Below are 70019 nucleotides of genomic sequence, written 5' to 3'. Positions count from 1 at the left end.
CACTGTACCCTCTTCTGAGAAGTAAAAACTTAAGCAGGAAATTAAAACTGACTCACTACAAAATAATAAATAAACCAGTACTTATATATGGGAGTGAGGCATGGGTATTGACTGAGGCCACAGAGAGGAGATTAAATGTGTGGGAAAGGAAAGTACTGAGGAAGATATTTGGATCTGTGAAGGAGGGATATTTATGGGGAAAAGAAATAAGATTATTGTATAAGGAGCCGGACTTGGTGACTTCAGACAAAATGAGACAAATTGGACGGCTGGGGCATGTGCAACGGATGGAGGAGGGAAGACTTACAAGGAAGGCACTGATAGGGCACCCTGGAGGCAGGAGAAGGAGGTCGGCTCCAGATGAGATGGCTGTAGGATGTGGAGACTGATCTGAGGACTGTTGGAGTCAGGAGGTGGCGTTGGCGTGCTGAAGACTGGGACAACTGGAAAGCTGTGGTCAAGGAGTCCAAGGTCCTTAAAGGATCGTATAGCCAGGGAGTAAGTAAGTTTGAGAGACATAAGTGGGAACAAGACACCAGGAATTGATGACATACCCTCAGAATTACTGACTGCCGTAGGAGAAACCAGCTTGGAGAGGTTATTCCGTTTAGTGTGTAAGATGTACGATACAGGAGATGCCATCCAATTTTCAGCAGAATGTTGTTATACTTATTCTCAAGAAAGCCAGTGCTGACAAGTGTGAAAACTAACACACCATTAGTTTAGTATCTCACGCCTGCAAAATGTTAACACACATTATTTACAGAAGAATGGAAAGACAAGTTGAAACTGAGTTGGGAGAAGATCAGTTTAGCTTCAGAAGAAATGTGGGAACACGTGAAGCAATCCTGACTTTACGTTTTATCTTAGAGGACCAAATTAAGAAAGACAAACCCACGTACATGGCTTTCGTAGATCTAGAAAAGGCATTTGATAATGTTGATTGGACCAAGCTGTTTGAGATTCTGAAGGTGATCGGGATCAGATACTGAGAAAGGAGAATTATCTACAATACAGTATACAAAAATCAGTCTGCAGTGATAAGAATCGAGGGCTTTGAAAAAGAAGCATCAATCCAGAAAGGAGTGTGGCAAGGCTGCAGTTTGTCCCCTCTCCTTTTCAGTGTTTACATAGAACAGGCATACCTGCCAACATTACAAAACCAAAAATCAGGAGATACAATTGGTCAAAACTGCTTATTCTACGGAAGTATTAAATTTGAATAGAAGTTCAGTTGTTATGACCTTTTTATTTGATTGAATATCCTGCACAATACATATATTATCCTAGCAAGCTCAATGCATCATCTCGTCAAGTCCACATTTAAATTAACACATATTTCCAGTGAAACTGAGTAGAATCAAAATCCACAAATATTTTACTCTCATATGTATTCATGTTCAGTGATACCTAAATACTCGTATACAACAATGGAAAATTTGTAAGAACATGTGTGGTATGGTAGGCATATCTTCCATCTTACTGATTTACAGAAACTTCTCCATCAGTAGAAAATTTCTGTTGATTAAAACAAACAGCAGTAGCAGATTTTGCCTATCGGAGGAAATCTCTGTCAGAGGTTTGTTGAAAGCAGTTGCCCTGTAGCCTTGACTTTACTGTCAACAACCTCTCCAAGTTTTCATCACTAATGGATGACTTGAACTGTGTTCGTGTTTTAGTCACCTGACTAAATATCCTCTCACTTTCAGTGTTACTGTGAGGGATTGTTAAAATACCAAGAATAACACAAACTAATCTATCAGTGAAGTATGTACGAACTGATGAGAAAAATCCTCCTTCTCGCCTTGCTTCAGATGCTTTACAAATTGGGAAGTGCAACCAACTGACCAAGTCACAGTCATTCTTCTGGTTTCCCCTGCTGTGGTAATCGACTTCCAAAAGAGAGGAGGATTTAACCACTGAAGGTTGTACAAATTTTGATATCAAATTCTTTAATGTGTCCAGTATCAGATCTTGCAGTAAATGGATGTGACGCACACTTGACTGCAAAATTAAATTTGATTATTTGATTTATCAAATGTAGGTATAACAATTGATAAAAACAGGCATAAAGGCTTATTTAAATTTGATGACAGGAACATAAAAATCCTTTCTTCACAAGACAAACTGTACTTAATGAAGGAATCCTGTTTAGTTGTTTTGGGTGAAGAAGTACATGGGACTGGTGATTCATTGGTTCTTTTCCTTGAAGGGACAGCACCCTCTACTGATGTTTGTTTCATCTTTGGAATATGTTAAGTTTTGAGACTTCTAAGCTGACCTGTCTTACCAGACTTCACTTCATAATTGAGCAGACTGGACAAAGGCTGCCACTGTTCCAACAACATGGATAAACATTTGCCCATAGAAAGCCACCGGGTGCACACGTGCTTTAAAATTTTCCTTGTCTCTACATTGTACAATTAGCTTTACCTCTCACCGACACAAATAGGTCTTATGGCGACAATGGGATAGGAAAGAGCTGGGAGTGGGAAGGAAGTATCTGTAGCCTTAATTATGGTAGAGGCGTAACATTTGTCTGGTGTGAAAATGGGAAACCAGGGAACTCGCCCGGTGCTTTACAGTTTAAAGATGTCAAAATTGATATTTGGAATCTCCATTAAAAACAAAGAAACACCTTTTTTTGTTTTCAGAAAATCCACTTAAGGGGGGGGGGGGGTAATAATAAGTGAAAAAGGGGTTAAATCCTTTTTATGAGGATACTTATATCTCAAAAACTGAAGATGTTACTGACATGAAATTTGGTACATGGAATCTCCTTTAAAAATAAAGAAACACGTATGTTCTTTGTTTTCTGAAAATCCACACAAAAGAGGGGAGGAGTGAAAAGAAGTGGAAACGGGGGAGAATTTTTAAACTGAGTATATCTCAAAACTCAAGATGTAAAAATTGGTATTTGGAATTTCCTTTAAAAATAAACTCACATTTTTTTGTTTTCAAGGAATCTACTTAGGGGGTTAAAAGAAATGAAAATTGGGTGAATTTTTGAAATTAGTATATCTCAAAAAACTTAACATGTTATAGACGTAAAAACTGCTATTTGAAGTACTCTTTAAAATGAAACACCTTTTTTTTCTTTCGGAAAATCCACTTAAGGGGTGGGGGGTGAAAAGGACTGAAGAAGTGGTTGAATCTTTTAGCGGGGGTACTTATATCTCGAAAAAAGAATAAGTTACGGATGTGAAAATTGGTATTTGGTACCTCCTTTAAAAGTAAAGTACCGTAACTCCTTTTTTATTGTTTTTGGAAAATCCATTTCAAGGGGTAAAAAGGACTGAAAATTGGTTCAATTCTTTTTATGAGGATACATATATCTCAAAAACTTAAAATGTTACAAACGTGAAAATTGGTATTTGGAATCTCCTTCAAAAATGAAGAAATACGCATTTTTTGTATTTGGAAAATCCACTTAAGAGGGATTAAAAGAAGTGAAAATAAGGTGAATTTTTTAAAAAGAGTATCTCATAAATGTAACATGTTACAGACGTAAACATTGGTATTTAGGATCTCCTTTAAAATAAACACTCCAAGGAGAGGAAATCAAAACCCTCAGATTTGCCGATGATATTGTTATTTTATTTGACTCTGCAGAAGATCTGGAGAAATTGCTGAATGGTATGGACAGAGTCTTGGAGAAGGAATACAAGATGACAATAAATAAGTCCAAAACAAAAGTAATGGAGTGTGGTCGAACAAAGTCAGATGATGCAGGAAATATTAGGTTACGAAATGAAATCTTAAAGATAGTAGATGAATATTGTTACATGGATAGTAAAATAACTAATGATGGTAGAAGTAAGGAGGACATAAAATGCAAACTAGCACAAGCAAGGAAGGCCTTTCTTAAGGAAAGGAATTTGTTCACCTCGAACATTGATATAGGAATTAGAAAGATGTTTTAGAAGACTTTTGTCTGAAGCGTAGTATTGTATGGAAGTGAAACATGGACAATAACTTGGTCAGAAAGAAAGAGAATAGGAGCTTTTGAAATGTGGTGTTACAGAAGAATGCTGAGAAGGTGAGATGGGTAGATCACAAATGAAGAGATACTGAATCGAATTGGTGAGAGGAGATCATTTTGGCTGAATTTGACCAGAAGAGAGAGAGTGATAGAACACATCTTAAGACACCCAGGACTTGTACATTTGTTTTTTGAGGGAAGTGTAGGTGGTAAGAACGGTAGGGGTAGACCAAGATATAAATATGACAAACAGATTAGAGCAGATGTAGGATGTAGTAGTTATGTAGAAATGAAAAGGTTAGCACAGGATAAGGTGGCATGGAGAGCTGTATCAAACAAGTCTATGGACTGATGTTCAAACAACAACAATGCCAAAATGTAATTGTACAAGGAATACCCCGAGCAAGTGGCTACACGGTTTGGGCCACGTAGCTATCAGCTTGCATTCTGGGATATAGTGGGTTCGAACCCCACTGTCGGTCACAAAACAAAACAAGGTAGATTTTAAAAGTAATTGTCAGTTGATTACAGAATGGTTGATAGCACATTTGGTGCATTAAGAGGTTTGAGAGAGATGATTCTTCAGGATTTGGATCAAATATTTCAAGGCAGCAACTTCTCTTATTAATGCCTGATCAAGTTTCAAAGATTTGAAGAACTTGACAGAAAAGAGAGGAATGGTTCCTCTAGTGTCAACCATTAATCCGATGACTTCAATAACATCCAACTGCTATTCTTGTTGGTAGAATGGGATGGTTGGTACATATGTTATTTTCTCTTCCTCTTGTACTTACATCATTGGGTTGTGTTTCGGATGTTTCAAATCTGATCTTTCACTTTCATAATCTGTATGTAGCATTACGAGAGAAATAAATAGGTTGAAATTACTTTTAATGTTTTCAGTTTACATAGTGCACTATTCAGAAAATTTGAATGCTGTAAATCTATATAGCCTACAATATGTGAAATAAGAGTTTTGTCTGTACATTGCTCGGAATTTAGAAATAATGGTTTTTCTGTATTGGCCGTGTCCACAGTAACAAAGAAATGCACATTTTAATTTTCCATGTCTGCCTGTCTGTCTGTCTGTCTGTCTGTCTGTCTATCTGTCCGTCAATCTGTACATGTGTCATGAGAAAATGTATGTATGTTCAGTCCGTCAGCGATTCCGCTGGTGGGATCCTCAACAGCTCTGCCATTAGCTGTCATAGATGGCCTAGGCATCACTGAAGAGGCATACTAGGGAAATGAGGAGCGATGTAGTTTCCCGTTGCTTTCCTTACCGAGCCAGAGTTGCTATTACATATCAGTCTGCCAAGCCCACTGAAATGCATACACCAACCGACCCTATGAGCAACATTTTCATACCATTCATAGCAAGTACTGGCTGCATAAGGATTGGCATTACTGGCATCACTCACACCTCAGTCACTTTCATATTGTCGAAGCCAAGGATAAGACAGAGACAGATCTATGAAAGTAACAAAATTGCTCTAGCCTATACCAGAAGACATAGTGCACTGTAAACACTAGGTCCTGCCAGCAAAGGCATCATGAGAAAATAGCTGAAGAGAATTTAATAAAAATCGGAATCTAAAGTCAGGGAATAAGCCACTACAATCTAGGCAAAAGGTATTTTTATTCACACTGAGTGAAATGGTAGTTTAGGGGAAGGCTTAAAATTTAATTTTCAAATATCAATGTTATTAGTGGTCATGTCAATAAATACTACATAACTAAAGTTATACACTGCCTCTTAGTGTTTACCAATTAACTCAAGATTTATTGTTGAAACAGTGCATATGAAGTACATGAAATGATTACATTTACAGATCAATAGCTCAAGCGGTACTGAGGTAACAGGTGTCGATCCATGCTGAAACACCCATATTAGTATGTGGTGTATCCTCCATGGGCGGCTATGCAGGCGCTGATTCTGGCATCCAATCGATCTCACAGATGGTAAATACTGTCTTGGGATACATTGGATGATATGAATAAAAATGAGATCTAACTCGGAGACAAGTCTCGAAGGAGGATTGAGACGGAAGTCACTTTCGAGACAGAACTCGTCATGTATATGAATAAAGTTTGTTTTTCGCTAACGAAACTTGTCTCCTTCTGCTTGAGATGAGTCTCGCACACTGGCTCTGGTATCTGTCAGCTGACGAGTGAATTAACAATCGGAGAGCTACAAAGAGTGGTTTTGTTGGAACAGATGAAAGTGTTAGATTTCTTCTCCTTCTTCTTCTTAATCTGTTTACCCTTCAGGGTCAGTTTTCCCTCGGACTCGGCGAGGGATCCCACCTCTACCGCCTTAAGAGCAGTGTCTTGCAGCTTCAGACTCTGGGTCGGGGGATACAACTGGGGAGTATGACCTGTACCTCGCCCAGGCAGCCTCATCTGCTATGCTGAACAGGGGACTTGCATGGGGGGGGGGGAGATTGGAAGGGATAGACAAGGAAGAGGGAAGGAAGCAGCCGTGGCCTTAAGTTAGGTACCATCCCGGCATTTGCCTGGAGGAGAAGTGGGAAACCACGGAAAACCACTTCCAGGATGGCTGAGGTGGGAATCGACCCCACCTCTACTCAGTTGACCTCCCGAGGCTGAGTGGACCCCGTTCCAGCCCTTGTACCACTTTTCAAATTTCATGGCAGAGCCAGGAATCGAACCCAGGCCTCTGGGGATGGCAACTAATCACACAAGTGTTAGATTTACAAACGAAAAAGATTGAAAAGCGACAGTGTGTTCTTGAAAAGAACAGAAGAACTCATTTCAGACCAAAAACAGGTTTTTCAACTGCAAATGGAAAATCTTTTACATGAAACGGAGAAAAGAGCAGAACAAACAAGTATAACCGAAATGGAACACCCACCGATATTTTTTTCATTTAGAATAGTTCTTGACAGCCTTTTCTTCTTCTTCAGTTGTGTTTCTCTTGGGAGCCTATTCTGCAAACTATACCTTTCGTATTAATCAATATTCAATAATCACTACAGTTATTATTTCAATTCTTTCTAGGCTTACATAAATGTAGTGGCTCGTACACTTGGTATACTTGCACCCCAGCTTGGGAACGACCGTTTTAAGGTTTCTTTTCTTGCAAGTTTCCTTCAAGATATTGTGTAAGAAGTTACATTGTATTTATCATATTTAGGATCCATATTCAAATGCATACTTTTCCACGGTAATTGAAAGTCACTCAAACACTTTTTAAACATGCTTCATACTTCATTCTTCACGAATATGAAGAGTTTATTGATCATACCTGTGCATAGCTAGGGGTGTTTCTGCATATAATGTACTTTTTCTACAATTTGTTTTACGTCGCACCGACGATGGGATAGGTTTAGGAGTGGGATGGAAGCGACCGTGGCCTTAATTCAGGTACAGTCCCAGCATTTGCCTGGTGTGAAAATGGGAAACCACGGAAAACGATATTCAGGGTTGCCAACAGTGGGGCTTAAACCCACTACCTCCCGGATGTAAGCTCACAGCCACGCGCCCCTAACCACACGGCCAACTCAGCCGGTATATAATATACAACCAATACCTATATACTGTTCCATAAACTGTCTAAATTTCAAACTTTCAAAACATAGAAATAATACAAAATGCTATCCATATTCATAAACGAATATAACTAACAAGGGAGTTATTTGATTTGGACCAGACAAATTGCAATGAAACTTAGTAACATGATGAGCTAAGACATCCGGAACTCAATGGAGATAACCGTTCTGCCATGAAATAATATTTTCATACCGGTATTTATTGATAGTAAATTTTTGCTCCAGTTTTAAATGGAACATGGTGTGTAGATGGCAGCGATTTCAATGAAACATGGTAGGATGATCAATTAAGACATCAGAACATCGCTGCATGATTGACATTGTTATATAGGTTACCCGCAGTGTAACAAAATGAATGACTCTCAACAAGAATCCAAAAGTTTAAGGCTATTTAGAGCATGCAAGTTTATATACAAATGACAGGGATTTCATACTACATATTTTAGCTTCAATTGTAAACAACAAAGAAGTATTAAAAGCCTAATATTTTGAAATATTCATATACTGTGCATATAATACAGATGTTGATTCCCAAAGGGAATTTAAAATATTTGTCCCGAATGAGTAAATTTATAATACCAATATAATGGTCCGTTATTGGACATTATAAATTTTCCAGCTAACTCATTCTTGGTTGCCTGCGTTTCGCCCTCGTGTGCTAAGTTAGGCTCATCAGTTGGGACTTAGCACACCACCCAAGACACAAGGGTAGTGCATACCGTGGAGGCCACTGCATAGGCTACTTGAAGCCACCAGCAGTGCCAATGCACTATGAGAGCTATGTCTCATTTCCAAAAATTGATGCCTGCCTGGCCATCAGATAATACAGATGTTGATTCCCATGTGCATGTTAGTAAAATGGGTTTGACGAGCAAGACATTCTGTTCATGTTGTCAAAATCTAATTTTCACTCTAAAATATCAGTGCATTTCTTTAAAATATAACTATCAGTGCATTTCTGCAGTGCATATGCGAGGTCAGTACAGCTGCAAACCACCCAGCTGTTCTTTAGCAATTAATTATAGCAATGTCGTTGATTTTATGACAAAGTGAATATCAGCAATAAATTTAAGACAGGTAGATTGACAATTCATCGAAGTTTCATCGAAATCTGTCTGATCCAAACCAAATGCTTCCCTTGTAGTATTCGGCGCAAGTGAGATTTTGGTGCGATGGTTGAGAAAGAGCAGCACTCATAGAGGCAGCAAATCATTAGCCGAATAATGTCATTATGCGAATCTGTTAAATGTTGTGAAACCAGTTGCAGCATATTCTTCTCAAGGGCACAAGCTGCCGGTTGAAACTTTTAAATAAACTTAGAAACAGTGCAATCGAAAAAGGCATGGGCAGGGTATTTTATGGCACTTAAAGTAAACATAAATGGGATAGCTTACACCAGGACCAAAGATACACATTCGTTCAATACCGTTTTGGCCAACATTTGATAAGAGAGCAATAATTTTCAGACTTAAAAAGATATCCTTCCAGATATCAAAATGTGAATAATAATAATAATAATAATAATAATAATAATAATAATAATAATAATAATTTTGTATGGCTATTTCTAGCCTGGTACAGCCCTTGTAAGACAGACCCTCCAATGAGGTTGGCGGTCATCTGCCGTGTTATTGTAGTGGAGAATAATGTTGTGTGTGAATTGCATGAATTTAAGGTTAAAGTCTCTGACCCGACCGCAAATCGAACCTGGGGCCCCCTGAACCAAAGAGTACTACACTAACCATTCAGCTAAGGAGCAGGACAAAGAGAATAATGAAAGCCTTGAATAATTGTAAGTCATATCTAGGGTCCGGATATTTCAAAAATACATATGCGCATATGCAAATGCATATTTTGTATGTTAGTGCATATTTTGAACGTTAGTGCATGTACAGGCATTTTTCTCTTATGTATGGTCGTTATCTAAGATTTCTGAATGAGATGATGTATCTAATGAACTCTCTATGCTGTACATCCCTTGGCAATACGGGAAGCCTTCCCTTATCAAAGAAAGGGTTTTCAGTGTCATAATACAAGCAGACAGACGGATAATGACCCATTTCACAACAGCTGTTTCCTTCTTTCCGACAATTCTCTCTCCTTACAGTAGCCTCCTAACGTTTGCGTGCGTTCATCTGTTAACTTGCTCTTCGTCTATTGCAGTGTTTCACCAGGTTAAATTGTAATAATGCCTAAAAATAAGAAATGAAATTAAACAGTGGATATTAGGCAATAGTGACCATACAAGTGACGGTGATGTAGAGTACTGTCAAGTGTGCAACAAGAGTGTAAAATGCAATAAAAAATTTCAAATTGAACAGCATTCGAAAACAACTTCACATCTCAGATTAAAAGAAAGTATTTGTAAATCTTTTGTATGCAGCAACATTCCACTGTATAAATTGACTAATCCACATCTGCGCTCGTTTCTTGAAAAGTATTGTGTCAATCAAAGCATACCCAATGAAACTACCCTTAGGAAGAACTATTCATTACTTTCACCGCACGCTTCTGTCGTTGATTCGATACAATCTGACTTAGGAGGGAACTGTGTCTGGATATTGGTAAATGAAACAACCAATTCGTGTGGTCGATACATTGCAAACCTCACAGTGGGTAAATTATGTGCTGAAGAACGTGGAAAACCTCATTTACTTTCGTGCAAAGTGTTAGAGGAAACCAACCACTCTACAGTTGCAAGATTTGTTAAGGATTCCCTGCGACTTCCTGTGGCCTAGTGAATCGGAGAGTGATTGTTACAAAGTGCGCCTTTTAGTCACAGATGCAGCTTCGTATATGTTGAAAGCTGGTCAGTCTCTTTGAATATTTTCACCAAGTCTCATCCATGTCACATGTTTGGCGGATGGATTGCATCGTATTGCAGAAGAAATACTACCCTCTTTCCATTTGTCAACAAAGTAATTTCAAGTGGGAAACAACTGTTCCTAAGAGCACCAGCTTGTGTACAATTGTGAAGATGATTATGAAAATGAGGGGGGGAAAAGGTAAAGGAATGAAGAAGACAAGACAGAGTCATGAAAGAAGGAAGGACTTCTTTACATTAGATGCCCTCATATCACAGAGTCAGAAGAAAACTAAAAACTGTGAAGACCTACAATATCAAGAGCTCATAAAACTGATCAACAATAACATTACACTGACCATTGTTGTGATGTGGTTTTTCTCTTCTGCTGCCACTCATCTCCAAGAGATGGTATTATTGGTGCATCCCAAGTAAAACAGCACGCCTGAATATTAAAAACAGATCGGATGTAAGGCTTTTCAGGTGTTTGCTCTATTAACCAGCATTTTATCTTAGGTCTGACACTAGACTCATCAGAGTGGGATGTGTCAGACTCTACCCACTGACGCTGGGGTGTATGCAGGTGAACTTACCAGAAGCCCATTATAAGAGGCACAGTCTGATAACTGCATACGGGAGATAAATCTCCAAAATGGAATTATTGCCCGCCTAGCAATTCCGAATGGAAAATTCTAAGTTCCCATGGAGGGAATTAGATATTTTTCACCAATAGAGCATGCCTGAATATTGGCGGAAAGTAGCTGGGGAGGTAGATAACTTTGCACCTGCTGTACAACAATTGGCTCTACGTCGCACCAATACATACAGGTCTTATGGTGACGATAGGATAGGAATGGCTTAGGAGTGGGAAGGAAGTGACCGTGGCCTTAATTAAGGTACAGCCCCAGCATTTGCCTGGTGTGAAAATGGGAAACCACAGAAAACCATCTTCAGGATTGCCGACAGTGGGGTTTGAACCCACTATCTCCCAGATGCAAGCTTGCAGCTGCGTGGCCCTAACTGCACGACCAACTCGCACGGTACACTTGCTGTGTAATTGTCCTGTCAACTAGGGATACTATAGCTAGTGGGATATAAATGTAGAAGACTGCTACTCTTGGATGGAGTATCACAAGTTAAAATCCACTGAACTATTCAAAGAAGTTCATAGATTAGTCCTTGTCTCCATACAGTTTCATGTGCAGCTGTAAGGTCCACAAATACTGCCAAGTTTTTAAGTCTTTTTCAAAGAAGTTCATAGATTAGTCCTTGTCTCCATACAGTGTCATGTGCAGCTGTAAGGTCCATAAATACTGCCAAAGTTTTAAGTCTTTTTCAAAACCTGCTTTACTGTAGATAGTTTGGGCAAGAACTTGATCAGTGCAGCTCTGTGAATTTTTCAAGAATTTTATGTCTTTTTCTGTTCTTTCCAGCAGTTTACAATATACAGTTTACAGTGCAGTTGTGCAGTAGATTTCTGCTGTGTTACTGGGCTTTCCTTATTTCAAGATACCAACAATCCTGGCTCTTTGAAATTCAGGCAGAAATTTGACCACGATGATACCAGTTAAGAATTCTGCCAGCCAATTTCTTATGTTCTTTCCACAGTTAAGTAAGAATTCTGGAGATATACCATCAAATCTAGGAGTTTTCCCATCTTTGACTTCTTTTATGGAAAATCGATGTATTCAGCAATGTTGTTGCCTTTAAATGCTTTAGGATCTGATTTCTACACATAGTGCCCCTGAATAGTGCGCCCTGGCGGGGGTGTGATAGGCGTCATTCAATTCTAATTAATTATTGAGGAATATGTATTTCATTTTCAGAAGCAAGAATATCTTGCTTTACATATTGTAAGTACAGACCAGGCTGAGATGGTATTGTGCAACCTACCACAGACTGATGTCTCCACTAAGATTAAGAAATACAATGGCCAGCAGAATTAGAATTCTCAGAAATTGTGACGAAAGGGAAGAGTAAGGCAGGAGTTATTTCCAAGTCAGTGGAAAGGTTTCAGGCCCGGGGGCGAAATTATAGTGCGACACACGGGATGAGGCCATGTGCAGAGTTCCTAGAAATGACGTCAGGGAATCTCCAAGGTACTAGCGAGAGCTGAACGCAAAGTTGGTACAGCGTGAGCTTGGACCAATCGTAAAATTCATAGACCAGAAGCAGGTACGACAATTTCGTATTGTAAGAAGCACTGTCAACGTTAACTCCGCGGATTAAATTTATAGAAGGAAGTGATTTATAAATTCGATATAAGGTCAAATTTAGAAACCTAACCATATAATAAAAGTTATTAAAAGTTATTGATTGAGGGAGATACCTGGAGAAATTCTGAGCATTCATGGACGCTATCCATTGATTGGCTGCAGGCAAGAGACGCTACAAAAGGGCGCGAAATCCCAGCCTGGAATACAGGAGCTAAATTCACGATTATATCAATTACCAGCGAACGATATTATTTGAGACTTGGCATAGAGGCTAATATAAAATAATTACATCAGTGGAACCCAAGTTTAAGCCACTGGCTGGGCCGCAAACAGTAGTATGAGGATATTGGAACTGCGTGCCCTAAGATGACCTCCCGTGAACTCGGAGGCGAGGGGAGTCGAATATAAATAAATGGTCGTGAAGACGGAAGTATCTTACTTGTGATAAATTGTTCGTGCTGTTAATACGCCAGGGTGCATAACTTACTTGTGATAAATTGTTCGAGCCGTTACTATGCCAGGATGCGTACTGACTTGTAAAGAATTGTTCGAGCCGTTACTACGCCAGGGGCGATCTTACTTGTGATAAATTGTTCGTGCTGTTAATACGCCGCCAGGGTGGGTAACTTACTTGTGATAAATTGTTCGTGCTGTTACTACGCCAGTACGTATGTGTAGTCACTCGTGGAATATTGTTTGAGGTATTATAATGTTACGTAGCACAGTGAACCATGATGTGAAGTAGTCCATATTACAGTCTTGAACAGTATACCAGCAGGAGTTCGAATATATACAGAACTCTGTAAATCACCACCTACAGATAGAAGTGTGAGGTTCGTTATCAAGAATAGGAAGTACATTACGCGAGAACGGTCATGGGTGTTCGGCAGAATTTCACCAAGTAAACAGTCAATTAATAACTGATACCTGGTCAGCTACGCGAACGTGAGACGGTTAATTTCGAGTGCGCGCCGGGCCGTTGAGAGTGATACTGAGATATCACATGTTCCTAGTGTCCGGGGAAGGAACGAAGAATGTATATTTATATTAAGTGAGAGTTAACATAAAAACCAAGAGTGTAAAATTTATGTGATAAATTTAGAGTGGAAAATATTCCATGTGCAAAGGTTATTTTTTTATAAGATTTAAAATGTGTGATATTAAAAAGTGTCAAGGATTACCTCTTCAAGCTGGCATGAATACCAGTAGGATGCCGTGCTAAACATGAGTGAGTACTATGCTCCTCGTCCGGTTTAGCAAACTACAGGCTGAGATGAGTACCCCTTAATATATATTTGTAGATTGCTATCGTTAGCGGGAGAAATCATATTCTTTCATTGTGGTAGAGGCACGTGTATAGGATGGTCATGATATGTTGAAAGCCCAGAGTGGTTTGAGCCCATTTTTGAGATCGGAAATCGTGCGGGACGAAAATCCGGCATGAGGTGAGAATTGAGCCGTACTGTTTTTGATGGTGAAATAGATAAATCTACATCGATATAATATGCCGATTCGGTGGCAAGAGTCCACGCACTGAAGATTAATGAATGAATTAAATGTTTGAAGAGTTCCAGTAGAATAAATGGACTTCAAAACGAAAATGGAAGGAATAATTTAGCACTTGCAGAGATTGGATGTATTTGCCCAACTGTGAAGTGCCATGGGATTTGACATTTGTCTTGGGAGGACATAGTGTTCCCATAAATTAACGACAGTACAAATATAAGTTCGTGGGTCGAATACCGTTATTATGTCCCGAGCGATATGAAATTGGATCTTGGTGGTTTATATTTGAAAGTTAACATATGTGACTAAGTTCTAAAGATTGAAATTAAAATTAAAGTTTTGAAATAATAATAATAATAATAATAATAAAAATAATTTGAATAAGAATAATTTATTATATTATGTCTGAGAATAATAATAATAGTCGTAGGAATTGAAATTAAAATATAGATTTTTCAAATTTATTATTATTATTATTATTATTATTATTATTATTATTATTATTATTATTATTATTATTATTATTATTATTTGAAGAAGGATAAGAAGAATTGATTAAATTAATTTTGAGAATAATAAGAATGGTGAAAAATGAAATTGAAACATTGAATCAGTGATGGTTACGGGTTACGATAATCATGATCTCTATTGATAATAATACTATTGAAATTAAAGATCTTTTTATGATTTCGAATGATGATGTTGAATGATACTAGGGAAGTCAGCTGGCAAAATAACGTAATAATGTCAAGTTGTAAATAATAAGTTAACTTTGTTATTTGTAAAGTGATGGTAAATCCCTACATCTGGACCATTAGGTTAGAGTCTCTTTGTCGTTTCCTTCAGTTAACGATTAACATATCTAGGTTAGGAACCCGGAGTTTTGTAGTATCCCAGGTTGGTCTCATCTCTATAAAAGTGGAGGCAATGACATGATTCATGTGATCATGCCCACTTGGCCAACAGGTAATTGGTCCATGACAATCAACGGTCATTGTGTTAAAAAAAAAAGGGTCGAACTGACACCTTCAGAAATCAACAGTTTCACCACCCAAATGGTCAAAAGTGTAAAATATGATGAAAATTTTCAGGAAATATTTGCCAAATAACCGGCAAATTAAGAGTCAACGAATTTTGTTGTGTGTAAATTTTTATAACTAAAATAAAATGCTCCTTTAGCATTTGCAAGGAAACAGTTCCAGGTTCTTGTTCTTGTAGGATAGTGAACCCTTGGTGACTGTTTAAGTATCCGTCCCCATTCCTAGGACGGAGCCTTCATATTTTTCCTTTTGATCTGATTTAATATATTTTTTATGTGTTGTTTTTTATGAGCCTTAAAGTTAATGATTAGAGTGTCCCGTTCAGCCCTGTAGTACTAATTGGATGGGGCCCATACATTTATTTGGAGATCTTATATCTTCAGAATTTTTAAAATTTATTTATTGCTTATTAGTTGCGATTGATTCGGACCGTAACACCCCCTGAGATAAATGCTGGTTGGGACTCAGGCTTTGAGCGGGTACATCATGGAACCCAACGTGGGGCTTTATTGTATTGGTAAACACATCATGCTGCCAAATTGGGACTTTATTGTATTAACGATCGCACTGGGGCTCAAAGTATTATTAATTGTATTTTGATTAAACCCAATCGGGGTATTTGAATTAATTATAGACAGCATTATGGCTTTGCGTTGTTGGGAAGTATTTATTCATATCCAGGAAGGTAGATTTAAATAATGATGGCATCATCCAGTGTACGAGATGACCCCATTATTATAATACTTTGTTATTAAATTCAGTGTTTACATTCCACTTGTTTTTTTATTTTTCATCGTGTTCAGACACTTATTAACGTAGCATAGGCTAGTAGTAATTTCCGAACAGGGCTCATTTGATAAGATGATAAAGGTAGGTGTTGGGCTCATCAGTTAGTATTCTAAAAATTTTCTTGAGTAATTATTGATGATGCGATTTTTATACCTGCGAATGTGGAGGCTCCACACTTTGGTCACCAAAGGGTGGTAGGAGGAGATTGTAGGAACAAGGAGAATATGGTAAAAATTATACTGAGTAGCAAACTCCAAGTTAATACAGGAGTGAGAACTGGAACTGTGTCGACGAGAATTTATTAATTTCAGATTAAAAGCTACAAGATTGCTGTGTTATGTCAAAAATTTCTAGGTGTTGTTTGACATGACAGTTTCAAAATTATTTTTTTATGTGTGTCAGACACGTATTTATTCTGGATGGAACAAAGCAGGCTTTGAGTGGGTACAATAGATACTCAGAATTGAATTTCAGTACTGAAGTGAACTTCAGCATTCGGCAGCCAGACTATCCTTCGAGATCTCTTGGCACACATACATCAAGAGATTTTGACATATATATATCTTAGAATTTGAGAAAGGAAGCCTAGTACAAGGTAAAGAGGAATATAGGAAGAAAATCTATATCTTATAAAGTTTATAATGTAATTCCCTGGAGCAACTTATATGCTAATTTTGACTTTTCCTTTTGTTGCAAGATAGCAGTGAAACTCTTCAACTGTAGATCATTCCAGCTGGTGAGGTAGGATTTGTATGAATGATATGCTGTCATCTGTTTCTGTCTTTGTAACCCATCCTCTCTCATTGCATCTTCCAATGAATCTCCCTTTTTTGTTAGACCATTTTTAATTTCATATAAACATCTCCTTCTGGGACATCTGACTGGTCTTTCTCCAGGCACCATCCTTTCTTCTTCCTGGGAATCTGCATCTCTCCTGCCTTCACTTTACATATCTACAGCATTTCTAACATGCAACTCTGCCTTTCCCCTATTGTCGATTATACTTACATGTCTCTTCTGATGTAATCATTCCTGATTCTATCCCTTATCTTCTGCATAGTTGATCATATAAACTTAATTTCACATGTTTGTAATTAAATAAAGCATTTGTAACTACACCTCACTTTGGCGAGCAACAAATTAATCAAAGTTTTGCCTGTGCCTCCAGGGGCATCAAGGAAAAACGCCTTACCTTCCTTCTTTGTGATACTAGATGAAAGTTGTGTCAAAGGTTTTTTTCTGATCATGGTTCAGAGAGAGAGTTCTTCTTGAGCAACGGTTTGCAGGAGCCAAGAATGATCTTATGACATCTCCCTGAAGTACTATTGTTTGACTGTAAGTTAGTGTTATCTGGGAAAGGAAGTCAAGGAAGTCTTTGATAAATTAGCAAACAAGTGATTGTACTATTCTGTTCATTACATCAGTTAGCCCTTTATTGAACATATTTTGGTCATAGTTTACTTCTTCTAATGCTAGCTCCCTCTGTTTTTTGTTCAACATGTCTTTTGATATACTATCTCAGGGATTATTCCATAGACCAAATATATCAGGAACTTGGCAAAAGATGATAATGATGGCAAACAAAATGAAAGTGATCTTGCCAAACTACACAGAGCTGCTTCTGATAATGTTTTACCAGTGAGAACCATCTTACAGCATTCCTGGACTCTGCATGCCTCTTGAAATGTGTCAGAAGTTATTCCTTACATAGTTCTTAATTATTGAAAAGAAGTAGGACCTTTAACCACATGAAGTAACATCCTTACATGAAAACATTCATGGTTGTTGGGATGGACTACATACACTCTGTCAAGTGCATCTGTTTGATTCCAACTTGAAACTTTGATATAAGTAAGGGTCTTTGCAAAACAGTCTCCTGCATATGATATTTAAAATGCTGTTAGCATCATATCATAAGGATTATTGGGAGTATCAGAAGCATTATTTTCAGTGAAATAGACACACTGTCCACATTTCTAAATGGACTGCAAGGTAAGTGATTATTGGCGCGCTTTCATATACACTGAACAATAAAATCTGCCACACTGCCTTGGAGCTGCAAATATACCTTCCAAATTGATATTGTTAAACCTCGTTTGTAGACTGAAAGTAGCCTGATCGCTCCGTTTATGTACTTACATATTTAATGGATTTGATGAAATTACATAATTCGATGCTGATGTGTGCTTCAAAAATTTTAAGGACAACCAGATTATAGGGAACCACCCATCGGTTATCCACTTCATTATTCCTAAGAGTTGCAGTTTTTCCGCCGTCATCAGCTGACAACCTACAGTACTTGACATACCCTTCATTATCAAGAGATGTGCAGCTTTGAAAATATTTGGGATACCTTTTAGTACAAATTCCTTCATGCATGCAGGGCAAATTTGTGTTTAAAGCACCAGATGCGCCATGAATCAAGAGCGTTGTCACAATATCATGTAATGTTGTATCTGAATGTTTATTTCATAACTCTATTGAAATTACACTATGTGGCCTTGTTATGCAACCTAGTAGAAGATGGATGTGAAGCAATCCACGTTTCTGCCATTCAATAGTGTACTTGTGGAAGCAAGGTTGTCTAAATAATCTTTTTATTAATTAAGAAAATCAATTTTTAAATTTTCAAATGTAATATTCATTCACTATGTCGTATCTGTTTTGTTGAAAAACACAAGGCAATTACAATTTATTTTTCCACATAGTTTCCTGCTTTGGAAATGCATTTGTCCCAGAGTATGGGCAGCTTTTTGATGCCATCATCATAAACAGAACAGGGTCGTGTCACCAGCCAGTTGCGCACGAAGTCTTCCACACTCTCGTCATCTTCAAATCGTTGCCCTTCTAGAGCTTCTTTAAGTGGTCCAAACAAATGGAAATCGCTCGGTGATAAGTCCGAGCTGTTAGGAGGATAATCAAGTGTAGTCCAGTGCATTTCCTGTAGCTTGGAGACAGTTAGAGCTGCAGTACGGGGCTGCGCATTGTCGAAGCGGTTGGTCTCGTCTTTTGCGGGGATGTGCAACCCTCTCCTTGTTCAACAGCTCGCGGTAGTAAGCAGCATTGATTGTGCGTTGTTCATGTAAAAAGTCAATCAGCAAAATGCCTCACCAATTAAAAAAAACGGTTGCAAGTACCTTGCCAGCTGACAGTCGAGTCTTGGCTTTCACTGGTGCTGCCTCACCTTTTCTCTGCCACTCCTTACACACAGCATTCTTGACAATGTTTGATCACCGAACCGTACAGTCAATTTCTGGCAAATTTCTGCTGCTGTTACTCCTCCATGAGCAAGAAATGTTACAATTATGCGTTGTGCAGTGGAGGGGTGCACCTGTTGCTCCGACATCTTGAGCGTTACTGACGAAACGGCAGGAAATATTGAACAGTATGCTCACCTCACTCCTAATGGTCCCAAAGCATAGCAGAAGAGTGGGGCCAGTCCTACCAACTGTTGATGTTCAGGATCAAAAATCCCATTTATATTTGATCGACCTTCATATATCTCCACTAAGATCTCCGAGGCCGGCAAATCCATGGGAAGACAGTATTGCTTATAAATGACATCACTGAAAGTAAAATTATTATTATTAAGAACAAATTCTAGGATATTCATAAATTCTTCTATTTCAGGGATACTCTTATTGGTGTGTTGTCTTAGGTTGCTGCTGATGATGGGTCTTTAATGGGAATCCTAGTATACATATTAGTGATGTCAAATAAAAGTAGCGTATGATGTGAAGCAATTTTAAAGTCCTTAAGAATTTAACTGATTTGTTTGCTAGAAATTTGTGAATGAATTTGGAAAGTTTATAAGTTGGGCTGTGTCTACAGTTTATAACTGGTCTCATGGGCACATTGGCCTTATGGATCTTAGGGAGAGCTCTAGCTTTAGGTCATTGAGGGTTCATATAAATGAACTTTTATACTTCTGAGGATGTAAATAAGGAAGAACTGTTTCAGAATCTTTTTGAGATTTTTTGAAGTTTAGGAATAGGGTTTCTCATGACTTTGGCAAAAGTACTTCCTGAAAATAGTTATTCTGTTTTTGTTACATAAGTGGACTTACTTAGAATTACTGCAGTGTTTCCCTTGTCTGCTTTTGTAACTATTAAGTTATTAGAGGCAATTTTCGTTTTTTAACCATGAAATTCCTTTTGATTGATGGTGTTACATTTATTGACTTTTAAATTTTGAATAAAAGCGGGAATGTTCTTTTTGATTTCATGGCGAAAATCTTCTTGTTGGTCTAAAGGGAGTTTATTAGTGACTACTTCAATTTCCATGATAGTGGTTGTGAGAATGTTAAATTTTGAGGTGTCAGCCCAATTTTGTTTGGGACCTTTTGCTAATATACCAATCTGTACTTTACTGAAGTTTACATCTGACATATTCTTCACTGGTGAGTGAAAGCAGGCGAAGTTCATATAGTTTTAACATTCAAAAAATATTTTTTTCTTATAAAGAAACTTAATTTATCTTGCAACCAGATTTCTTTGTTTTTTGATGAGTGTGAGAAACATATGGAGAAAATTTATGAAGCTTAATACGGCCTTTCAGAAAGGCAATTCTTGAGAAACAAATTCAAAGCTGTGGTCGACACTGGGTAAGCTTTTTCTCTTTATCATTCACAGCCCCATGATTTTCTTTCAAATTCGTCAAGTAATTTTCTTTCTTTTCTCTTTTAGATATCCCCCTATTAATGCCCTTATAGACGGATAAACTTACTTTCATAACACCGGGATATCCTTCTTTTCATTGTAACAAAAGAATATTGTTCTTTCAGTGATACGGCATTGACAGGTACATCAACAATTAATCAATTTTATGTTCATCAATACTGTGATATTTTTTTGTAATGCATATTTTACTATGATCAATGATAGTACCCGGTACTATTAACAGGTAGTGACTTCTTACGTCATCTTTTCATTGACACAAGTGCAGTTTTGAAGTCATTTTAAGTGTCATTAATCTTGTGACCTACTGTATTGTTTTTATTTAAATCCACTTGACCATTTATCAAATGTCTAATGTGTGAATTTTAATGTGTACACTGGTGTATTTTATGTGTATGTATTTATAGCCTTAACTCAGGAGGTTAAACCACCTCCTCCCCCTTCGTTTAACACTTCACTATGTCCTAATGGTAATTTTTTATTAACAGCTGAGGATGACTGCTATGTACTTTCAAAACTAGTACTATTTGAGAATAAATTGTATTGATTCAGTGGACAATCAACTAAAGTTTTTGTAAACAGTAAGTTATATCCATTGAAATGTATTGCCTATATAAGGAACTGTTATTGAAGAAGCGGATTGTGTATGCAAAGACGTGTATCTGTTTCACACTATCTCCCTGTTGCCTACGAAAAAAGTTGACGGCCCCTTATCACCACGTTATTTGCAGAAGCAAAATTCCTATTTGCTTTCTCAAACTGGGAATGCTGGTCAGGCGCCCATTTATTTTGAAATGCCATGAGACAATACGGTTCACATTAAGGGCTCTAAAATTGTTACTATTAGGACAGGTGGTAACGAAAAGCAACATTGCACGGTAATGTTATGCACATTAGCTGATGGAACCAAACTTCCTCCACATGTGGTTCTGAGCAGAAAAAGCTTCCAAAAGAAAATTTACCATCTGGTAATTTTGTTCGGACCCAAGAATCCAGCTGGATGGACAGTGAGCTAATTGAGGCCTGGGTGAAGTGTGTTTGGCAAGTTCTCTTGACCAGAAGTTGCTCCTGAGCCCTTGTGAAGAAGATGGCATTTGTGAATGAGTAATGAACATGGCAAAGGGAGGTTTTTCACTGAAAAGGAAAAATTTTGCTTGATACTGTTCAGTAAACTTTACTATCATTGATGACCCTAGTGGGATCTTCAGTGCAAATGAGACGAACATCCTTTTCCACCAAATGTCATGAAAGTACCTTGATGTCAGAGGGGAACAACTTCAAATAATAGCAACGTGTGAATAAAAGAAATGTATAACTGTGCTGAGTAATTTCTGTGTTGATGGGCACTGTTCCCCAACTGTGATTGTGTACATTAATATTAGACTATGGCAACATATTGCCCCCATCATGCCGGGCTCAGCTCGCCAGTGAGCGAGAGTCTCAGAGGTAGACCATTCGCTTATCAGCTGTGCAGAAAATTTTAAAGGCAGGAATAGATGAAGGACTAGCGACAAATGAAAAGAAGCTAAAATAGGTTTATACATTTATTAAAAACTATCACTCTTTCAATAAACAATTAAATTTACAAAATCTGGGACTAATTCTTGAAAATCTCTTCTCCTCGTGCTATCGTCTATAAGGAATCTTGATCAAATTAAAGCTCAACGAATGTTCTTGTCTGTAATAATAATAATAGGGATCATTAATTTACTATAAACTGGATTGAAAATCAAAATACTATCTGGTATCACTCTCTCCAATAATGATAATTAAATTGCTTAAATTAAAATATTCCTTCTGGATCTCACTTAATTCTACAAGAAAATGATCATTTTCTTTCCCTTATTAAAATTATTGAAAAATGTTTAATTCAAGAAATTGTGGTTAATAAGTTTTCCTTAGACTTTCCCTTCATCAATCAATTCATTTTTATACTTATTAAGTGACTGAACTTCTCATAATTAATTCTTATTTGATCTCATATCAACCTAAACGTTACTCGTTGTTATGCAATAAGTGACTGTACAATAACTAAAAATTCAGCCTCGTGACATCAATCCACGGATGTTGCCTTCCCTTATTCAATTTATTTTAGTGAATTAGATCCTAATCTACCTTAAATTATAATAAAATCTTCTAAAGATTCATAATTCATCAAATCACGGACACGCAAAAATAACGTAAATCGGTCAAAATTTGACGCGCGCAGTGGAGAACATCATCATAAAACCATTCAAGAAAATTCACAAAACACAATATAATCAAATCACACATCACACATTCACACATAGGTACACGACAATATTACAATATTATTTACACGAACACTAACCCATTATTATTAAATTTTGGATTTATTCCAAATTAGGGAAATCATTCTCTAGATGACAATATCATGTATATTCCAGGTATCGATCTAGGACGTGATAGAGTTGAGGTTATCACTTTTATGCAGAAATTAATTATACAACAATGTTCAAGGGAATCCTTTAAACAGAAATCATTCAAAATAAGCAAGTAAAATACCTACAGCACAGGTCAAAATATTAGAATACGCGCTTACGGTACATGAGTTGTGGCATTTATTCTTATTCTCCTACTATATCGTGGCTCTCGATTAATCTGCGCTCAAGCTCGAAGAAATCATGTCCAGTGACACATTTCTTCCAAAAATGACTCTAATGGATGCATAAATTATCACACAAAATATAATGTCCATCTGCAAGTCATAATCAAATTAATAGCACAGTAAAATATACGTATAATTCATCATTACTCCGTCCGGAGGATTGCCATGTTCCAGGCCTACTTTACATAAAGTGAACACACGATAATTCTTTCCAAGAACAAACCAACATTAAAACCATGACCTTATTCAAATTTTTGCCCGTAATTAGGTTTAATTATTTTTACTCATTATTATTATTATATTTATTGACCGTGCCTATTCACACTTGCAAAGCTATCGTACGAAATTATTCAGATGACTCTAAACGAACTAAAGTCCACAGAAATGTCGTATAATTGTAGAATGAAATTTGACACTTAGAAAAACACTAGAACACTGTCCTAATCTGTCTCAATTAATTTTCAAACTATTTCAAAATCATTCAAGATTAACGCGGAGGTCATTTACTTTTATTTCTCCTGCCGTCTAAAATTTTTAGGACAGTTGAGGTCTCTCTCGATGACATTCACTCTTATCTCTAACTAATAGAACCGAATACACATTCATTCCAGAGTACAAACTACCTCCCACCGAGGAAAGAAGAATGAAAAATCAAACTACTGCTAAACTAATAGAAAATCTAAATGAATAAGGTAAGGCTACGTTTTACAGACATTTTACAGAAAGACAGAAAGATGAATTCTTAAAGAATACTCATGTGGCTGGTGTTAACTGGATTCTGGCTGACGACCTAGTACGTGGTCACATCACCTTCCATCGAACAAAGTCTTGCCCATGTCCGACGCCTTACATAATTAGTGACTCGTGGAGGAGATGAAGGTGCACAGGAAACAGTAGGATTCATCTCGGAAAGGGATAGCCATCTTGAAGCGAGCTCGAACCAACGACCTTCCTTCTTCTGAGTTCTCGTAGAAAAGCTGAAACTAATAAAAGTCTTAGCAATAGTCCAGGATACACACGCGATGTTTAATAATTTGGAGATGGACACTTATCTTATGACAGTCATAAATAAATCGTAGAGAAGTTTTTCAAATGCCTGAATTGCAGTTTATTCAGTCCTCAGTGCCTTCTCTAATGCAAAGTCTCCCAGTAAAGCAAACGACGTCCAGTCTCGACCGTAGCTGCGTTCAGAGTAACGCTCAAATCAAGTGTTTAGAAGTAAAAACCCTCTATAAAATTTCCTTTGGAATTACCATAAATTCACTGTCTTAAGACAGAGGTGTGCCTCTTGATTATATCTGATTGGTGGATCTGTTGCATTCCTGTGAAGGTTGTCATTTTTATTGGCTGCCCTAGTTTCACGTCACACGACCGTGCATTTATTGATCGATTATAATCACGCTGCCCGCCCGATCACGTGGCACACACACACGTGTCTGAAGGACACCTATCAGGAATTTCACCCTGCTTCCTCGTTCTCTTGGTAGGTTGGGAAAACCGGTTCGCAGGCGGCTTGTTCACGCTAGCATGGGAGTGTAAAATCTCACCCTCCTGGCGATCGAAATAATGTTTCCACTCACTGATGAAATAAATCATTCTCCCTTAATAAATTATTTCCACTTTTGAAGGGGACATATTCTCCCTTGGTTAAATAATGATTTGATCAGAAGATGGAATCATTATTACAGGAAATCTCCAATTAACATGTTCCCTGAAAATTTAAGTGATAATCATGTGTCACTCAGTTTTAACCTTGATCTAGGGTTCCGTTCCTAAAGCTTGGTTAACCTTAGAGTTTATGAGGTCATACGGGTGTGTTGGATCATCGCCCTCTTCTATGATATTATCCAGGGCCTGGTTTACCTCTTCTGTGGTCTCCTGGTCTTCGGATTCCCACGATGTCGAGGCGTTATTAATGTGAAACACACTCTGATCAGCTATATCGGCTGGATTAACCATGGCCGTTTCAAATGTTTCATCCAATCGAAAAAGAATCTGGTTGGAATTTAGATCAATATTGGCATGGTAAGATGTCAAAAAGTCAACTCCTAGAATGATGTTAAATTTTATATTCGACATAGCCAAGAATACGTTCTGAAATTTAGTATTTCCTATTTCAACGTCCAACAGTGTATGTAGTTTGCATGCCACAGTCTTATCCGGGAAATTCCTTTTATTTTAATGTGAGATACTGGTATAATCGGGATATCATGTCTGTCCTTTAAATCATTTAGGAAAGAAGTTGAGATGACACTAATTGTAGATCCAGTATCAACTAAACATTTCACTCTTATGCCACATACCCTAGCCAAAATTATAGGTAGTGTTTTTAGGTAGTTTGTGTTCGACTCCTGATTTTCTTCCAGTAGGTCATCTGATATTGTCATCCAGGAATCTATCTGGACAACAATCCATTCCTGCATTTCACCATTAATATAAGGGTTAGTGTCGAGACTATCTCCTACTAATTCGGTGTTTTTTTTTTTTTGATGGCACCTTTATTGTACCCATCATCTTCAGGATGTCCTTTATCTTCCCTATGCTTTGTTCTCTGGTACTCCAAGCTCTCCGCTCCAACAATATCAGGGTTAACGTCCTGATCATGTATAGCCTGATGCCATTTCTTACGCTCTTGGCTGGACTGCTGGAGTTCACGCAGATACTTCTCTCTCTCTTCCTCCCTCCAGTTTCTCTTCCGTCTCTCAGGTCTTCTATTCTCTGGCTCTCTTCTCCATCTGTCCCGGTTGTTCTCGTATGGTCTTCTTCGGACATTACGTCTGGAATAATTCCATTCTTCATCATCTCGGCATCCTGGTCTCGGAGATCGGTCTCTGGGTGGTCTTCCTTCAACATTTCTACCCCAATTTCTCCCTTGGTTAACAATGTTCCTTTCTTCAGGTCTGGTGACATTGGCTTGGAACACTTGTTGTTCTTGACCGGGATTTCGCCTCTGTGGTTCTCTAGATGTCATGTCAAGTTGTAATATGGCCTCAGCTTGAATTGCTGTTTGTACATTTGAAGCGATCATAATTCGTTGCGTCTCTGCTGGAAGTTGCCTGGTAATAACTTTTATTAACTCAGCTTCCGTTGGAGGCATGTCTAGCTCCCGTAATTTGCGTAGCTGGCTGGAGAAAAATTCAGAAAATCGTGTTGGTGTGGATAGGGCATACCTCTTAGCATACAACTCTGTCTTGAGGTTATGTTGAATGTCTGTGTTCCAATATTTTTCTAAGAAAGCCCTCTTGAATCCTTCAAAATCGTCAAACGAATATCGGAACTCTGTAAACCACGTCAATACAGAATTCTCCAGATATCTTTCCGTCACTCGCAGTTGGCGCTCTTCAGGGATCTTATTGTCACGAAAATATTTCTGTAGTTCATTAATGAAGCTCCTGGGAGTTACCCCTTTCACGTTATTAAATTTTTTTGGATGGTCTTCCTGCATTCGAATTATGTTTACTATCTGCGTTTGACCTGACGTATTAAGCTGACTTGCTCCTCCGCTATTATACCCTGGAGCTGGATTGGTGACATTTACATGGTTATTGGTAGTCATTCGGTCGTCATGCTTCGGAGTTGAAGATAGGATTTCTCCGGACACCTTCTTCTCTAATTTACCTTGCCTCTCTAACAAAGTGTTGGTCACAATATTATGGCTTTCGCCCTGCAACTTAAGCAACTGTAACTCTTTAGTGAGTTCCTGGATTCCATTCTGTAGTTCTTGTTTATATGATTCCGAACTAGCTTTGACCTCTCCTATTTCTTTATCTATTGAGGTTTTCATAGTTTTTAAACTCTGTTATGTCTCCTCAATCGTTTCGTAAAAATATTCAAGTCGCTCTGAGTTGGTGACTTGGGCTACCTTTATTTCAGCAATGACGTCCTTTTCTACTTGTTTCACGGTTTCAAAAATTTGTGTGAATTTTCTAGCCCAAGCGGCTTTGGTTGCTGTTAAGTCCTGGGCATTATCATCGATTTTCTCCTCAATTGTTTGAAATTTATCTTGCACCTTGTCCTTATACTTGCCTAATCCGTGCAATATTCCAGTTTGTACTTTAGCTAGCCTCTCACTAAATTCGTTGGACATAGCTGACATGGAGTTATCGATTCCGGCCTGGATTTCTCCCTTTAAATTCGAAAAATTTTGCTTCACGGATACCAATTCACTTTGAACTGAAGCTAACTTCCCATTAAATAATTTAACGTCCATGTGCAACTTTTCAATATTTTCTTCTGTCTTGATTTGAATTTCCTCAATAGTGTCTTTGAGTTCCCGTTTTAACTTGTTCTGATTTTCGGTAAGTTCATCCTTAAGTTCCTGTTTTAATAACTCACTATTTTCACTAAGTTTTTGCTCTAACGACATACTATTTTCACTAAGTTTTTGCTCTAATAATTCACTATTTTCACTAAGTTTTTGCTCTAATAATTCACTATTTTCACTAAGTTTTTGCTCTAATTTAGTTTGGTTCTCATTCATTTCCCATTTTAAATTATTTTGTAAGTCTGACACTACTCCGTCTAGGAGTCTGCGTAAATCCTCCATCGTTACAGTACTCATTTTCCTTTGAAATAAACGGCAATTCAGACATGGGAGGACTAAGTTCGATGGCCACGTACCAGAATCCAATTCATCAGTCACAAGTGGATTGAAGTCACAGCCTTCAGAGAAGATTAACGCCGCAAAATACAATCCTACAGCCTAAGTCCAAATTATGCGGAAAATAGCCGCTTAAAAAAAATTTTGACAACTATCATCCAGATTTTGTTTATAATTAAACAACTAGGCCCTTCCTAAATGTTAACATGAGTGTAGTTCGCCACAAAATTTTGGGCTAATAAATGTCTCAAAAATAACCTGGAAAAATTTTTATTTGTCGCCGCATCTTGTTTTTGTCCAAATTCTGGACTACGAGATCAAGTCCTTTTATTGGTACAGCCAATAAATCGGGCCTAACCACGTTGGCCGCCAAATCTAAACCTGCCCCCATCATGCCGGGCTCAGCTCGCCGGTGAGCGAGAGTCTCAGAGGTAGACCATTCGCTTATCGGCTGTGCAGAAAATTTTAAAGGCAGGAATAGATGAAGGACTAGCGACAAATGAAAAGAAGCTAAAATAGGTTTATACATTTATTAAAAACTATCACTCTTTCAATAAACAATTAAATTTACAAAATCTGGGACTAATTCTTGAAAATCTCTTCTCCTCGTGCTATCGTCTATAAGGAATCTTGATCAAATTAAAGCTCAACGAATGTTCTTGTCTGTAATAATAATAATAGGGATCATTAATTTACTATAAACTGGATTGAAAATCAAAATACTATCTGGTATCACTCTCTCTAATAATGATAATTAAATTGCTTAAATTAAAATATTCCTTCTGGATCTCACTTAATTCTACAAGAAAATGATCATTTTCTTTCCCTTATTAAAATTATTGAAAAATGTTTAATTCAAGAAATTGTGGTTAATAAGTCTTCCTTAGACTTTCCCTTCATCAATCAATTCATTTTTATACTTATTAAGTGACTGAACTTCTCATAATTAATTCTTATTTGATCTCATATCAACCTAAACGTTACTCATTGTTATGCAATAAGTGACTGTACAATAACTAAAAATTCAGCCTCGTGACATCAATCCACGGACATTGCCTTCCCTTATTCAATTTATTTTAGTGAATTAGATCCTAATCTACCTTAAATTATAATAAAATCTTCTAAAGATTCATAATTCATCAAATCACGGACACGCAAAAATAACGTAAATCGGTCAAAATTTGACGCGCGCAGTGGAGAACATCATCATAAAACCATTCAAGAAAATTCACAAAACACAATATAATCAAATCACACATCACACATTCACACATAGGTACACGACAATATTACAATATTATTTACACGAACACTAACCCATTATTATTAAATTTTGAATTTATTCCAAATTAGGGAAATCATTCTCTAGATGACAATATCATGTATATTCCAGGTATCGATCTAGGACGTGATAGAGTTGAGGTTATCACTTTTATGCAGAAATTAATTATACAACAATGTTCAAGGGAATCCTTTAAACAGAAATCATTCAAAATAAGCAAGTAAAATACCTACAGCACAGGTCAAAATATTAGAATACGCGCTTACGGTACATGAGTTGCGGCATTTATTCTTATTCTCCTACTATATCGTGGCTCTCGATTAATCTGCGCTCAAGCTCGAAGAAATCATGTCCAGTGACACATTTCTTCCAAAAATGACTCTAATGGATGCATAAATTATCACACAAAATATAATGTCCATCTGCAAGTCATAATCAAATTAATAGCACAGTAAAATATACGTATAATTCATCATTACTCCGTCCGGAGGATTGCCATGTTCCAGGCCTACTTTACATAAAGTGAACACACGATAATTCTTTCCAAGAACAAACCAACATTAAAACCATGACCTTATTCAAATTTTTGCCCGTAATTAGGTTTAATTATTTTTACTCTATTATTATTATATTTATTGACCGTGCCTAATCACACTTGCAAAGCTATCGTACGAAATTATTCAGATGACTCTAAACGAACTAAAGTCCACAGAAATGTCGTATAATTGTAGAATGAAATTTGACACTTAGAAAAACACTAGAACACTGTCCTAATCTGTCTCAATTAATTTTCAAACTATTTCAAAATCATTCAAGATTAACGCGGAGGTCATTTACTTTTATTTCTCCTGCCGTCTAAAATTTTTAGGACAGTTGAGGTCTCTCTCGATGACATTCACTCTTATCTCTAACTAATAGAACCGAATACACATTCATTCCAGAGTACAAACTACCTCCCACCGAGGAAAGAAGAATGAAAAATCAAACTACTGCTAAACTAATAGAAAATCTAAATGAATAAGGTAAGGCTACGTTTTACAGATATTTTACAGAAAGACAGAAAGATGAATTCTTAAAGAATACTCATGTGGCTGGTGTTAACTGGATTCTGGCTGACAACTTCATTTCTACTTCTATTGAGTGTGCAGGCATTAACATGATGAGGAGCCTTCTGTATTCACCTGCATTAACTTTTCTCTCTTCCTTCTCTTCCCTATCCAGCTTTCTTCTTATCCTTCATTCTCCACATCAAGGCTGAAGAGGAAATGCTAAGATTATCCTTGACTTGCTGTTTGCCAGGTTTATCCTTGTCTCCTCTTCTACACTGCCCAGCCCTGGCCTTGTCTTTGTTCAATTGTGTTTTCCTTTCCATTACGTATGATGACCTATTGGGCTTCTTTTGTTCCATGTTCCTTGTCTTTTATCACCAGTATTCATTTTTTACTTTTTACTTTTTTAAATATATTTTCCTATCTTCCTCTGGTTTTCTTCTTATCCCACACTTCCCATAACAAAAATGAAGCCCTGTCAAGATGGCTCCTCAAGAAGTGTCTTTCTGATGAAGCTGGGAAGTGGAAACAAGCCTGTTGAGCTGAGAAGAAAAGGGTGTAGAAGAATTAAGATCAATGATGAGAGAGCCAATCTATTTGAAGATGATGATGATGATGTGGAGACTCCTTGTTGCTTAGTGATTTTATATTTGCCCTTGTCTCCTCTTTCTGTTGTTCCCTCAGCCACATTCACCTGCCATTGGTTTAAATCCTATTGTGTGTTCCTTTCCATTACTTATACCAAAATACTGGTTGTTCATTATCAGATGGGTATTTGAATTAAATTCTATTAGTTAGAATATCTAAATTTGAAAGTAATCTACACGGTATTTTGTAAAATGAGCAGTGTGTATTCTCATCTTTCTTTATTCTGCTGTAAAAAATATACTACTGTACTTAAAAAAAATTTATAAATTACTTTCAACAGTACACTGTGCAATCTGACCCTCAACCTCTTCATCCTAAAGTTGGAGACTATTACCCTCCAGGTTACCATCACTTTCTGAGGTACAGAGATGGTTTACAAAATACCTTTGGCATACATACACCCCAAATATGAATTACTTCACACTTTGATTATAAATACACTGGCAGACAAAAAAATCGGATCACTTTGTAAAAACAAAATTGTAATTGTTAAACACCAGTTGTTAGAGGGAATTGTTCCATTAGGGAGTTTCTGATGTATATTCTGCAGTTTTGGAGAAGAATATGATGTTTAGAGATCATAAATAAACTTAAGGAGGCACTTCTCATCCCAAAGAGCGAGGCACTTAATTTTATTGCATCGACTAGCAATAACACCTTTTATGTTTTACGATACTGGGGTGGAAGCTATTGATGGATTATCAGTGTGCAACACAATATCCGTCACAAAGGAACATTTTCCCTTCAGTTTCTCCTTCACATTTGACAACACACCTCTTAGCCCAGAAAACGCTGCAAGTGCAGTTGAATAGGTGGATAATGGACGCAGTATTTGTTATGCGGTTAATGCCATTGGTGCATTATATGGAAGCATCCAGCTTGCTCTGAGATGATTTTGTAAACTCAGTACCTACTACAGATGAACTGGATCAGGCCGTCGGAGGTCTGCATCTGCTAGGGACGATAGGTTTCTAGTTATCCGAGCGAACGCCAAACTACCGCCATCCAAATCGACTTGAGGCAGTAAGAAATGTCACTGTGACTGTGAGGGTTGTCAGATAAAGACTCTGAGAAGGCAATTTGACCTCAAGAAGACCTGCAACTGGACCTCAGCTTACGCCCCAGTACAGAGCAGCTCGATTACAGTTTGCACATCAACATCGGAATTGGACTGTGGAGCAGTGGTCTACGGTACTGTGCACAGATGAGTCATGATTATGCCTCTGGTCACCTAATAGAAGAGAGAGAGACAGTGTGGAGAAGGCGTGGGGAGTGATATTCGCCTTGCAAATCTTCATGAAGTCACAATTTGGGGTGGATCCATCGTGTTATGGGCCAGTATCAGCTTTGAGGCCCAGACAGAAATTTTTTTCATTAATGCAGGTGCTCTGAATGCACATCGTTACATCATAGAGGTGTTAAGGCTGAGAGCGATCAGTTCCGCTGTCAATCGCAAGGCAAGAGATGGCAGCACTGTTTCCGCTCGCCAGCCGCTGCATGTGTGTTAGTGACTTGCACAATCCTTCCCTTACCCCCTACTGCTTCTCCTCCACCCCCAATGTCTGTCTCTATATCTGCGTTTGCTTTGCCTTGCTTCTGAGTCATACACTAAACCTGCTTTCCGAGCCGTATGACCAATTTGTGGACTAGGCACTCTCTCGCCATCCACCCCAATAAAAAGAGATCGGCATGTATTATGATATGTTTTGAAGATTACAACTCTTAATAAAGTTCTATTGATCATAAACATTATTTTATTCTGTGATTATATCTTACAGAATTCTATAAGTATAATAATTTTTAGTCCGCCTTTGTAGTATAGTGGTCATTGTGATTAGGTGCCACCCCCGGAGGCCTGGGTTTGTTTCCCGACTCTACCACGAAATTTGAAAAGTGTTACGAGGGCTGGAACGGTGTCCACTTAGCCTCGGAAGGTCAACTGAGTAGATGGAGGTTGATTCCCTCCTAAGCCATCCTCGAAGTGGTTTTCCGTGGTTTCCCACTTCTCTTCCAGGCAAATGCTGGAATGGTACCTAACTTAAGGCCACGGTCGCTTCCTTCCCCGTACCTTGTCTATCCCTTCCGATCTTCCCATCACCAACAAGGCCCCTGTTCAGCATAGCAGGTGAGGCCGCTTGGGCAAGGTACTGGTCCTATTTCCCAGTTGTATCCACCCGACCCAAAGTCTCACGCTCCAGGGCACTGCTCTTGAGGCGGTAGGAGGTGGGATCCTTTGCTAAGTCCGAGGGAAAAACCAACCCTAGAGGGTAAATGGTTTAAGAAAGAAAGAAAAATAATTTGTAACATTATGTAACAAAACACACAAGTTATTACGAGCAAATATTTTCCTGAAAAATTATTTTATTACTTTATTTACATATTTACATTTCATATTGTGCTATATTACATCCGACTCATTCGCTGAATGGTCAACGTTGAGGTCTTCGGTTTGGAGGGTCCCGGGTTTGATTCTCGCCGTGTCAGGGATTTTAATCGCGTCTGATTAATTCTTCCGACTTGGGGACTGGGTATTTTGTATTTGTCCCAACACTTTCTTCTTCACATTAAGACAACGTACTACACTACCAACCACCACAGAAACACGCAGGAGTGATTACATCCCTCCTGGCATCAGGGAGGGCATCCATCCATAAAACAGGACCAAATCCACCTGTGCAACATAGTTCGCATTTGCAAGCTCACAGATGTGGGATGAGCGGTAGAAAAAGACTGTGCTATATTAAAAAGAAACTTTCAGTACTAACCATCTCAGAACAATAGAGTTTCACTGACTTACACCTTCTTCACCATATTATACCGCTCATGCAGGGGTCGACATTTTCTTCGGTTACAAGTAACTATTCTCATTTTGGTTCCGTACTGAAGATGACGTATGTCTCGAATATTATTACAATATATTTTTAAGTCCACCTGTTCAATACAGGTATTGTATTGTATTGTATTGTATTGAACAATATTGTATTGAACAGGTGGACTTAAAAATATATTGTAATAATATTTGAGACATTTTCCTCGGTCCCACATCATTTTCTGAACAATGTACGTACAAATATCACCCGACCGTAATAGCTAAACTTATGCTGATTTGTTGCCCTTTTGATGGTGTCTGATCTCTTCCTCTTGTTTCATTGTTGATATCTGCTGCCTGCTTTTGTCGTTGTGCCTCTAACACAAAGGTGGGATCTCGAATTTTCATGCTTCGAACAATTAGACTGTCTAGACTTTCTGGTAAAATGCACTCCTTATAAAATTGTACTAATTGTGGAAGAATCTTCGTTTGACATAACAATTCATCCTTTTCTATTCTCTCTATGAAGAGTTTTATTTTTGATATAGATGTTGATTCCCATAGGGAATCTGAAATATTTGTTCCGAATGAGTACATTCCAATGTCCAATAACGGACCATTTATATTGAGTTTTCTTTTCTTGTGTACACTACAAAATCACACCATTTTCTCCTGGTGATATTCAACTGACCTTGAAGAGCCTCCGTGGCCTAAGCGGCAGGGCATCAGCCTCTCAAATGGTTCAAATCCTGGTCACTCCATGCGAGATTTGTGCTGGACAAAGCAAAGGTGGGACAGGTTTTTCTCTGGGTACTCCGGTTTTCCCTGTCATTTTTCATTCCAGCAACACTCTTCAGTATCAATTCATTTCATCTATCAGTCATTAATCATTGCCCCAGAGGAGTGCTACAGGCTTTGGCAGCAGGCACAATTCCTATACTCGCCGCTAGATTCCATTCCTGACCTGGACGAACGACTGGAAACAAGCTGTGGATTTTCATATTCAATTGATCTTGAACCTGAAAGAAGTAGTTGTGGCTTCGTTTCAATTGCAAATTTCCTTCTAAAAGTTCCAGGCACAAATCATCATCATCTTTTTTGTTTGTTTGTTAGTCCCTCTTCTCTCAAATCTGATTTAGTGACAAACGCAAGGCATATCACTTCTACAACACCATCACATTTAAATAAGTTCTGAGTGTAAAATTGTCATATGTTGAAATTGTAATATGTAAAAATGTGTTAAGTTCCAAAGTGCATTGGATTACTTCTTCAAGCTGACATGACAGCTAACAGAATGCAGTGCTAGACGGAGAAGGGCCATGAGGCTTTTCGTCCGGTCTAGCAGACTACAGGCTGAGATGAGTACCATATCAGTTTAATTATGTAGATTGCTAACGTTAATGGGAGAATCATATTCTTTAATTATAGTAACTTGACCCCGGCTCGTCTAATTCAGATATAGGTAGACAAAGGGACAAATTAATATGTAAATAATTATATCAAGCACTCATATAATATTTTTTATTATTTTATTTTAGTACCGGTAGAGTAAATTAGGGTTGAATTTGTCTTGTTCAAGTTCTTGAAGTGTCCTTGATTGATTGTATGGGAGCATGTTTCACATATTAGAATTGCTCCAGAGATGTTTGTCTGACTTAGGTATGTTTCTTGTAAATTTTATAGATGTTAAGGCATGTTGTACGATTACCCAGAGGTAGCAGGTTGCCAGTGAATTTTAATATTGTGGGACTGGAATGATGTCCGATTGTTTTGAATGTAAATAGCAATGAATATGTGTGCCGCGATGTTTCGCTCATCTGCCCTCCTAGGAGGCCATTGGCATTTGGTAGAAGGTGGTCTCCTTATACCGAGAGATACTTAGTCCCTGCATTCATTAGCCGCCTGTATGTAATATATATACATACAACCATTGCCCCCTCTCTACCACGGGGAGGTGAATGTCAGGATTTCACAGTCATTGAAACCGAGACCAAAAGGCATTTCTCTAGTTCTTTGGAGAGTAAAAAAAGGATAAAAATTTCATTTTTCGACTGCACAGCCTTAACAGAACATGTAATCCCCTATGCTACCTCAGTTGGTAAAAATGTTATCCTGATGCAATTTCATGCAATAACACAATATCCCTCACAAAGGAACATTTTTCCTTCAGTTTCTCTTCCACATTTGACAAGACGCCTAAGATTTCAGCAAGATTTTGTGGTGAAAAAGGCATTGTCCTTAAATCCTCTATGAGGAAAGTTTCCCGCACGAGAATGTAGACTAATCTGGATCTTGGTATAATAAGGAAAAGAGAAGAAGTTCCCACGGAATTCTATGGAACTGGGGCCATGATCGACCGTACATGGACAGCAGCAAATTTTGAGACGAGGCACGCGTTTACAAGACTTGCAGTACATGGATTCCACCATGTCATTTGCGAAAACCCAACATACCACGAACCGTCAAACTCATGCAAGTGTACATTATGCGGACATTTATGTGAACGATATCACTTAGAATTCTGCAACAAGAGGACTAGATCAATCAGACACTATGCGACCAATGTGCACTTGTTAAATAGTTATAACACCTTTCACTAATGTATGGCTATTTTGCTGCAATAAATGTTTTATTTATTATAATTATTACTGTCTTTGAGGAGTATGATACAGAAGAGTAGAAGAGACAAAATAAGGAATGAGAAAATCTGGGAATTGGAGTGGAAAAATGAATGATAGAAGAGCCGACTAAGGTGGTTTGGGCACATAAAGCTAATGAGTGATGAAAGAATGCCAAAAAAGGTGATGGAAATGCAAATGCAAGGAAGGAGAGGCCGCGGACGACCATGATTGAGATGGAAGGACACAATCTAACGCAGTGTTAGAGAAAGAAACCTGGACTGGGACACGGTGTTCGAGGAAGAGTGGTGGAAAGACCGAAGAAAGTGGAGAGGAACCATATTTACCCCTACCCGGCTACAGCTGGATAATGGGAAATGATGATGATGATTTATTACTGTCTAATAATTTAAAATGGATGAACCCATGTCTTCTAAAATGTTTAAAAATAACACTGTTTTGCCATAAAAGTGTCCATCACTTTATTACAAAAATTCTTCTGCATGTTGAAATTTGATTCTAAATAATATTTCTTGAGATTTTACATACAGTAGCTTCATTGTACTAACCAAGGTAGAATGTGAACTTTGACCTCGGAAATGGGAGAATGGGACCTTATCAACTGAAGAATACTGAAGATCTTAATCTAATGAACTTTTTTCTTTTTTTTCTTTTTCAAAAGACAAGGTCCTCTAGCATGGTGAGAAGCAGGTCAGAACTAGGCTCTGATAGGAACCGGCTGTAGGGAAGTACACCAATTTTGAGGACCTTATCTTTTGAAAAAAAAAAATTCATTAGATTAAAAGCTTCAGTATTCTTCAGTTGATGATAAGGTCCCATTCTCCCATTTCCGAGGCCAAAGTTCAAATTATTTCTAACTTAGTACTCAAGAAATATTATTCAGAATCAAATTTCAACATGTAGGAGAATTTTTGTAAGACAGTAATGGACAGTTTTATGGAAAAACAGTGTGTATTGCTTTTAGTGTATTTTAAAACATTTTAGAAAGGACATGGGTTCATCCATTTTAAATTATTAGACTCATAATTATGCATTTTAATTAGATACGAGGCATTATGACTAAAGAAGACAAAACATGTACCAAAAAATGCATAACATATTTCAACATTGAATGTGTTCTCACCTGTAAAGTGAATTGTATTGATTGGGTCGACCATTAAACCTAATCATCATCAGCCAATTCTATCATTTCATGATGTGGCCTCTAAGTCTTGAACTCGGGTAAGTCTTTAGCAGAACTCGCCAGGTAGAACGGTCTCGAGCAGTTCTCTGCCAGGTACACCAGCTATTCTCTTGAGGTCTTTGTCCCACCTGTCTGGCAGTCTTCCTCTAGGCCTTTGATGATCTCTTGGACTCCATTCTAACACTAGCTTTGTCCATCCGTCATCTTCCCTTCGAGCAATATGTCCAGTCCATTGCCATTTTAAGGTGGCTATTCTCTCAAGAATGTCATTAAATTTAGCGATTGATCTGATGTCATCTGCTCTCTTCTTATCTTACCTTGTAAAACCCGGCATTGACCTTTACATGCTTCTCTGCGCTGTCCTAAGTTTCCCTTTCGTAAATTTGTTCAATGTCCAGGTCTCACAGCCATTAGTCAGCACTGATCATAAACTATTTTCTTCAGATTTACTGGTATATTTGATCTGAAGACAGTTGAGTTTCTTCCATACACCTGCCATCCTAGCTTAATGCGTCAAAAAATTTCTGGTCTTACATCACCTTTCATATTCATCAACTGGCCCAGATAGATATATTCATTGACCTTCTCTAACAGCATGTTGTTGATGTTCACAATTCCTGCTGTGACCCACTTGTTGGACGACTTTTGTTTTGGAAAGGTTCATCTTCAAGCCGACTAACTCACATTCCATGGCAAGATCAGTAACTAATGTCTGGAGTTCGTCATTGTCTTTTGCCAGTAATGCAATGTCATCAGAAAATCTCAAGTTGTTAAGCCTTCTGCCATTGATTCTAACACCATTTCCTTCCCAATTTAACTTTGACATTGCCATCTCCAAAACAGCTGAGAATAGCTTTGGAGATATTGGATCACCTTGTTTAACACCTCTTCTGATAGGGAATTCTGAAGTTGCTTCACTGATATTAACAAAGGCTGAAGAGGTCTTATAGATGTTATTGAGAACACTTCAACTCCCTGCTCATTTAAGGCTTGTAAGATAGCTAAATGTATCAAATGCCTTTTCAAAATCAACAAAGGCTATGCACAGAGGCATCTGGTATTCATTTGCTCTTCTAATCACTTCACGCAGAGCCAGAATGTAGTCCACTGTGCTAAAGTTGCTGCGGAATCCTGCTTGTTCAACTGGCTGGGCTGAGTCAAGGTCTGTGTAAGATCTTCATAAAAAGTTTGTACAAAACAGAAAGCAAGCTTATAGGGCGATATTTTTGGATATCATGAATACTTCCTTTTTTATGTAATAATACTGTCTTTGCTTTATTCCATGATGCTGGGATTGAAGAATTGTGTAAACAAGAAGTGAAGATTTTAGCCAAGTGGTTTACTGTTTCATCACCTGTAAGCCTCAGAATATCAACAGAAATATCATCACCGGCAACAGTTCCCTTCTTCACGTTGTCTATAGCATATCTGACTTCCGAAGGAAGTATATTTGGAACTTTATTACATTTTTTAGGTCAGGTGCTATCGAAATTTCCTTTGTTTTACTATACAGAACTGCTACAAAAGTCTCTAATAAAATTCAAAATATCCTCCTTTTCAGTAATTTGACCATTGCCTCCATCAATTGCTATGATCTGTTTTTTACCAATTGTGAGTTTACGTTTAGCTGCCTTTAAGCTTGTCTTGTTCTCTATACTTGTTCTTAAGGTTTCTTCACTGAACTTCTGTGTATCAGCTTGCATTTCTCTTCTTAGGCTCCTTTTATAGTTACATGCCACACGCCACACGCCAAGCATGTGAATTAACATTGTTTAAATGGGACCACTTTATACTTACCTGCTCCCGTCTCGCGGTCGCTTCCTCCCGCCAGGCATGTGACTGAGGCGGGTCGGGACGAGCAGGTGGCCGCCACGCCTGACATGTCACGCCGCGCGGGTGGGACCAAAACCTTATGGGAATGTTTATAGTTGACGCTTCATGCCGGGCGGTTCAGTACAGTTTGTGGTGTAGTCTAGTGCTAACCAGGACAATGGATGCTGGATTAGATACAGAACTGCTCATTAGCGAATGCAGTGTAGAACAGTATTATGGGATCCAGGTAACGAAGACTACAAAAATAGAGATCTCCGGAATAAGGCGTGGGAGTAAATCTGCAGCGTTATCACCCCTACGTATGAAGAAAGATTCATATAATGCACACTCTCGAAACCAAACCGATTCGGGTCAGTCCCAATTGAACGATGTCCTCCCAAACCAACCTTCTACATCTTTGTCTGATACAGGGCAATTCCAAATTTACTATAATGATCCACATCAACGCCGGCCATCATATATTTGCCTAGATGAATCTACACATTCTTGGAAATCAGCAAGTTCTGAATAGTTTTAAATGTGAAATGACTAGTCAGCAATATACAAAGGACATTAACGTTACTCAAAGCTAAAGTTACAAACATAATGTTAGAAATAATTTACATTTAGTTGTTTACATGGTATTTTATATAATGTTCTTTGTATTTAATACATCTGTAGATTGTAGTTTCACAGAACCGCTCTATTGGACGAATGGACAGGAAGTGTTTTCTTGTAATATGGAACTGACATTCTATTTTCCCAAATTCATCAAATGATTTTGGGGTCATCCTAAAATAATTAAAAATATTGTTTCGTCCTCTCGTAGGTCAGTGTAAAGGGTTTTGAAAGCTCCTATCATATACTGTATATTTGAATGTTCAGAGGATGAAAACTGAAATGCCTTTTCCTCTTTTTTTACTGCCATTATCTCGCAGAGGTATGCAGCTGCGAATACTTTAGATGTAAAATCTGCCATTGTACCTGCTCGACAGATACGAAACTATAAAAGGGTCCTTTCCAAGTGCGAACGCCACATGTCTGGCTTCAAGCATGTGGCATGTAAGTATAAAAGGAGCCTTAAGGTCTTACAAAGCTCAGAATATTCTATTGTGTCCTGATCAGTTCGAATTTTCATTTCTCTTCTCCTCTGTAGCAGGTCTTTGGTTTTGTCACTGAATTTATTTGGTTGGTCGTTATTCTTACGTAAGCCACCTACTTCTTATGCACTTACAACTAACATTTGTGCTAGGTCTTCTTCCTTTGTTACCTGAAACTTTCTTTGGATGCCTTTTTGGAATTCTTCTTTGTTTTCTTCTAAATTTTTGAGATTGATTTTTCTCTTCCTTTTTATTAGTTTTTTTTCCTTTATCTCTTACATTGATTTCAATTCTTGCTCTTACAAGTTGGTGATCACTGTCAGTATTGAATTTGTTTAAAACCGAGACGTCTTTCACAATACTAGATCTTAATTAAGCTGTATCAGTATGGACCTATATGATGAAGTTTGTAAATTGCAACAAAATGTCCGGCATCACAAATTTGACACCCTCGATGAAATGCAGGCAATACTACTGAATAAGTGGGCGCTCACCCCCAGGATAGGATCCAGGACCTTCTAGCTAGCATGCCGCTAAGGATGGAGGCCATAATTGTCACCAGAAGTGTTACCACCCAATACTAAGGCAAGATAAGTGTAGTGTGTCATCAAGAAAACTTTCAGAGGTATGTTCATAAGTTTGCTCAGTATAATGCAATGTTAATTTAAGGTAATAACATTTTCATAAATTACAGCATCTAAGAACTGTCTGGATAACCTTTTTAAAAAAATTAATAAAAGAACTTCAATAATCAGTACGAAGTATGCAGAGCACTGGTTAACTTCATTTTATAATAATATGTTGTAGGAATGAAGAAAAAGCAAGGCTTATGATAAATATAGTTTTTGCTCTTGAATGAAAGTGATCCACATTTTTGTTCACCAGTGTACAAAAGAACACACAACAATGCATCACTTAGATCTTTCCAGTTTATTTATATTAATATTTACATATCTTTACATAAATTCATCCGGCCCAACAACAATAATTAACAAATAACAAAATAAAAATAAAACATTCTATAAATCTCAACATTCTTGCTAACTTTACAAGGCATGTATTATATTCTTGTAGTAAATTTGGAAAGATTTTATATTAAAAAATCTAGTCTACATGGAATAACTTTTAAAACTTAAATTGTTACAATAAAAATGCTGAGTCAAATGTATCTGAATGATTTACATCTCCAGAAGTAGGAAGTACTGTGAGATGACAAAATCTATCCTGAACTTTTATTAGGATCAACTACTTCAAACTGATCTTTTCCTCCACAAATATTAGCACAAATTACTTGAATGTAATAAACAGAGAATATCTCTATGAGGTAGTCCTTAGCAAGTAATAATACAGCACCACATTTAAAGCCTATTCTATATCTTGCTTCTTACATATTTCAGCAAGTTTTTGTGGTGAAAAAGGCAAATGTTTTGCATTAACTGTATTGAATGGACTATCAGGAAATGTGTTGTCAATTTCTTATAAATACTTAAGTTTGATTTGGTTGGCATGATGCATATATTGGTCCCGTCTTTGACTTTGCAAGTTCTGATGCTTTCTTGGCAGTGTCTTTAAAGGTTTCCTTCATAGTTGAAGGAGGCTGAAGGTTGGAGTCATCCTGGGAACTACTTGTGCCAGGAAACATATTACGCAGGACATAGTTGAAGCCTCCTACCATCTTATGACAATTCTTGCGGAATCGTTCTAATCCAAATGCTTGAATGGCACGACCAAAACCAAATACCTGAGAATCAATCCAGGCAGAACGTGTGGCAAGAGTCCAATTCACATTCTCTTCACTGACCCGGTACGTCACTTTCTCGACAATACTCTGTAAATGGAAATATAGTTAAGAGGACCAAATTTCCTTTACCTACTAAAGAGGTACAACATTACTATCAAATGGTACAGAAACAAAACTGCATACAGACAAATACTAGCTACTTTCTCACAGCAGCTACCAGCAGAACTGTACATCTGCTCCTATGAGATGTATGATGGTCTACCTGAACCAAAATCTGCAGCATGACTTGGTCAATTCTTATCTCAAATATTGATTTCAAAAGCTATCAACAACCTATTGTTGCACTGCTTCTCATGTTTTCAGTTTGACAAATAAGATGGCAGTAGCACCATTCTACTTTGTTTAAACAACAGAGCAGCTACTAACTCTACACCACACCTCTAGCTCTATACAGGTTAATAACATCATATAGCAATCAAGACCTACATTAAATTATTTTTATGAACAGCTCACCAAAACATGAAACACTGAAGATATTTTAATGAATTTAACACAAGATTAAATATTGCAGAAATGTATGACTCCAATTCTTCATAAATCTACTACACAATTATGTACTAAAAGGCTGCAAAGATTTAGCATTTTAAAAAATGTAATATTACTGTAAACTGGGGTTACTTTGTGACAGTTTTCACGATTTCTTCAATATAATCAGAATAATATAATTATATATTAAGGTTTATCTATATTGTCGTATGCTTTCATCCTTTTTTTTATGTTCTGAAATGGTTTTTATATGTGTATTTTCATTTAATCACTTAATATTTCAAGAAGAACTTGTCACAATGTTACCCCGTTAGGTGGGGTTACTTTGTGACAATCTTTTTACCATTGTATTTCCATGTTTGATGCAGATGTCACAAAGTTACCCTCATTAAGTTGTTACTTAAGACTCTGGCTAAATATAAAAGGAGAATTTCTTTCATAACCATGATAATACAACATACTATATTTTTAAACCCTCAGATATAATCACTTGAAATATCTGCATCATACAAGAGTGAATAGTTTACAAACTGTTTACTTTTCGCTGTGTTTTGCGAGTTCTGGAATGTCACAGATTTCAAGTTTTCTCCTTTGCATGGTTGGACTAATTTTACACCATATTTTGTCACCTGCTTACTATATTTCATCCTTGATATCCGCCCACTTCACGGTGCTATCCATAGCACTGACAACTGCACCTTGATTGTATACTTTCGCTACGATTCCTGGACAGTGCAGTTACGCGTGTCGCAACAATCTTATCATCGGATTCCAAGATACGATTTTCATGAATAGGAAGTTCTTCAAAATCAGAATTAAATTCTTCTTCATGCAATGAGTTGTCTTTTGACTCAGTACAGATGTCATCTTTGTCATTTTTACTTGAATTTTCGCTTCGGGTGTGTTTAGTGTTCTTTGAGGGACAGTTCCCGTCGGTGCCACTACAGCTAGGAATCTCATCTACAGTGTCCAAATCTGAAACTGTCATACCTCTTCCGGATGGCACATCTATGCATCTCCCCTTTCTTCAGGCATTATTTGTTACCTTGCCACTTTTGAGATTCAGGTGCTCAATGAAACTTACTTACAGCTTGTTTCACAGTGTCACCTTCTACATCCATAGCCCTGTTATACATGTGCTTCAGCACTTCTTCCTGGCTTACAGGGCAAATACTACATTTCCTGTATCAAGAACGTAGATTATTCAGACCATTTTCAACTAGTTCTCAATTAGATCTTAACAAGAGATGGACATTCTTGCTTCAATATAGTCGAACATCGTTTTCAGACTCCCCATTACTAAAAGAGGCAATTTTAGAACACTGGGGTTACTTTGTGGCAGAGTCATTGTTGTCACAAAGTTACCCCTTAAACTTCTCCTCTTTATTTTATTTTAGCATAAATAAATGAAAGAAAACTCAAAGCGACACGAGATTCGCACATTTTTATCAGGAAACATGAAATTAAGATTTCCACTCCCTTTGATGAGTGTACCTCATTAAGGTTTTCTGTCGCCGACAAAAGTTTCCCGCTATTCACAAAATCACGTGCTCAGTACAATATACCAAAAGGCTCTCTGTTGCCAACAGTCCAACACTTAGGACATTATCATTGTATACACAGGTAGCAGCATTATTGAGGTGTGAAAACATACAGTGTTCATTATCAGACCATCGATGCATATCCCGCGAAATATGAAATTATTATTTGGCACGCACCTGTCACAAAGTAACCCCTGCAGTCACAAAGTAACCCCGGTTTACGGTATAATATGAATTCGGATTTCTCCCGATATGGACAACTAAAATTTGCTAAACATGAACCAACACAGATAGGTTTTAAGGCGACGATGGGATAGGTAAGGGCTAGGAGTAGAAAGGAAGCGACCATGGCCTTAATTAAGGTACAGCCCCAGCATCTGCCTGGTGTAAAAATTAAAAACCATGAAAAACCATCTTCAGGGTTGCCGACGGTGGGGTCAAACCCATTATCTCCTGAACGTAAGCTGACAGTTACATGACTCAAACCATGCAGCCACTCGCTTGGTCTCTCTCTCTCTCTCTCTCTCAAGATCAGAAACCAAGAGTATGAGCCCAGTGTTCTGGGCTGTTTATGCATGAAGCGAAGGGGTTGCAAGTACATTCCTTGCTCCAATTGCACTAAATAGTCATATTCAGCCTGTGGGAATGCAGCCGTGCTTAGTATGAAAGGTCAGTGTGTATTACAATGTCCTGTGTAATGATAAAATTATAATATGGGGGACCATCAAGGTCAGGATTAAACCGAGACCATGGATGGTGTGAGGTACGACTTATGCAATATTTATTAAACTGCAAATATAGATGAAGTGAAAAAGAATGATGCACAAAAAATTTCTGATGACACAGTCCATACTTAAGACGAAAAGCATACAAAATCTGTATTATGTAAACAATGTGGATGTACCTACGTGTACAATAGGAAAAAAAGTTTGTTCCATCAAATGAACATAGGATGCAGAGCAATCTTAACCGTACATCATGTGGCCAGAAAAGCGAACTGTTAAGAGACGCAGTGGTGCTCATGCAGCGAGGATATTCCTCTCTCTACTGTTCAAGGCTTAGGATTTTAAAAGGTAGTCAAAGAATTATTAGCTTTAGTAGCCACAATGGGTAGCAAACGAAATACTGTCACAGTATCAGGAACGGGAATTATTTTCGCTCGAGTCACGAAGTAGCAGCCAAAATATGGATAATCTCATGATCCCTCTTGAGTTGAAGTGAATAGTGCTGTGCTCTCCGAGTGTGTGAGAGAATCACAATGTGCCATAAACCTGTCTCTGTCAAAGTGCAGAACTCAAGCTGTTTTAAAGTATTGTATTTTTTGTTAATCTGTGAAACGTCATCTTAGAATTCTTCGTCTTCAGATACCATATATTGGATCTTGTTTGTTAACTTTAACTGTTTATTAGCAGAATGTAATAGGCTAAATTCCTGTTTAGGAGCTTTTCAGGAAAAAAAAGGAAAAAAATATGTTTGCAATTAAATAAAAATTGAATTGTAATTCCTTTGAATTATGATTGTTTATTTTATCCATTTATTTTATTTTTATACAAACTTAATCTTCAACTGTAATGTTATAACTACTTATTCACACAAAAGGAAAGAACAAGAACAGAATGTAGTGTAAGCCACAAATGCAGCTGTCCCTTCAAATAACAAATTATGCCAGATGTACTTTTGCTTTCAAAAGTAACATACCGAGAACAAATACAACACAACATTGCACTTTCTGAAGACTTCTGTGAAATACTTCTGGGTCCAGAAATTACTCTTGGTCACCATGAGTTTGCGCTGAAAAAATTACATTCAATAAATTACGAGCAGGAGGGTGAAGACCTCTTCCCATTCACCATAAACATCAAAAGCTCAGGCTCAAATGAAATGACATATTCTGCTATCTGTCTCATAGGCTGACTAGGGTAAATCAGAACTACCACCTTTCTTCCAGCTTACACATACATCTATGCTATCTGCAGTGAACAGAAGGCCAACCTGACTCATCTGGTTGACAGGCGTCACAGTGCGATATCATTCTCAGTGTATCGCGTGATGTTGGAAGTGTGCTTAGACTTCTTGAGAGTCTTGTAAGAAGTACCTCATCAGGAAGGCATCAAGATTTGAGACAAATGCTCTTGTTTCCTACCCTTAGTATCCATTATTAACAAAACCTAGCAAACGGAAAACAGGGTACTCTCTATCATTCCATTTTCTGACCTTATTAGCTTCTTTGCTGCTCTATTCATTCCTGAGTATGTAAAGTCTATGTGATTTGTGATAGACCACAGCTCTAATAATGCTGCAGAGTTAAAAGGATTCACTAGACCATTGTGCAGTTGTGATTGTCGTACCTTACTCACTGCCAAAACGTATATTTAGGTCAGATTTCTTGATATCACAGCCAGAGCTTATTTAAGTAAAAGACACAATAAGCTCATGTAAAGCACTAGTAGCATAATGGAAGAAGGCTGGCCTAAATATCTGAAACAAGAAGCATGATGAAACACTTTGTTAAGTAGGTTGGTTTCATTTGAGACACACTTTGGTCGAGGTCAAGGAGATGATCCGAAAGGAACAGTTTTTCTTATTTCCCATATAATCCTGAATACCACCCACCACTGAATAAAACCTGCACCCAGATTTTCTAACGGCAAAATTTGAGGGAGGGAGTAACAGGCTTACCTGATCAGTCTTATTAAATTTTAGCAAATGCATCACAACATTACTAATTTCAAACTCTTTATAAGTAATAAAAACACCACATTACAGGAGTAGTCCACTATAGCGAGTATATACAGCATATAGTGAGAACCTCATTGTAACAAGTTTAAAGCATCTTGATAATTCCTATATTAACCTGTGTAATATTCTGCAATTACAATGAGAACCCTTTCACTCATCCATCCCAAGGAATATATTCATCTGTTATGACGAGTAATCACAGAACAGTGATTTAGCGCATTATTTTTTCTTCATATAATCACCCCAAAAAGAAATAATTTTGGTTCCACCTAATTCAATACTAACCAGATTATTAAAATCCTTAACTTTATTATTATTATTATTATTATTATTATTATTATTATTATTAACAAAATCACACACTCTTTTGGTACATCTTTTGTTCTTATTACAGGACTTCTTCAGCCATTACACTTGATAAAAATTGATATTAAGATATTTTTTAAAACAACAGACATTGTATATAAAATATATCCATACTAATTTCACTAGAAAATAGTCTACATAAAATAGTCTTCTTATACTAAACTGTCCCAATATGCCTATATTGACTAGATGAATTAAACTTTAACAGTATACATTAACTAAAAACTGTTGTGAATTATTGGAATGGATATAACCTTATGCTTATAAGTTAAAGGCTCACCAGAAACTTTGAAAATTGTTGATCCAAATTTAAAATTTAGAGAATACCAACAACACGGAACAATGTAAACATTACGTAAATAAAACTAGTAGTACTCATGAAAAAATCTATAAAAAAGAAAAAAGAGAAATTAAGAAATATTATGAGAACATGCAATCAAAAACAAAGCAAAAACTATAGGTCAATTGAATGGAAACTCACTCCACGTTGCCATGCGGATCTGTTTGTTAACCTGCTCGTGTGTACACTATAACAAAGCTGCAAAACTGCCAAAACAAGTCAGCTGCCTGTATTGGACTGTGGAGGAAGAGACAAAAAGGGTGGCATAGGTGGGGAAAGCATATGAGACGTCATATAATTTGGAAGCACACCTTTTATCTTTTGTTTCTTAAAAATTTCAAATAATGTCTCAAAAAGCACAGTGGTTTGCTCAGATATTTAATTGAGATTAAGGTTATACCTCTGATCCACTTGAAAAAAATATATTCTCATAAATATTGAGTAAATTGCCCTTCTCTGCTCTATGCAAGATTACTACATTCTTGTCAATAGAAGTAAACTGATGCTTAAAATCTATAATTTGCTCGCCCATAGCTGGAAACTGTTATGCTTTATAGCATTAACATTCTCTTAATATCTTATTTGAAATTCCTCCCTGTTTGACCAATATAACTTGAATTACAATTGAAGAGTGCCTGTTCAAAAGGTGCTATTTCCACTTCTAAAAAATATATATCAGTATTTCATCCACATGCATTACAGAAGTTGAATATTGTCGATTGCCATGAACAAACAGACCAGAAAGATTTAATTCCTTAAAAGTTGTACCAAACCCGATCATGGATATGTTCCATGTTCCTTTTATTTTACATTTCTTGTGCTTTTCCACAACTTTAAGGTGGAAACAGCACCTTTTGAACAGACCCTTCTCAACTGTTACCCTTCAATTCATAAACACCCAAATTAGAAAACTGATTAATATTGTCAACAGGGTATGCAAGTGATTCTAGGTTTTGGGATACAAGCTGCTATGGAACGGGAGTGGGCATCTCAGACATATTCTGAGTCAAGGCCCTCCTTGTGCACAGGCAGCCAGGATTATAAAAAATCTTAGCATTTGTGTTGTTAGTTCTAAACGATATATTGAAAATTTTGCCTCTTGAAAGAATTAGGGTTGGTTCTTTTTTTACAATTTGCTTTATGCTGCAACAACACAGAGAGGTCTTACAGCAAGGATGGGATACGAAAGGGCAAGGAGTGGGAGGCGAGCGGCCATGGCCTTAATTAAGATACAGCCCCGACATCTACCTGGTGTGAAAATGGGAAAACTATGGAAAACAATCTTCGGGACTGCCGACAGTGTTGAATACATTAGACCTAGTGATCTCAAAATTATTATTATAATATGTGAAAGAGAGATATTTCTTTTTAGTTTTTGACTTGCTCATGAACATAGTATCAGGTTTGTTTTCAATTTATTATTTTATCAACAAAACTCTTGGTGTACCCACTGCTAATAGCAATGTTATAAATATTGTTAATTCCATTTCCAAAACTTTAACAGGGGAATATTGATAGCTCTGTGAATTAAACTATGTAAAGCTGCTTTTTTTCTATAATCCTCATAAGCATGTCTAGTTATATTAAGATCCAAGTAATTTAACGAGTTATTAACCTCTGATTTCAACGTGAATTTACTGTATGGATCTATTGAATTTAGATGTTGGAGTAATGCTTCTTCCTTAGTGTATCGCTGGTCAATTATGGTAAAAATTGAGTTTATATACCAAGCCCAGAAAACAATTCCTTGATGTTTATTAATAATTTTAGTATTCTCTAGATTGTCCAAGTAAATGTTAGCCAGAATGCCAGATGCAGGGGAACCCACAGGTAATCCATCTTGTTTACAACTAGTGTGTTACTAAAAGAAAAGTAATTATCACTAGACCAAATTTGAGAAGATTTATCAATGTTGCCACTGATGCTTTCACGGCCCGTACTTACGGACATTTTTTATAGATATTTTCTTGACACGGCATAAGCCAAAAGCCTACACAGTATCATGTCTATAAGATTTATCAAAATATTAATTTCTATTTTACTTAATCTACATGGTTCGTAGTGTGGGTTACTGTAGTCGCGTCCTAGTTTGTGAACCATGGGCAATGGCTGAGTGGCCTAGTAAGTGATCCTTAGTTTTAGGATACCAGTTGCTATGGCATGGGAGTGGACATCTCAGACATATTCTGAATCATGGCTCTCCTTGTGCACAGGCAACCAGGACTATATAATCCACCGTGGTTCCTATCCCGTTAAAGGGGAGATTCTCACTGGGACTATGTGTAAGTAAGGGTAGAATCCTGCTTCACAGAATTTTCACCGCTAATGCTCAGAATGATTCAAGCACACCTCGAACCTATGGCAGCAATGGAGTTCCATTCCCATTTGACAGGTAGGGACTTCTTGGAAACAACTTTGTGAAGAAAATGGAATTCAATGGGAAGCTATCAATATTAATGGAGCTTATGGAAGAAAGAAAATAGAACTGGCTGAGTCAGCAAAGAGGAACCGTCTGGATGCGTTAGAAGTTAATGACATTCAGGTAAGGGGAGATAACGAGGAAGAGATAGGAGATAACGTGTACTTGATGGGTGTTAAAAAGGGAAGGGCAGAGTGTGGGGTAAAACAAGTTTATCAGGAATACTATTGCACTCAACATAGTTTCTGTTAGGCACATAAATGAGCAAATGATGTGGGCACTTTGAGGATCAAGTTGACAAGTTTTATAACGCATTGAGTGACACCGTAGTCAGGGTCAACAGCAAGGATAGGATATTGCTAATGGGAGATTTCAATGTGAGAGTTGGAAATAGAACTGAAGGATATGAAAGGGTGACTGGTAAATGTGGGGAAGATTTGGTAGCTAATAAAATGCGAAGAGTTTGCTGGACTTGTATGCTAGTCTGGGATTAGCAGTTACGAATATTTTCTTCAAGCAAAAGGCTATTCACCGCTACACATGGGAGAGTCACCAGATCCATAATAAACTATCTTAACAGACTTTGAATTCAGGAAATCAGAAATGTGCAGCTTTTCTGGGGATTTCTCGACGATACAGACCATTATCTGATCTGTAGTGCACTAGTATCTCTAGCCCTAGGACGTCTGCGAACGAATAAGGTAAAACATCTCCACGACAAGGAAATTTTAAGTACATGGATATGATTAGAGTAAAGTTCCAAACAATGGACAGTGCACAGGATCACGATATAAAAAGGGAATGAGTAGCGTACAGGGATGATGTAGCAAGGGAATGCCTAGGAACAACTATGTGTAAAGATGAGAAAACCGGGTGAGTCGGCCATGCGGTTAGGGGCGTGCAGCTGCGAACTTGCATCCGGGAGATAGTTGGTTTGAATCCCATTGTCGACAGCCCTGAAGATGGTTTTCCGTGGTTTGCCATTTTCACACCAGGCAAATGCTGGGGCTGAACCTTAATTAAGGCCACGGCCGATTCTTTACAACTCCCAGGCCTTTCATATCCCATCGTCGCCATAAGACCTAACTGTGTCGGTGCGACGTAAAGCAAGTTCTAAAAAAAAAAGAAAGAAAGCAAACATCTTAGCGGAATGACCAAATATATGGCTTGTGACAGAGATAGCTAAATAAAATTAAAATTCAGGAAATTTAATCGTCCAAAATTACCAGTGTTTCGCCCCACTCAATCTCACTATTGATCTGCATTTAAGGCAGTCACCCAGGTGGCAGATTCTCTATCTGTTGTTTTTCTAACCTTTTTTTAAATGACTGCAAATAAATTGGAAATTTATTAAACATCTCCCTTAGTAAGTTATTCCAATCCTTAACTCCCCTTCCTTTAAATGAATATTTGCCCCAATTTGTACTCTTGAATTCCAATTTTATCTTCATATTGTGATCGTTCTTACTGTGAAAGACACAACTGAAACTTATTTGTCAACTGATGCCATTCCACGCCATTTCTCCATTGACAGCTTGGAGCATACCACTTAGTCCAGCAACTCGCATCCTTTCTCCCAAGTCTTCCCAGTCCAAACTTTGCAACATTTTTGTAATGCTGTTCTTTTGTTGGAAATCACCCAGAACAAATCAAGCTGCTTTTCTTTGGATTTTTTCCTGTTCTTGAATCAAGTAATCCTAGTGAGGGTCCCATACACTGGAACCATACTCTAGTTCGGGGTCTTACCAGAGACTTATATGCCCTCTCCTTTACATCCTTACTACAACCCCTAAATACCCTCATAACCATGTGCAGAGATCTGTACCCTTTATTTACAATCTCAATTATGTTATTACCCCAATGAAGATCTTTCTTTATACCTATTAACACTTAGGTACTTACATAGATCTCCAAAAAGGAACTTGCACCCCATCAAAGCAGTAATTAAAACTGAGAGGACTTTTCCTATCTGTGAAACTTACAACCTGACTTTTAACCCTGTTTATCATACCATTGCCTACTGTCCATCTCACAATATTATCGAGGTCTTTTGCAGTTGCTCACAATGCTGTAACTTATTACTCTATACAGTATAACATCATCTGCAAAAGGCCTTATCTCTAATTCCACTTCTTTACTCATATCATTTATATATAAGAAAACATAAAGGTCAAATAATGCTACCTCGACGAATTCCCCTCTTAATTATTAAAGGGTCAGATAAAGCTTCACCTACTCTAATTCTCCGAGATCTATTTTCTAGAAGTATAGCAACCCATTCAGTCACTCTTTTGTCTAGTCCAACTGCACTAATTTTTGCCAGTAGTCTCCCATGATCTACCCTCTCAAATACCTTAGATAGGTCTATTACGATACAATCCATTTGACCTCTTGAATCAATGATATCTGCTATATCCTGTTGGAATCCTACTAGTTGAGCTTCAGTGGAATAACCTTTCCTAAACCCGAACTGCCTTCTATCGAACCAGTTATTAATTTTGCAAATATGTCTAATATGATCAGAAAGAATGCTTTCCTAAAGCTTACATGCAATGCATGTCAAACTACCTGGCTTGTAATGTTCAGCTTTATGTCTATCACCCTTTCCTTTATACACAGGGGCTACTATAGCAACTCTCCATTCATATGGTCTAGCTCCTCCATGCAAACAATCAAATAAGTTCTTCAGATATGGTAATATATCACAACCCAGAAATCTTATCAATTCCAGCTGCTTTTCTAGTTTTCAAATTTTGTATCTTATTGTAAATTTTGCTATCATAGGTAAATTTTAATACTTCTTTAGTATTAATCACCTCTTCCATCTGGATATTATCTTTGTATTACAAGTTATAATCCTCATTATAAACCGTATTAGAGATCAGAATACAAACAGATGGTATAATTCATCTGTCATTATCCTTGTAACCAACAATCTTTACATGATGCTAACTGAATACTTCTGCCTTTTGAAGATCCTCGCATACACAGTCCCCTTGTTCATTAATGATTCCTGAAATGTCCTTGGAACCTGTTTCTGCCTTAAAAGTACCTATACACACCTTCATGCTAGCCCGGGATGGCATATATAGCAAGTGTAGATGTAACCCTAGTACGTCGGCACCGCATTTCTGCTTATCACAGGATGGCCTGCAGTGGTGTCGCTACTGGTGTGCTGGCCAGTGTCCTGGGAAAGTGCCGTATCCAACTGATGAGCCCATGCCACACTGGGACGCAATAATGGCAACTTTTGACGATTGAGTTTCCTGAATTTTATTTATCTTGATGGAATGATAAAGCGAGAGCAGCTCATAAACTTTAAAAGAACGCGTATCAGAAGTGCCTCCACTTGTAAATGTATATTTTTTTTTTGCTAGGGGCTTTACGTCGCGCCGACACAGATAGGTCTTATGGCGACGATGGGATAGGAAAGGCCTAGGAGTTGGAAGGAAGCGGCCGTGGCCTTAATTAAGGTATAGCCCCAGCATTCGCCTGGTGTGAAAATGGGAAACCACGGAAAACCATTTTTAGGGCTGCCGATAGTGGGATTCGAACCTACTATCTCCGGGGTGCAAGCTCACAGCCGCGCGCCTCTCCGCGCACGGCCAACTTGCCTGGTGTGTAAATGTATAAAGACTGCACATCTGACACTGCTCCAAACAAGGACTGATGCAGACGTAGACGAAAGTAGCAGAGGGAAACAAATAGTTATTCAATCCAAGAAGAAGTCTTGCGAAAATTTTGGTAATAACCTGGAAAGGCTAGGTCAATCAGCAGGGAAAGCTTTCTGGACAGTTATAAAGAAGCATCGAAAGGGAGGGAAAAAGGAAATTAATTGTCTTCTTCTTCTACCGCTTTTTCCCCACAGTTGTGGGGTTGCGGATGTGAACTGTGCCGCACATGTGGATCTGGCCCTGTTTTATGCCCGGATGCCCTTTCTGACACCAACACTATATGGAGGGATGTAATCACTATTGTGTGTTTTCTGTGGTGGTTGGTAGTGTAGTATGTTGTATGAATATGAAGAGGAGTGTTGGGACAAACACAAACACCCAGTCCCCAAGCCAGAAGAATTAATCAGAAGCGATTAAAATCTCCGACCAGGGCAGGAATTGAACCCGGAACCCTCTGAATCGAAGGCCTCAATGCTGACCATTCAGCCAAGGTGTCGACCAAAAAGGAAATGAATAGTGTTTTGGGTGAATCAGGTGAACTCATAATAGATCCCAGAGAATCACTGGACAGGTGGCAGGAATATTTTGAAAATCTTCTCAATGAAAAAGGAAATCTTCCTGATGTCACAAACAACCAGGCTCTGTGGGAGGATGACAATGATAGTGAAATTACGCTTGAGGAAGTGAAAAGTATGGTAAATAAACTCCACTGTCATAAAGCAGCAGGAATAGATGAAATGAGATCTGAAATGGTAAAATATGGTGGGATGACAGGGATGAAATGGCATCATAGAGTAATAAGATTAGCATGGAGTGTTGGTGAGGTATCTTTGACAGGACAAAAAGCACTAATTGCACCTATCTATAAACAAGGGAACAAGAATCAAATCAAATCAAATCAAATCAAATCAAATCAAATCAAATCAAATCAAATCAAAATCTCTTTATTTGCAACAACTCTCGAGGTATCTCCTTGATCAGTATACAAGGCAAGGTGTTCAGTGGGATTTTGGAAGGGAGGGTTGAGAGCAAGTTGGATGAAAACCAGTGTGGTTTCAGACCGTAAAGGAGCTGTACAGATCAGATTTTCAGTATGCAGCAGGTAGAATGAGTTCTTGTAGTGGGTTAATAGAGAAAACTAATGTTACCAGTTTCTCTGTTGTCTAGAAGAGGCCACTATCTATCAGTTACAAGTTATCTAGAAGGAAGTTACCAATATCTATCAACCAAGACTGCTATGTTATGTGGTAATAAGTGACTTGTGTTAAATAGGTTGCCACCACTCTTGACAAAGCACTTTTATACATCAATATCTTCAATGCCATTTAGAATATGATAAGTCCCTTTTTGCAGTTTGATTCCAGACATTTTCCTGAGATAAACATATATAACACATATTTATAAAACTGTTGATATCGCACTTTTTATTAAACAACATTGATTAATACTCTTTTTGAAACATTCAATGAAGTTCAAAACGACCAAGCAAGAGGCCGCATGGTTTCGGTCATGTAGTAGTCAGCTTGCATTCAAGAGAGAGTGGGGAGATAGTGTGCTTGAATCACTGTAAGCAGCCCTGAAGATGGTTTTCTGTGGTTTCCCATTTTCACACCAGGCAAATGTTGGGACTGTACCTTGATCAAGGCCACGGATGCATCCTTCCTAATCCTAACCCTTTCCGTTCTCATCGTCACAATAAGACATAGTGTCGGAGCGACGTAAATCAAATTATAAAAAGTGTAGTGCAAAACATGTTGTCACAATAAATGCATAAATAATTTGGCCAACGGCAGTTTTAACTTGTTAGAAATAAAGGCTGAGTAAACAATTGCTTAATTTTGATAGTAGATACGGGAATTAAATAAGAATGTGATACTTCTCATTTGTACATGTAGTGCAATATTTGCTTCTGTTGAAGAACAATTCGGAAAACAAGCAACTCCCTGAGAAATATGAGGTCTATCAATTGTGCAAGATACAGTGTTAGGGTACCCAGAAAGAAGCCCTACATTAGCAATAAGAATCTGAAATGACCTTGATTTCTGGAACAGCATTATTTTTTTGGACAAAAGTAAGTTCAATATGCTTCATAACGATGGTCGCATTTTGGTTTGGACGAGGCCCAATTCTGCTCTCGACACCTGGAATCTTCAAGCTTCTGTGAAGTATGGTGGAGGTGCATTATGATCAAGGGGTGTATGGACGCAACCGCTGTCGGGGAGCTAGTTTTCATTGAGGGAACTCTGCACATGTTTGCTTATTTACTCATTCAGAAAGAAAATTGGAAGAATGTAGAGAAACTGTGTTTGGGAAACTATTACTATATTTCCAGCATAACAACATTCTCAAACATACAGCCAAGATTGTTTGACTATACGTGCTTTTTTTTTTTTTTTTTTTTTTTTTTTGCTAGTTGTTTTACATTGCACCGACACAGATAGGTTTAATCAAGATAACAATTAAGTAAAAAGGTTCCACCTGATCGATACTTTTTTTTATTATTTAGTCTTCGGCTAAATTTATGTCATTAAAAACTTCCAGAACATGTTTCGATTGCTTAGCAATCATCATCAGCTGTTTCGCTTAAAGCTTAGGTGAAAAAGCATAAAACATTTCATAATTAAAATTAAAATGTGTTAGTAAGGGACGTTTAAGTGGTGAGGGAGGATGGATGGATGGGGGGGGTGTTTGTTAGTTAAGATTAAAATTATACAAATTAAAAACTATTCTAAACTAAAACATCTTTGATTTCATTCGTTGTCACTTGCACTGGTTCATTATTGAGTTCGGCAGTTTTCCATTAATGCTCTTGCACACTTGTCTTGATGGTATAGTGTTCCTTCTTTTTCTAGACCTTTTTTACTGTCCGGTGGAGAAGATTATGTAGATTGTGGTCGAATTGTTCAGTTTCCATTTAGTTGGATAGTTTGGAGTACGATTCCTATCCAATTATTCGTTGTACGAATTTTATTCGGAATCATTAAGTCTGGAAGTTTGGTGTATTACCCCTGTCCAATTCATTCTTGTTCCGATGTTTATGTGTAAAAACGTGTAAACATCGGAACAAGAACGAATTGGACAGGGGTAGTACACCAAACTTTCCGACTCAATGATTCCGAATAAAATTCGTACAACGAATATTTGGATAGGAATCGTACTCCAAACTATCCAACTAAATGAAAACTGAACAATTCGAATAACAATCTATATAATCATCTCCACCGGACAGTAAAAAAGGTCTAGAAAAAGAAGGAACACTATACCATCAAGACAAGTGTGCAAGAGCATTAACGGAAAACTGCCGAACTTAATAATGAACCAGTGCAAGTGACAATGAATGAAATCAAAGATGTTTTTAAGTTTAGAATAGATTTAATTTGTATAATTTTAATCTTAACTAACAAACACAAACCCCCCCACCCCATCCATCCTCCCTCACCACTTAAAACGTCCCTTACTAACACATTTTAATTTTAACTATGAAATGTTATATGCTTTTTCACCTAAGCTTTAAGCGAAACAGCTGATGATGATTGCTAAGCAATCGAAACATGTTCTGCAAGTTTTTAATGACATAAATTTAGCCGAAGGCTAAATAATAAAAAAGTATCGATCAGGTGGAACCTTTTTACTTAATTGTTATCTTGATTACAATATCGATACGGAATGAAGTGGTTAGTATGTAATACAGATAGGTCTTACGGCGACAGTGGGACAGGAAAGGGCTAGGAGTGGGAAGGAAGCGGCCGTGGCCTTAAGGTATAGCCCCAGCATTTGCCTGGTGTGAAAATGGAAAACCACAGAAAACCATTTTCAGGGCTGCCGACAGTGGGGTACGAACCTACTATCTCCCGAATGCAGGATACTGGCCGCACTGCGACTGCAGCTATCGAGCTCGGTATACGTGCTTTATTAACCCAGAAGTGCCAAGGATCTCTAAAAGTGGCTCACTGCGCCTCCCTGTGGTGCAAAGATCGCTTTTTGAGATCCTTAGTAAATGTGTTTTTTCTTGACTGTTATGTCATCTGTTGGTGCAACATTCATACTACATCAACTTGAGTGTCTGTAGTTCACACTTATCACCATTGACGCTTTTGATAGTATTTGTTTGAGGTTCATGTCTATACAAATCTTGTATCTAATAGTTGCCATGTGACTGTAGTAAACAAACATGGCAGCATTCAAATCAAAAACATTGCTAACTGAATCGGATATTTTACAACCTTTTTATGAGGGTGGTGACTTCAGTGAAATTGATTCTGAGGACATTGAAAATCTAGGTGAGGTTGGAGGAAATCTGGATAATTTGTCAGATGACGATACACCATTGCAGACAACTGAGGAAGTGCGCTGTATGTGCAACAACAGAAAAGAGAGGGAAATCCAGACATTGGTATCCAGGATGTAATGTGGGAGTCCATGAAGCATGCTGGATCAATTAGAGCACTTCTTCAGAGCAAGGGGACACAAAAGAAAGAAAGCCCAGCAAAAAGAAGTAGAATCAGAATAAGCTGCAAGGAAAAAGTGAATGTTTTCTTTTTCCCCTATTGTGACACAAAGTGTTATAGGTGCTAATTATGTACAGATTTTCTTGAAACTTTTAGGGTTATTTCAGCATTGTATGAGGGACATTTTGGATATTTCTGTTTTTTTTTGTTATGATGACTTTTTTTGTGCAATTTCACTTTGTGTTTTCCAGAAAAACATTCAAACCAACAAAAAGTCTGCTTTCCATAAAGGATCTTTTGTTCCAATATTTTCAGTTTTTATATATCTTTTTATTGTGAAACAACTCTTTCTGATCAAAATGGTGCATATATTGCTGGTTTCTGATAATATTTACCAATTTTATAAAAAAAAAATTCTAAACCACTACAGTTTCAGCATTTCAGCAGTTTCAGTTTCCTGCATACTTTGTACTTTCTACCTTCATTTATTCATCGAGTAAAAGTTAATAATCAAATTCCCATATCCCAATAATATTGCAGTTCAAGCCCCCGGCGTAGTTTTGACAGAAATTATTGTAGACAACCTCTTATTTTTCAGCATTTAAGGACACTTTTATTCTCCGTCCTGCGTAGTAGGGAAAATAATAGTAATCCACCAGCGGTAAAAATTCATATAACCACATTTCAGCTGAGAATCGTAGTGTACATACAGCATATTTAGATAGTACCATATCTTGCCTGCTATATTCATTTGTATCTTTCATGTGTATCTATTAGAGCATAGAACAAATAATAACCTGTCTAAGCATTGAGCTTAGTTTGTAATATTTGAGTACAGTAGTTCTTGCAAACTTCAAACTTGCATTTTTCATTTCTGTTTGTGCTTAGTAGTGACATACGGTACCGGTATTGTAATTAGGATACGTCTGAACGTAGTTTAAAATTATTGTAGTGTACTGTACAGTAGTATACAAGTAATATCTTATTAGAATATAGCGTGCTTATTTTATTATTGTAAAATATTTCTGTAGTACTGGTATAGTAGAGGTATTGCATGCGATAAAATTCATTTTTGGGTCCGTATTGAAAGTTTTGTAATAAATAACACTAGTATGTTTTTATTGTTCACCCACCTATCCAATACAATACAATCTTAAAAATTAGGACTTTGTCCTTATTAAAATTGTTAACATAAAATTAATACATTGGATGGTACATGTTTCGCCTATTGATAGTAGGCATCATCAGTCATCTTTTTTACCTTAAGAATAGATCAAGTACCTGATTGGAAATAACTTATGAATGCTGTTAAAAACTATGTCTTGTAAAATGGATTAGAGATCATTAAACAACTATTACAATATACAATGTAGTATACTATTACTTAACAATATTTGTGTTAATATTTGAGTCTAAAAACATGACAATTATTTGAGGATTATGACGTAGGTGGTTGGTTCTTGATATTAAAAGATATTACAATAAAGATAAAAATCAAAAAGCACATTCCATTTAATTGTCAAATGGCGTGTTGTTAAAAATTTTGAGGAAAGTTGAGCATTGGTAATGGTCGTTGGTTCTTGAAGTTAATAAGTATTGATTTTCATTTATATGCTTTTAAATTTTGAAGAATTTTCATATGGCCATGTTCTTTTTGAGATATTATTAGTTGGAATTGCTGGTGCTGTAGGCTATATTGAAGTTTGTGTAGACGTCATTATGCCATCTTCTTTGGTGTAGTACTTGTGGAAATAGTTTGTTTGCTGTTGGACGTGTTGAGGCGAGCGTACTATTCGAAAGGGAACGTTGTTGTCAATTGGTGGGTAGCCAAGTGTATGATGAAATTCTGTAATTCCAACTAATAATAGCTCAAAAAGAACCTGGCCATATGAAAATTCTTCAAAATTTATAAGCATATAAATGAAAATCAATACTTATTAACTTCAAGAACCAACCACCTATGTCATAATCCTCAAATAATTGTCATGTTTCTAGACTCAAATATTAACACAAATATTGTTAAGTAATAGTATACTACATTTTATATTGTAATAGTTGTTTAATGATCTCTAATCCATTTTACAAGACATAGTTTTTAACAGCATTCATAAGTCATTTCCAATCAGGTACCTGATCTGTTCTTAAGGTAAAAAATATGGCTGATGATGCCTACTATCAATAGGCAAAACATGTACCATCCAATATATTAATTTTTGGTTAACTTTTTTAATAAGGACAAAGTCCTAATTTTTAAGATTGTATTGTATTGGATAGGTAGGTGAACAATAAAAACATACTAGTGTTATTTATTATATTAGAGATATCCGTAGAAAATCTTACTAAAATTCTGTTGTTGTAATTAGGATAGGCTTAATTGCAGTTTAGAACTGTGTAATTCTTGTGTATTCCTTTCGGTATTCAGTAATTAACAGCAGTTTTTATCCTGTTAGGGTGTTGTAGGATAAAAGTAGTGTAGTCGTACATTAATTACCTCATTGTCGTGCGATTTTTTAGTACTATCCCAGACAATATATCCCTCCGTTCATTTTTTTGCACATAAATTCATTTTTTCCGGAAAGAATGGCTAAGGAGTGCAAATGTAGGAACTGTGGGTGTGGCAAGGCATTGAGGAGTATGAGGGAGGAGTTTGAGAGTTTGAGGGAGATAATTAGGATTCTCACAGAATATAGGAAGGAAGATAGGCCTCCCTCAAACAATGTACAGGTTACAGTAGGTGTACAAGAGGGAGAGGAAGGAAACGGGGGAGTCATAGAAGACTGGTGGTCTAATGTTCTAAGGGGAAGGAGATTGCAGGCTAAGGGCTCTATTCAGGATCAGAATTCAGGACAGGCATCTGTGCAAAATCGGTACGAGCCACTCGAGGTAGAGCAACAGAGGGAAGATGAGAAACAGGGAACTGTTGCTGAGATGTGTGGAAGTAAGAGGAAGCTAAAAGGTAGGAAACAGAAATGTAGAGTAGAGGATAGGAAAAGACAGATGGAATAGGGTCCTGGGAAGGAGAAAAGGGAGGAGGAAGTAGCTTCTGCAGCTATCAGGAAAGATAGGGCTGACCAGGAGGGGAGGGGATCAAATGAGTTGGGTAGGGTTGAGGCTCTGGTCATGGGGGATTCCATCGTTAGACATGTAGGGAAAGTGTGTGGAGGAAAGGGAACCAGGATAGAGTGTTATCCAGGAATTAGGTTGAGACAGATGTTGAGGAAAGTAGAAGAGAAGGAGAAGGTGGTAGTGTTTCACGTTGGTACCAACAACGTAAGGCAAGCTGATATAATACCAACATAGTTAGGGATGTGTGTGATCTGGTAAATGCAGCATGGGTGAAGTTTAAGGAAGCGGAGATTGTTATCAATGGAATACTGTGTAGGACGGATACTGACTGGAGGGTGATTGCGGATTTAAATGAGACTATGGAGTGGGTATGTGGGAAACTGGGCGTGAAATTTCTAGATCCTAATGGGTGGGTACGAGATAGGGATCTGCGCTCAGATGGCTTTCACTTAAACCGCAGTGGTACGTATAAGTTAGGAAATTTGTTTGGAAGGGTAATAGGGAGGTACATTCAGGGAAACGGGATTTTCTAGGGAGCGGTGATAAGGGTACAGAGATTTGGAAGCCAAGTAGGGAACACAAAAATGTTAGTACTGAAATGTAGAAGTTTTGTAAAGAAAGGAATAGAATTAAGTAATTTAATAGATATGTATTTACCAGATATTGTAAAAGGAGTTGAATCGTGGCTGAGAAATGATATAATGGATGCAGAAATTTTCTCGCAGTAATGGAGAGTGTTTCGTAGAGATTGGATAGGAATGGGGGGAGGGGGAGTATTCATTCTGGTGAAATAAGAATTCATAAGCTACGAAAAAGTTAAAGATGAGAAACATGAAATTCTAGGTGTAAGGCTCATTTCGAATAATAATAGGCAACTTGATGTTTTTGGAGAGTACAGACTGGGAAAGGGTAGCGCTGACATGGATTCAGAATTATTTGATAAGATAATTAGCTATGTGCGAAACGACATGGAAAGAAATGTGATTGTAGCGAGGGATCTGAATTTACCAAATGTCAATTGGGAAGGAAATGCGAACGACAGGATGGCAAATGCCAAATAAGTTAATATGGGAAGGGCAGCTGATTCAGAAAGTGATGGAACCAACTAGAGGGAAAAATATCCTGGATGTGGAGCTGGTAAAACTAGATGAGCTCTATAGGGAAACCAAAGTAATACATGGCATTAGTGATCATGAAGCTGTTTTTACCATAGTTAAAAATAAATGTGATAAAAAGGAAGGTCTTAAAAGTAGGACTATTAGGCAGTACCATATGGCTGATAAGGCAGGCATGAAGCAGTTTCTAAAAAGTAACTATGATCAGTGGAAAATGGTAAATAAAAATGTAAACAGACTCTGGGATGGATTTAAAGCAATTGCTGAGGAATGTGAAAAACAGGTTTGTACCTCTGAAGGTGGTAAGAAATGTTAAAGACCCACCTTATTATAATAGAGAAATAAAGAGACTAAGAAGGAGGTGCAGATTGGAAATAAATAGAGTTAGAAATGGCTGTGGAAGTAAGGAGATATTGAAGGAACTTACTAGGAAACTGAATCTAGCAAAGAAGGCAGTTAATGATAACATGATGGCAAGCATAATTGGCAGTCATACAAATTTTAGTGAAAAATGGAAGTGTATGTATCTATTTTAAGGCAGAAACAGGTTCCAAGGAGGACATTCCAGGAATAATTAATGAACAAGGGGAGTGTGTATGTGAGGATCTTCAAAGGCAGAAGTATTCAGTCAGCAGTATGTAAAGATTGTTGGTTACAAGGATAATCTCCAGATAGAGGAGGAAACTAATGTTAAAGAAGTATTAAAATTTACATATAATAACAATGACATTTACAATAAGATAGAAAAGCTGAAAACTAGAAAAGCAGCTGGAATTGATCAGATTTCTGGGGATATACTAAAGACAACGGGTTGGGATATAGTACGATATCTGAAGTACTTATTTGATTGTTGTTTGGTTGAAGGAGTTATACCAGATGAATGGAGAGTTGCTATAGTAGCCCCTGTGTATAAAGGAAAGGGTGATAGACATAAAGCCAAAAATTACAGGCCAGTAAGTTTGACATGCATTGCATGCAAGCTTTAAGAAGGCATTCTTTCTGATTATATTAGACATGTTTGCAAAATTAATAACTGGTTCGATAGAAGGCAGTTCGGTTTTAGGAAATGTTATTCCACTGAAGCCCAACTTGTAGGATTCCAGCAAGATATAGCAAATATCTTGGATTCTGGAGGTCAAATGGACTGTATCGCGATTGACCTGTCTAAAGCATTTGATAGGGTGGACCATGGGAGACTACTGCCAAAAATGAGTGCAACTGGATTACACAAACGAGTGACTGAATGGGTTGCTATATTTCTAGAAAATAGATCTCAGAGAAATAGAGTAGGCGAAGCTTTATCTGACCCTGTAATGATTAAGAGGGGAATTCCTCAAGGCAGTATTATCGGACCTTTATGTTTTCTTATATATATATAAATGATATGAGTAAAGGAGTGGAATCGGAGGTAAGGCTTTTTGTGGACGATGTTATTCTCTATAGAGTGATAAATAAGTTACAAGATTGTGAGCAACTGCAACGTGACCTCGAAAATGTTGTGAGATGGACAGCAGGCAATGGTATGTTGATAAACGGGGTTAAAAGTCAGGTTGTGAGTTTCACAAATAGGAAAAGTCCTCTCAGTTTTAATTACTGTGTTGATGGGGTGAAAGTTCCTTTTGGGGATCATTGTAAGTATCTAGGTGTTAATATAAGGAAAGATCTTCATTGGGGTAATCACGTAAATATGATCGTAAATAAAGGGTACAGATCTCTGCACATGGTTATGAGGGTGTTTACGGGTTGTAGTAAGGATGTAAAGGAGAGGGCATGCATATAAGTCTCTGGTAAGACCCCAACTAGAGTATGGGACTCTCACCAGGATTACTCGATTCAAGAACTGGAAAAAATCCAAAGAAAAGCAGTTCGATTTGTTCTGGGTGATTTCCGAGAAAAGAGTAGCGTTACAAAAATGTTGCAAAGTTTGGGCTGGGAAGAACTGAGAGAAAGAAGATGAGCTGCTTGACTATGTAGTATGTTACATTTTATAAATCTCATTTTTGGTCCGTATTGAAAATTTACAGTTTAAAGTATTGAATACGTGGATTAAAGAACACCTTTATTATTTTTTATATCTGGTATGTTCCGAGCTGTCAGCAGAGAGATGGCGTGCAATGACATTAGTAGACGAATAAGTTTGAGTGGCGTCTTTAAAAGTAGGAAAGATCAAAATATGAAGACAAAGTTGGAATTCAAGAAGACAAATTGGGGCAAATATTTATTTATGGGAAGGGGAGTTTGGGACTGGAACAACTTACCAAGGGAGATGTTCAATAAATTTCCAATTTCTTTGAAATCATTTAAGAAAAGACTAGGAAAACAACAGATAGGGAATCTGCCACCTGGGCAACTGCCCTAAATGCAGATCAGTATTGATCAATTGATTGATCTATTGAATACATGGCACTACAGAATGTAGCATTGGCACTTGTGGGGTTAATAAGCCTTACATCTTAAAAACCCCAGCACAGTTCCCCGATCTCAATCCTATTGAGCACATCTGGAGTGAACTGAATGGAAGGGTACACAAACACCACATTTCTAGAATTGCTTCTGAAGGAAAGTCATAATACTGGAGCAGATACAAATGGGAATCTGGTGCACAGTATGAACATAAGCACACCGAGTATTGAAGGACAGAATTCACCATTGTTTTTCATTTGAGAAGATTAATGTTACGTGACTGTACAAATACTTTCATCCAGTTTAAAACTCTGATTGAGAAATGTTTATTTTTTTGTGTGAAGAACGTTAATATTGTATCTATATATTCAAGCAATTAGTTATCCTTATGTATACCAAAAGTATTTATGTCTGTTCACAATGAGAGTTGCACAAATATTTTGGTTGTTTCCTAGTGACTGTATGAATACTTAACATCCTTGTCTATAAATGCATCTAAAAATGCATAATATTCTACAATGACTGAAAACAAAATCTGTTTATTAAGGATCCTCACACAGAAAACTTAAAAAGCCCACCTTCTAAAAATTACCTTTTTCTTTTGCTATTTTGCTTTACGTCGCACCGACACAGATAGGCCTTATGGCGACGATGGGACAGGAAAGACCTAGTAATAGGAAGGAAGCGGCCGTGGCCTTAACTAAGGTACAGCCCCAGCATTTGCCTGGTGTGAAAAATGGAAACCATGGAAAACCATCTTCAGGGCTGCCGACAGTGGGATTCGAACCCACTATCTCCCGGATGCGAGCTCACAGCTGCGCGCCCCTAACCGGACAGCCAACTCGCCCAGTAACAAACAAAATATATATATATATATATATATATATATATATATATATATACTTTTAAGAAAATTTGAAACTCACCATCACCCTAACATAACCTATGTTTCTAGTGTAAGTAACTAGAACTTTTTCCTTCGGATCAACAATGGATTCTTCCACGATCTTCACGGTTCTGGAACTAATGAATCGTTCACCCCACTTTGGAACTCTATTAGTTTTTGTAAGGAGACGTTTGGTGTATAACTTGTGTCCTCTCAGCTCTCGGAATACTGTGTCTTCGGACAATACATGAGAGCTGAAAAAAGAGAGTGAACGTTAATACTAATTCAACAATCATCCACAAAAGACACACGTAAATGGAACATTATCCCAAATGTCTATTTCTAAAGAAACTGATATAGGATTATTTGCATACCATAACTACTTAGCAGCATGTTCATAACCTCTTAACGATTGCTTACCTGTGCGGATTAGGATATCTTTTCCAATATCCCGAAGCTACCTGATCCCAACTAAACTGAAAAAGTGTCGAATTTTCAAAGTACTTAACCATTCTCCCAAATTTTGATGTAATCTATGGGTTACCACCTGCAAAATTTATGTTGGAACGACCATGCATCCGTGTCACTCACACTTCCTCCCACAACATAATTGCTTTCTATCGGGATCGATGAATGGTGATTGTGTTTTTACACTGAAACTAAAATCGTATTCTGCATAGCTAATTATGATACGGGAAAGATCTAACAAGTATCTTTCTTCCAGGGTCCTCTCACACTCTCCCAACCATATTGCGAAATGGTATGGAGCTTGCACGCTCTACAGTGTGCCGGGCCTTCAACGATGTAAGGTAATGAGTATGGTATGCCATTATATGAAAAAGTAGCATCTGCTTTTCCTCGAGAATAGGGGATTTAAAAAGTAAGAATGCGGCATTTATTGCAAGTAATTTTAAAATCAAAACGACCACGAACTAGATGAATTTACATTCGATTTCGAAAATCGATTATTAGTGATAAGATTACTAGACTTTTATCATGAAATAGACTGCATACGCTCGTAGCGCAGGGTAACAAAACTAATGAAAGTTGGCGGTGTAGTAACATAAAATATATTTTCATATTAAAAGAAATATTGTCAACAATATGGATCTACTATTATTATTATTATTACAATTATTATTATTATTATTATTATTATTATTATTATTATTATTATTATTATTATTATTATTATTATTATTATTATTATTATTATTATTAATTCTGACATTTTTCTCAATTAATCGGGGTCAGCAGTCGATGTGGATTTGGCCTAGTTTTCGGCCAGATTTCTTTCCTGATACGAGCACTATGTTGAGCGACGAATACCCTGTAGTGGTTAATAGCGCGATGTGGAAATGAACCCGAGATCCTCTCAACCGAAGGCCAGTCTGCTGACAATTCAGCCGACGAGGCGAATTATTATTATTATACATACTTAGCACACGGGGGCTAAACACTCGCAACGAGGAATGAATTAGCTGGAAAATTTATATGTATAATGTTCAAACACGGACCATTGATATTGTTTTTATAAATTTACTCATTCGGCAACAGGGCTGCTGGAGGGATCACTTCTCGACAACACGCTTTAGTCGTCTGTCTCTACAGTGGACTGTCTTCTCCTTTACCTCATCCCAAACAATTTTTGATTCGCACCTAGCCGACCCAACAAACATATCGGCCAGACACCAAGTTGGAAGTCGGCCTTCCCGCCAAGTATTATACTTGTATAGTCCGTGATGTTGACCTTGCAATCTCCAGACCGATCTCCGCATGCTCGCCGTTCATAGTGCCGCCCGACTCTACGACGGCCCCGCAACATCACCGGATGTACTTCTGTATATCGATTCTGCAGATGCCTCCTTCAATATTCACGATAATGGTGCGTTCATCCAACAACGCCATCACCGTGTGGAATCTACTCCTCCCAACGTCTTCGCCCAGCTCATGGACAACGCACCTGTTACAGCCGCTTCGCCCATCGCAACCACTCCATCCCCGTCTCCACCAGCACCGTTGTCCTCTAGCTACACCACCCCCGTTACTACCATTACTACTACCACCACCACCACTCCCACCTCTGCGCTCACCTCACTCAACACTCCTATTACCACCAGAACAATGTCCTATCTTTTCCCCCTTCCCCCATCCCTCCCACCACCGATCTACTAAGTTCCCAGAGCACATCTCATCAGCCACCTGCCGAGGGAACCATTACTCCTGATACTCCTGGAAGTATGTTACGTCCACCATCGACGACACCGCCTTCGGACCGTAATATCCTGTATTGTAACAGTAAATTTGGTACTTTGGTAGAGATGAGACGCAGGGCGTGTACCAGTCGCTGAAGTGCATACAGAGGGAGGGGGTTTGTTTAAAAGAAATCTTAAAAACTTTTGTTTCAGAGTTTATTAAAAAATTGAAATTAATATCACCTCTGTACAGCGTATACAGTTGAAAACGTTCCTCGTCTTATGGCTGGCGATGTCCTTAGATTCCGGCAGCTCCATTTCCATAGCAGCGAACCACCATTCGTCCCCCGATGGAAGTTCTAGAAGATCTATTCGGTGCTTTGTAGATCCATGGCGTCGAGGTAGTCCTTGTAAATGGTGAACATGAATGAACATCGTTCAGCTCTGGGCGAGTTAGTGCAAAGGCTGCTTCTGCACAGATGATAGAGTGTTTATAAATGCTTTTAACAAAGTCCAAACACAAATGTCTCGGTGAAATGTCACTTAACTTTATCACGTGTCAAGTGAAAGAAACATTCACAAAATAAAGTCCACTCGGAACTGATTGTCCAGTTTAAAGTTACTTAAAGTTTGTTGCACCTATGACAACATGAAGTAAGTTCATTGAAGCACTGTTCAATTTAAATGAAATAAAGATGTTCCGCTCGTGAATCAAACTCGTTCACGTGTTGAAACCAAAAGACGAAATTAACTGAGTACTGACAGTCCTTGGTTTGACTGTCCATAAACTAAATGTACACTGTTCATTAGAATGGAAATGCACTGTTCATTAAAATAGAGATGCGCTGTTCACACCTGCACAGTTCACAGTTCATGACCACAGCTTACGGATTGGTAAATTAAATTTGGATTAAACACAGTTTATAACTTAAAGTATCGAGTCCTCGGCAAGGAGCAATCAGATTCAAGTCCATAAATTTTCAATTTCGAACACTCGAAAATGTTTGCGGGTCTCGGACACTCGTATAGAGTAACAGTCAATAAATAATGTCCAGACGATACACAATTCACCTCACGTCCTATCGGAGTAAAAGGTTGTCACAATATAAGGAAATCTGAATAAGTCCACATTCAACGTGACTATATTAAAGTCCACGAACTTGAAACTTAGCAGCGGCTTCACGCTCGATTACCACACCCGCGAACTGACGGTGCGAATACTACAGTCTAATGTGCTTATAGAAATCCCGGCCACAAACTGGTATCACATTCTGCAGCGCACTGCTGCTCACTATAACCAAATACAGTAGAGACAATACACGACACTTACGGATTTCGCCTTGCTAAAATGGGAGACAATTCGACGGTGGCGCTCCTGGTGACTTGACCTGAACAAATCGCGCTAAATTCAAATATCAATGGAAATGTATATACGGAAATGGATAAATAAATTACGTCTAGAAAGACAGTGGTATTGAAATATTAACTTCGAAGTTGCTAAAGCAATTCTGGATAAATGAATGAAGAATTATTTAAAAGGTTATTATCCAAAGACTGAAATTAGACATATAAACAAGGTGTGAAATGGACTGCTGTGAAATGGCTTGATCTTTCATTTATGCATTACTTTTTTAGCTTTAGCATACCTGCCTGAAATCTTACGGTTGAATTTGTCTTTTTTCCTCATTTAAAAACAATGTATCATCACATTAAGACATTTGTCAATAAAAATATCGGCACATTTCTTACACATATGATGCAATGAATTAACATTTAATAGCTGGACAATTTTCCTCTTAACATGAAGCCTACTAACAGAAAGAAAATCTATAAAATCCCGGCTTTAATCTGAGAAGAGGGATAAAAGAAAGAAAAGTTTGAAAATGTTGTCGATAATGATGCTTTGAGGAATATTTACGTACAATTAGAGTAAAAATGTAACATACCCTTGGCTGTATAGTCGAGGATTTTTAAAGTCGCTGGCCTGGAAATGATCTGAACAGATCTTATAATTCTTATACAAGCGTAACGTCCCTTCTTTCTTGTACACTTTATCCAAATCGCTTCTGTGACATTTCAAAACCCACAGATCACACCTACAACAACACATCGGTATTGAAGGTTAACTGCTGCACTATACAATAAAATATGCGTATTATATTTTAAGCCCGTTAAAACATGGGTCGAGCAGGTCAGAAGATTATG

At 37.6% G+C, this 70019-nt stretch overlaps 1 protein-coding gene across 1 annotated transcript; it reads right to left on the bottom strand.

Annotated features, from left to right (window-relative positions):
• Positions 1-41246: 41246 nt before the first annotated feature.
• Positions 41247-66435, bottom strand: prel (preli-like). Its single transcript, XM_067147354.2, has 3 exons — positions 66040-66435; positions 65660-65873; positions 41247-42163 (listed from the first exon to the last, which is right to left on the bottom strand). Exons 1-3 carry the CDS (start codon positions 66129-66131, stop codon positions 41822-41824), a joined length of 648 nt encoding a protein of 215 aa, XP_067003455.1. The 5' UTR covers positions 66132-66435; the 3' UTR covers positions 41247-41821.
• Positions 66436-70019: the final 3584 nt, after the last annotated feature.

The sequence above is a fragment of the Anabrus simplex genome, chromosome 5 (assembly GCF_040414725.1).
Source record: "Anabrus simplex isolate iqAnaSimp1 chromosome 5, ASM4041472v1, whole genome shotgun sequence".
In the NCBI taxonomy this organism is placed as follows: domain Eukaryota; kingdom Metazoa; phylum Arthropoda; class Insecta; order Orthoptera; family Tettigoniidae; genus Anabrus; species Anabrus simplex.
The sequence above is the reverse complement of the archived record's forward strand: the minus strand, read 5'-3'. Positions and strand labels throughout refer to the sequence as shown.

Excerpts from the sequence above, each read along its gene's own strand:
- prel (XM_067147354.2), bottom strand. The coding sequence starts at position 66,131 with ATGGTTAAGTACTTTGAAAATTCGACACTTTTTCAGTTTAGTTGGGAT. Across the intron at positions 65,874-66,039 it reads AGATATCCTAATCCGCACAG|CTCTCATGTATTGTCCGAAG; the intron begins GTAAGCAATCGT and ends CTCTTTTTTCAG. Across the intron at positions 42,164-65,659 it reads TAGGTTATGTTAGGGTGATG|AGTATTGTCGAGAAAGTGAC; the intron begins GTGAGTTTCAAA and ends TTCCATTTACAG.